Source organism: Hydractinia symbiolongicarpus, chromosome 2 (assembly GCF_029227915.1).
Source record: "Hydractinia symbiolongicarpus strain clone_291-10 chromosome 2, HSymV2.1, whole genome shotgun sequence".
Classification (NCBI taxonomy): Eukaryota; Metazoa; Cnidaria; class Hydrozoa; order Anthoathecata; family Hydractiniidae; genus Hydractinia; species Hydractinia symbiolongicarpus.
Window position 1 is genome coordinate 25,342,999 of NC_079876.1, and position 72,089 is coordinate 25,415,087.

Consider the following 72,089-nt stretch of genomic DNA (forward strand, 5'->3'; position numbering starts at 1 on the left):
TTCTAAAAGTAGAGGACTAGAAACTCTAATTTCTATGGCATTTAAGAAAGATGCACAAAAGGCAGTGGACATGCCTTGGCATGCTTTAGGTAACTTGACAAATTAAACTGGCGCCAAAAGCGCGCACAATAAATTCCCAAGTGAATTATCCAAATATAAAAATGAAATTTGGAAAATCGAAATAACAAAATCTGTACGAAGACACTTGGACTAGTTAAGCAATGGAGATGGATAGCGTTAAAGAAGTAGAAGCCGCTTTGAAACTAAGAAAAATTGCTGCGGAATACGAGAAAAAAGAAGAAGTAAATGAATCTATGGATTTTGCTGAAAGCCTCTGCGTTTTCGCCTCAATATGTCTCTTTTGCTACGTCTGCTGTTGCAAGGAAATATAAGAACATATAGTGAATGACCGTAGTGTTTTCTGCTACTCTTATAGCTGCATTGCAAATATTAAGAAGAAGACAAGTCGATGATGAAATTATTTCCACGTTGCTGAACCGCGTTGAAGGGAGACATGGATTTTGCGTAGTCAAAGCAGAAAATTACAAAAAAGAAATACTTTAAAATATTAAAATATTAGTTTGTAATACAGAATGTAAATATTATAATTTTAGCTATAATTTTAAAGGAATATTAAATTCAAAATGATTCCCTTTTTGTGCGTATTTCTGATATTAGTTAACCGCTTTCTTTTCCGCCCAATATGTCAATTCCTGCTCACTGTATAAACAGGTTTTTATAACTGCAATAGCGGTGATATTAATGCAGTAATTCTGTTATTTTCACTAACTAAGGCATGCTAACTGTGTTTATTTGGAGATTCTATGCAACACTTCTTTAGCCCGTAATTGCGATGATGTTTCGCAATCGTCATCGTTTTTGTTATGTTTTTTGCGAGTTGCAGCACAAGTGTTAGCAACCGAATGGATAAATCATATCTTTCTTATTTATGTTCCGCCAAAAAATAAACCACAACAATATGGAAGTTTTGGAACCATTGAAATTTTTGCTATTTTTTTCCTCAAAAGTATTACCCGATATGAATAAGAATAATTGGTTCATAATGGTGGACTGATGTCTTGAATTAAGTTTTTTCGCCAATGTAAGAAAGATTTAGAGACGATATACGATGATATATAGCGATAAACGTCAAAAGTGACGTCATAACATATTTTTAGTTGATTTGTTACACAAAAGGCATATGATATAAAAAAAAACAATGTGGTGAAGTTTTTTGGCATAGCCGTCAAGCAGCGTTGCAATTTTTGTCCAGGTACGGTGTGTGTTTAAAAGAGGTGTGTCCAAGTAAGAAATACTTATTTAGTCTTTTAACCTTTTTTGTGAGGGGGAGGGTTGGTCATGTTTTTAGTCAGGGGGAGGGGTCCTAATTTTACCTCTGCCATAAGTATATTAGTGATTTGCTAAAAAATCACTATTCTTAAACCAAATGACGTATTTCTCATCTTAGCATTTGATGGCAGCCTTCTGTGATAACTTATACTTCCTTTCATACTCTTAGCTTGGATTTTTTTAAACACTTACATCAAAATCAATCACGCTATATAAAGCAGCTAGACCTTTCCACTGTGGTCGATTAGAAATAAAGTCAAACCCTTCAATGCTCTTTCTCTACGGTCAATGCTGTGTTGTTTGAATGATGTAACGAAAAGCAAAAACTTCGTGGTTATTATCAATTCATTTCAATCACCTAAATATAGATATTTATATGTTTCTACAAAAATTTCTATTTATTCCTCATCTCCATAAGCGTTATGTCCATATCCACCATAGTTTGATCCATAACCACCATAGCTGCCGTATCCAGTACTTCCATAACCTGTGTATCCGGAATTACCATATCCATAGGTATAAGATGGGTCGCCATAAGCTTTATGACCGTAACCGGCATAACCATGTCCTCCATAGTTTCCGTATCCGGCACCGTATGATCCTTGATTTCCATACCCAGAGTTTCCGTAACTGCCATAACTGCTTCCAAGTCCATATGAGTAGGTTGGATCACCATATGCCTTGTGTCCGTATCCGGAATATCCATGTCCGGCGTAATTTCCGTATCCGGCACCGTATAATCCTTGATTCCCATATCCAGAGTTTCCATAACTGCCATAACTGCTTCCAAGTCCGTATGAGTAGGTTGGGTCACCATATGCTTTGTGTCCGTAACCACTGTAGCCGTTTCCACCGTAGTTTCCAGACACTACACCGTATGAACCGTAACCATATCCACCATACCCAGCACTGTTTCCGTTATATCCGTAGTTGCTTCCAGCATGACCGTATGTATAGCTGGGGTCTCCATAAACCTTATTTCCGCCATATCCTAGTCCATTGTGACCGTTATATCCATACCCATTTCCATAACTTCCATAGGAGGAGCCTTGTCCATATCCGTATCCACCATAGTTTGAATATCCATATACACTAGGATCACTTTCTTCTTCTAAAAAGAGAAAAAACATGAAATCAGGAGCAAGTTTAGACTTTTTTACTTAAGTAATTTTTTTTATGACAGTTATAATTGTTAGAGACAAAAGGGCAATGCCTGGGAGGATATTTTTATTTCCTACTAACAATATATTTTACGTCACCTATGCAAAGTCGCCTGTTTGCAGCAGAATTGTAAAATACTCACCGGCTAATATGCCAACAAAGAGGCAAGCAAGTGCGATCAAAAGCTTCATGTTGATCCTACACAAACAAATAAGTGACGAGATAATTCACAAACATACAGCGAGTTTTCTTAGCTTTTTTCAATGTTATTAGCTGGTGACATACCTTTGTATTCTTCTCTTGAAGCAGTACGTTTAAAGCTCTTTCAATTGAGAATGATTTTTGGTTGCCTCAAACTTGCTTATATACTATTGGAAAGGAAATCGAAGAACGTGATTTGGTTTATTAATTGCATTGCCAGCGTTAGAATCCAACACATGTTTGAATGCATCACACGCGCGGTCGTGCAACTTGAGGTTAAACTTTGTGGAAATACTGTATTGCTCAACATTTTGGAAACTTGGTTATACGAAAAAGAAATAATAATTTGTGCAAATAACTCTCTTTAATTGCAGAACCATTTACACTTTATTCATCGACCTTTGCATTATCGAAAATAGTTATCGAAGTATATGAAGAATTACACTGTCCCTCAACGGAACTTCTGCGAGGCTATAAAAAGAAAACAAAGTAACTCAAAAATGTAGAAATGATGGATTCTAATTAGGGCTCTAAACTGTCATGTTGGATAGCGCAATATAGATAATCACGAATTGAATTTTTTGAAAATTTCTATGTGTTATTAAGAAGCATACCTGCTACTTGATATTAATTCATATATTTGTAACTCACGACGCTACTGACACACTAGCGTGCATGAGAAGAAAATGGACAGACTATATTCTGTGTTAAAAAGGTCTACAACTTAAATATAATAGTTATTGATTTATTGACTGCTGATTTGTTTTCATATCAAGCATATATGCTTTCAAAAAGGGATACATTTCCAATCTTAGAATTGTTCAGAAATTTGGCTTATAGTGTATTGAATCTTTTTTTTTCTTAAACATTTACTTTGTGCAAATAATATAACTCGTTCGCGAATAAATTATAACGAGTGTGACAGAACTACAAACAGACACAAATTACGGTGAAAATAGGTGACAAATTTCCCAGTTCGATGCAACAAGATATACTGGGCTGATTCTATGTGAATTAGTCCATCTACTAATTAACTAATTAACTTGTCCAGTTGACAAAGTCTTCTCACACATGGAACTTATGGATAAAGATCTTAGTTTATTTGGTTAGATCCAAAGTTTTTTAAAATGTCCTTTAGGTTTGCTATTTTTCTCAAAATTCAGGGTCTCTGTGGCTTCACAAATATTTAATGCGACAAAATTGTTCTAAAGGACAAATTGAATTTTAAACGTTGCTCACCTAACCTATGCGTCTGCAATAGTAGAGAACTTGCAACTGAATGTTTTTTTATCACTTCGTACAATTTCTCAAGAAGTGTCGCTGTCTCGATATTTTTGTGGGGAATTGTGTAATGTCAAGGCCATTATTATAAAGAAAAGGAAAGCGACTTAAACGAAATTTCATAGACCAAGAAAGAGATTAGGTTAATATGGTTAATTTTTTCTTTATAATTGTATGTAAAAGAATGCCAATATACGATTCAAATTATTATTATAAACATAGATAAGTGATTAATAAAAGTACAAAATATAAAATTCTTGTAAAATAAAACAATAAAGAAACAAACAAAAAAAATTAGTATCATAGATCAACACCGGGGAGGATGTTGAAGAGTAGAGAAAGAATAGTTTCTTGTAACAATTAGGAAAACTAACACTTAAAACTAACACATAAAAATTACCATAGCAAGGTGAATTATATTCATTTCCTTTGGCTGGCCATTTAACTATGGAATCCAAGACTATGTTGTGAGCTACATTCTGAAGTTTTACACTTAACGAAAGTCTTTTTAAGATTTACATTGGTGTTTTGTGTCTTCATTTTTCCCCCTTTCCCAGCATATCCTCATTTAGGTGACTAAATGCATTTTTTAAAAAAAACAACAACAAATGAAATAAATCTGCAAAAACAACATTTGGCTAAATGAATAAATTTAAAAAACCCCGTTTCCGCCATTATGAGTAGTTTTTCAATATTTGATTGGCACTTCCAATCTTTGAAAATCTTTCACGCACCAACCAAAAATGTTTTTGGTATGGGATATATAGCATATATATTCCCTTCCCTTTTCTCTTCCTAACCTTGAGGAAAGGAATTTTGACGTTTAGAAGTGTAACAATGCAGAGGTACATTTAGGAGAGTATAATATTTTTATTTATTTTTATTTCTCCTTCCTTGCCTTGGATGAAGTAACCGCTACACATTGTAGGAAAAATCATTATTAATTACGCATGTATCATCAATCAAACATGATTGCATATAATTCCCACAAACGCATTACTTCATTGCTAATGATTTCGCAATTGGATTTTCTTTTGCGACGAAATGCTGTTTATATTTAGCCGAAAATATGGCATCAAGTTTTTTAGAAATCAATGAATTTGGAAAACATTATCTTTGTTAGTTGCATTTCTCTTAAAAACGAAATATACTTTTTTAAGGTTTTCCAGTTTAACATAAATGCTCGATTAAACGCCTACACTAATATAAGCGCCCTTCTCGAATAAACGCCCAACCTTTTCTGTAATTTTTGTTATAAGCACCGCTTCCAAATATGTTATTAAAATATAATATTACAGCTTCAACAGGCGCCTATTTGAGAAAATCAAAAGAACGTAAATTTTACTCCAAAACATCTTTGTTCTTTAAATGATCTATAATATAAATGGCCATATGTTTATATCTATTTTTCGTTGCAGTTTGTTATCATCTCATTGACGGAGAGAAAATTTAACCATAAACATTTGTGCTTAGGCACACGTTGCTTATAAATAACACATATCTATCTTCTGTTTTTAATTTTTTATATTTTACAACTATTATAGTTTCCTAAAAAGAAAGCTTTACACATTACAAAAATGAATTTCTTTCATAAGCGCTTATCGATTTATCTCTCATCTCAAATAAGCGCTTAACCTAAAAGTCAAAATTTGAAATAATCACCCAAGGCGCTTAATCGAGCATTAAGGGTATTAAGTAAACTGGTATTGATTCCATCAGAAACAGTGTTAACCTAGGTATTATTAATTTTAACCATTTACTTATCGACATGTTCTTAAGTACTGTTATTTTTACAAGCTTGGCAGAAGGAGTAGTACTTTAAAATTACAAGGCATACAGTAATAATAGCCTAACGAATATATTTATATTGTCACTGCGGCTTCTTCAACTACCAACATTGCCCGCAAGACATGCACTACTATGCAGTGGTCAAATGACATGTCATTAAGTAATTGGAACATTTTAGTGCTTCACTTTAATAAATTTGATATGTCGTTTTGCTCATCTCTTAAATCCACATGGTAAAAACGTAGGGTAGGAGGTAGAAGCTGAGCATACACCACAATATTCACATGTTTTTGATTTTTTACCTGTGAATATCCATATTTGAAATTAGTTTTAAATGTTTTTTTAGAAATATTAAATGATGTGATACTTTAAATTGATTAATTTGATTTTAAGCATATAAAACTCACCAGGAAACTGTTGTTATTTGTTTTTTTTAGTATCACAACTTTCTCTCACTTTCTGTTTGAGTAACGAAAAATATACCCTCTCCCGTCACCAATACCCCATACCTGAAAATAAAAATCTGAAGGGTAAAGCGAATAGATAACAAAAATCAAAATGTTAAACACTTTTGTAGCAAAAAGTTTATCACTCTACGAATTAAGAAAATAAAACACGAATTTTGAGCTGAAATCCTTTAACAAAATACTGAAAGAACGGCGTTTTCTTGGCCACTTTGCTAAAAGTTATAACAAGCATCAGCTTGCAAAATCTGGGCAGCTAGTACGCTGCAGAAATGCGACATTTTGAGATTCGTAGGTTAGGTAAGAAGTGTTTAAATTGCGTCTACTAAGGGTACCAGGAATTTTCAAAAAAATCGGACATGTTGACTTTAGCAATAATAAGCATATAATAAGGGTTTAGATATAATAAATCCCTGTCGTAGGTTCAAATTGCGTGATTGCCACCTAGTCTCAATATAATTGGTGAGGAGGTATTGCAGGTTGAAAGATTGAATCTGAATTAAACATCTATAATGATTTATTCCCACTTTGTTGATACAGAGTTTCTCTACTGAGCACGACTAAATAATCTACGTCAGATTAAACCTTGTAATATATGTATCTAATATTCAACATTTAGAACATGATTTTCTTTTTATTTCATTCAGTTTGTCAAGTTTAATTTGTCAATGTGCAGAGCGGACTTAGTACTTACCATTTTTTTTCGTTTTTTGGTTAAATTCAAGTCCTCGAACTGTACTACTTGTTGTTGATGACTTTTATACATGAATTTCGGGACCCAACATGCGCTACTGGGAAACTTAACAAACTGTCCAACTAGCCATTTTGCAACATGCTAGGTGCAGGGCATTAGACATTTTACGTCCAAGAATGTAGCTGTTGGAAAATAAATGCATATATTAAAGACAGTTACAGTTTATATCACATTCCAATCACGTTTTATAAAAACAAAATGCAAAAGCATGATGATAATTTTAATACAGCACAACCTTTGATCTAAGATTTAATCTAAGATTAAAAATATGTCGTTATTGAATCGGTACATTTCTGCTAATTCCACTTAAAGAGTGAGGATCTACATTCATTTAATGCTATTATATTCTGTTTTTCTAAGCTCACAGAAACCCATCAATCAATTTTTTTGTTACAATTTGCAATGTTATTCACTGTGTATCCAAAAGATTGTCGCATTAAAATAAAAACAAAATGTTAGAAAATTTACAAAGTTTAAGCAAAACCTTAGTTTTTACTTATATTCTGTTCAAAATAGTAGCCAATTTTTTACTTTGTATTAAAGAACTAATTTTTGGATCGGAAAAATAGGACAGGCGTGGATTTTTCACGTGCTAAAGCCTAGTGTTATATAACCAAAATTGCAGTTGCAAAATGGTAGCCTCACGACGGATAACCAAACTTCCAAAATATTGAGCAATACAGTATTTCTTTACAATTCAACCTCAAATTGCAAGATCGCACATGTGACGCCTTTAAACATGTGTTGGATTCTAACGCTGACAAAGTAATTAGTAGACCAAATCACTCTGCGTAACTTCCTGTGTAGCAGTATATAAGCTGGTTAGCGACAACCAAAAATCATTCCTACTTGAAAGAGCTTTAAACGTACTGCTTCAAGAGAAGAATACAAAGGTATGCCACCAGCTAACAACATTGAAAAAAGCTATGCTACGGTTTTAAACTAACAAAACTAAAAAACAAATCAGAATTGAGCACAACATTGAACTCATCGTTGTATGTTTGTAAATTATTGATTGATTTATTGTTTAGAATCAACATGAAGCTTCTGATCGCACTTGCTTGCTTATTTGTCGGCATATTAGCCGGTAAGTTTCGCAAAATTCGTTACTACAAAACTTTATTTTTTTCTTTATTTATTGTCCTGTATAATTATAATAAAATTATTGAATGCTAAAGGACTGAAAAAAAAATTAACTAGCTTCTGATTTTTTTTTATTTTATCTTTAGAAGAAGAAAGCGACCCCAGTGTATATGGATATTCAAACTATGGTGGTTACGGATATGGACAAGGTTCCTCCTATGGAAGTTATGGAAATGGATATGGATATAACAGTCACAATGGACTAGGATATGGGGGAAATAAGGTTTATGGAGACCCCAGCTATACATACGGACATGCGGGCAGCAACTACGGATATAACGGAAACAGTGCTGGGTACGGTGGATATGGTTACGGTTCATATGGAGTAGTGTCTGGAAACTACGCTGGAAACGGCTACAGTGGGTACGGACACAAAGCATATGGTGACCCAACCTACACATACGGACTTGGAAGCAGTTATGGCAGTTATGGAAACTCTGGGTATGGTAATCAAGGATTATACGGTGCTGGATACGGAAACTACGCCGGACATGGATATTCCGGATACGGACACAAAGCATATGGTGACCCAACCTACTCATATGGACTTGGAAGCAGTTATGGCAGCTACGGAAACTCTGGATATGGGAATCAAGGATTATATGGTGCAGGACACGGAAACTATGGAGGACATGGTTATGCCGGTTACGGGCATAAAGCTTATGGCGATCCATCTTATACCTATGGATACGGCAGTTCCGGTTATGCAGGTTATGGAAGTACTGGACACGGTAGCTATAGTGGTTATGGATCAAACTATGGTGGATATGGACATAATGCTTATGGAGATGAGGAATAAATAAAAATATTTGAAGAAACATATAAATATATATTTTGGTGATTGAAATGAATCGATAATAAACATTAAAGTTTTTGTTTTTCGTTACATGGCCAAAAGGGGAGTGGTATTATATAATACCTATGAATGTTCTGCCTTTTTTACGTTATTGTTTGCTCTGTTAACAATTGAAACGCGCTGCTTAAAAACAGGCCTAAAAAATCTTGGAATGGGGTTTACAAACGGGAAGTACGGCTTACAAACCGGTTCACTTAACAGACGTGCTTAAAAAAGCGTTGTGTCGTTCACAAACAGGCCGGCGAAGCGTTACAAAACGAAATAACGTTTACTACACGGATTGATCAGTTCCACAGTTCCTTAGCAACCTAGCTTTCTTGTTACAACTTAATACGACGGAAAAAGGAACGGACATTTAATTAAAAATCATTGCAAAATATTTTACCTACTTAAAAAAAGAAACAATAAAAAAACTTGATAATGCAGCACCTCTCAACGTTTTCCTGCAACACGTTGGGAGGTGCGTTGTAACATACTGAAGGTGATTGTAACATTTTCTTTCTGTTTGATGCAGATCCAACATTATACCTTTATAACTTTGGCTGCTTGCTAAGGCTGTCATCCCAGTATAGCCTCCGGTTCTAAAGAGGCACTGACATCCGCAGTGATTTCTGCTGAATATCTATCTGACTGCCAGCTTTGGCCACTTTTTTCAAAATTATATTATAAAAAAATAGCAAGCTGTTGAGCAAGCGGAGCAGTGTATAACGTGAGTTAGCTGATTCAGCCCCCCTCTTAAATTTTTAAATTTGGTGACTTTAATTTAGCTTTTTTTTCCAAAAATTTTGGCCCAAAAAAAATAAATGTACTTAAACTTTATTTGTATTTCATGATATCGTCCTTTACCAGAAAATAAGAAGTTATAGCAAGAGACCGATCAATTAAAGTTTCACTTTCAAATTAAAACTGATCCTAAATCCTATACTCTAGGGATTTAATAAAAATGTTTTCTTAATATGCTCTCGAAATGTAGATGAGAAAAACATGGTATCATTATTTTCAGTTAGTTTATGATTCAAAATAGGCATGCATTAAAATAGTTTTTATGTTTGCGTGTTCTAGTTCCTTTTCTTTTTTTAACTTTCAGATTAAATTTCAATATTTCTGCGAATTCCTCGCGTTGTTATGTTTGCACCATACCTCTAGCAAATAAGAGCTCGGTCAGTTATCGAAGCATAACCTTGCTTACAGAATATAGCGCGATGTTTAATACGCTGAAATCTTTTATTTTAGCAAATTCAACATTGTTACTTCGGTTATAAAGTTGTACCTAATAATGGATCATGAGCTAGTAATGGTTAAGCCAATTGCTTTCTTAGTCTAGCATTGGTGAAATTTGCGTACACAGTATCTTACTTAACATAAAGATTATTGAGCGATTCGTATACAAGAGTCGCACAACTGACTTGAAAAAAACGACCATTTTATCAAACTTTCTCAGGTTCAGCATTCCATTTTATTATATTTTATTTGAGGCTCGAGCTATAAGATTATGTTATTAATAAGTCTGAAGCTAAATATTCTTATCCACGTCATGCTATAGAAAAGCGTTGGCGATGTTTGCATGACCTTTCACTGCTTCCTGCATTATAAATCAGCTCCACAAATTTTTAGCGATTCTTGCTTCTACAAAGTTCAAACCTGAAGTTTTTCTGCACTCTAGATTATTTTTGGAAACTACATGCATCACGTTGACCATTACATTCTGTCACTGTCGAATACTTACAACAAATGTAAAATATCCGCAGTTGCATAGTCCTATTTAGCAAAATAAATCTTTTGGTAACTGTAGTAGGTATAAGACGAGAGAAACGTAAACGATTTTTATGTAGGCTGCTGTGTAATAAAACCGAGGAGCTATAGCAGCTACCAGAAAATTAAATCATGAATGCACTGGAGAGAATCGCATTAGTGCAACCCGCAGCAAAATTATGAAAAAAACACAGCACCTGTTTTTCTGCCGTGGCACAGTTGAAAAAGGTTAAAACAAATTAGAAACAAGTTTTATGTAAGAATTCATGAGAAATATTGGAGGTTGACTGATGGAAGTATGCATGAGTCTAAATCATGTCAAGTATGAGAAATAATGATTAAAAACAACATGTTTTTAAAATAAGATTTTTGATCTGAAAAACGATCTCTACAATTCCTGAGGTGCTGGCTGAAGTCATATTTTTATTGAGCCATGGGTTTTCTGCATGTATGGAGAACGACTGCCTCACATTAGCCTGAACCATAAAAAGATGATTCTTGTTGTTAATCACCTAATGTGATTAAAACGTTTGATAGCAGCATAATATTTTATGAAAAGAGGTATATTTTTTCTCATCATGGGCACACAAAAATAGTCTTTATTCAAAAAGTTATTGCGCAAAAGGAGTAATTACAATATGCTAACATTGGTTTAGTGAATGTTAAGTATGTTATCATATGGCTACTGTTAGGGCTTGCAGTCCCGTAATAATAAACAGTAATCATTCCAATCGCTGTTAACTGCACAGTTAACAGCGATTGGAATGATTACTGTTTATTATTACGGGACTGCAAGCTGGGAATTACCATATATCATTATCACACAGTACAAAAACGATCTAAAATCTGCTCAAAGTAACAGTTTTTGTCCAGGACAATTTCGAAACCTGGCGTTTTTAAATGGTTTTGTTTTAGTTGCAAAACAAACTTTTTGTATAGCAATAAAAACGTATTTTAACCTTTAAATTTGTTTTAATGTAAAAAAAACGAAGCTTTTTGTGTATACTTCATCATGTTAAAATTAAAAGAAATCTTTATATACACAAATGTTTAAAGTGTAAAAACCACTCAGGTGAAGAACAAAAACGGTCCCTCCCCCGTATTGTTTCTTCTGCCCTTTTGAGAAGTACGCGAGTGAGACGAACGCTTGATAATAAGGGCATTTGTGATTTTGAGGCAACATCGGGCACTATTCAGTGACACGCACATCCTTGAATGTCACACATTCAAACATTCGTGATAATCGTAGCCCCTTCTGAAGAAACAGATTTAAGTATAGTGAATAACGGAAGTTAAAAGTTTTTACTGAGGCATATAAACAGAAACGACTAAAGTTTGTTTTGAAGAATGTCAGCGTGTTTTGGACTGCTTAAGAAATATTGTTTTACTTAGACGGTGTAGGTTTTGACCATAGAAATAATCCCAACGCGTAAGCTAGAGCGTTTCATTAATGGGATGTAGCCGGGCTATGGATTGTCAATGACAACGAAAAGGACAGGGGAAGTAATGTAAGTGTTACCATTTAATAAACGTAAGTGTCAAATGAGTCCCAAGCAATCCAATTTTCCGATTAATTGTTATACCGAAATGGTCAATTGATAACTTCAAGATCTTTGAAAATCTCTATGTATTACTCAAGGAAACATCAAAACATCTGCAATAAGTTCAAATCATTTCAAAAGCAAAATAATAGATTTCAAACTGCGATTTGAGTAAATTAAATCCACAGGGACAGCGATAGTGACACGATGTCACTGGATACACTAAAACTCTTTTACAACTCTTTACGAATCACTTTACGCAAGCTTAGCAGAAGATATGGCCAAATATTTAATAAATCCAACCGAAAATAACATGATTACATAGTTTTCATTATAATTTATGACAGAGATGGATCAAAATTACCAGTACTACCACTTGCGATAGAGGTCACGTATTACATACACAGTTAATTTAGGTGAAGCTGTTAACCTTTACAAACTTAAAACGTTTTAACTTCTTCTGCTCATAGCTAAGATGAGACACAACTAGTCGAAGTTCTTGAGTCTTTTCCGTCTCAAAAATTAGAGAAAAAAATCAGGTTGTTCTTGGTTAAGCGCAACACATTAGAAAATACTTTAACTTTTTTATATGCATGATGCTCAAGGTTCGTAGAAAGCATGCAAAGGCTCACATGCCACTCAAAACCTTAACATTTAAACTATTAGTTTATCCCAGATACAGTAACCGCAGCATTGGGCCCAAGGATATGATTCCCCCAGACTGGGGTTTTTCGCATCCAACATATTTACGATTTCAGAAACGTTTCAGTTGTAATTAAATGGTTGTATTGTAGTTCAAAAGAGATATAGATGCAATATATTGCGTTACAGCTAACGATAGCATACGGTTCTCGTAAGTCTTTCCTGTCTCAGAAAATTGGAAAAATAAGTAAGGTTATTTTCCGTTGAGCGCAGTAAATTGGAAAAGAAATGTAAAAATATGCCATTTTACTTTCTACACAGCTGACGAGATATACATTACAATATTTTTTTTTAGTTTTAAAAGCTGATATTTGTTAAAATGGAGCACACAAACGCTGTAAAATCAAATAATCTAAAGAAGCTCCCTCTATCGATAACAGATAATCTCAAAATTCATCGAAGAAAAAAACACTTAAGGAAGCAAATCATATTATTAGGAAGACTCAAGCAGAGTAGACATCTCATGAACAAAAACAAAAAATCCAAGCTAAAAAACATATCATACTGCATCATAATAACGTTTAACCCTCCATTAAAAAAAGATGAAAAAACAACAATATTTTTGCAGACTGTTGACAAGCACATCCCGAAAACTATAGAAAATATTAAACTGTAAAAAAAATGAGTTGCAGTTGCATCAGTAACGCTACAAAAATAATAAAAGATTCGTAATTCGAAAGTCATAGCTTATACTTTGCATAAGAAAACCTTACGAAGTTCTGAATCAACATTCCCAGTTCAATCTTTTGCTTATATACTTTAGGTTACTTGACAAAAGTTAAATCAAAAGAAAGAAGGCTATTTATATGTAATATTAATAATTTTGGCCGTCTTTTTACAAGAGTGTGCCAAAGAATTGCTGAAAAGCTGCCGCTAAATCACTAGATTTTTTCCAACAAATCTTTAAGAAAAACAGCCTAGCATAAGACAAAATATGATCAACAATTTGGAACAATAAGAGAATAATGCAACTGCTGCTGCAGGTTTTATGTAAATATGTTACTATAAAAAGCAAATTTGTCAATAAAGAACAGCATGAACTGTCAGCGAAAACATTTTGGGTATATTGTGTTTTCATTTATTCAAGCTCCATTTTATTAATATTTATAAAAATATACAATTTTATTTATTCTTCATCTCCATATGCTTTATGTCCGTAGCCATATCCACCATAACCGCCACGAGCACCGCCATAACCTCCACGAGCACCACCATAACCATACCCGCTTCCATATCCTCGTCCTCCATAGCCACCAATTCCGTATCCACTTCCATATCCATTTCTGTATCCGTATGTTGGGTCACCATATGCTTTGTGTCCGTATCCATATCCACCATATCCTCCTGTTACACCTCCATATCCGTAACCGCTTCCATAACCTCGTCCTCCGTAACCTCCAAGTCCGTATCCACTTCCACTTCCATATCCACTTCCGTAACCGTATGATGGGTCACCGTATGCTTTGTGTCCGTATCCATATCCACCATATCCGCCTGTTACACCTCCATATCCGTAACCGCTTCCATAACCTCGTCCTCCGTAACCACCAAGTCCGTATCCACTTCCATATCCACTTCCATATCCACTTCCGTAGCTGTATGATGGGTCACCATATGCTTTGTGTCCGTAACCATATCCACCATATCCGCCTGTTACACCTCCATATCCGTAACCGCTTCCATAACCTCGTCCTCCGTAACCACCAAGTCCGTATCCACTTCCATATCCACTTCCATGTCCACTTCCGTAACTGTATGATGGGTCACCATATGCTTTGTGTCCATATCCATATCCACCATATCCGCCTGTTACACCTCCATATCCGTAACCGCTTCCATAGCCACGTCCTCCATAACCACCATATCCGTATCCGCTTCCATATCCGCTTCCATATCCGCTACCGCGGTTACCGTGATGATAGGCAAGTGTGCCGACAAGAAAGCAAGCAAGAAGGATCAAAAGCTTCATCTTGATTCTAAACAAGGAAAGTCAATTAAATTTATGTGAAGATTGGAGTACAATTAAACGTTGATATGAAGAAAAATATAAAAAACTTGCTAACCTGTGTTTTCTACCTTGAAAGCAATAAGAGTAAAGCTTTTTTAAGTGAAACTGATTTTTAACATTTTTATTCGTCTTTTATACTTTTTTGGAGTGGATGCCATGCTGGTAAATGAATGATTAGAAATATAATTTTGGTCTAGCGATGGCATATTAACACATGTGGAAGATGTTAATGTGCGTTTTGTGGGACTCGTGCGATAGAGTGTAATTAAACTAACAAAAAAGAAGTAAAATCAGTTTAAAAAACAGAATTGGTTTGTAGAAATATAAGCTGTTGCCCACAAAGTCAAATATCAGATTATTAGCAACGTAAATGAGTTGTTTTGGAGAATACAAACATCCGTTTCTAACACAACCGTTTCAGCAGCAACACTAGATGTTCTTTAACAGTGCGTTGAATGGAATTGTATGCTGATAATTCAATGTACATGACAATTACTTCAGCGTTCAAGATAGCGTTCAGTAAACTTCTACCAGAAAATAGGAAGTTATAGCGAAAAATTGATCAATTGAAGTCTTTTTTTTAACATTAAGAGTTCAGATTACCTAACCCAACTCCTCTGGGAATTATCAAAAATGTGATACGTGAAGTGAATTGATATTCCATTTTTGCTTTTATGAAACGTTAAACTTTAATATGTTCCCAAATCATAGATGAGAAAGACCTGATGTCATTATTTTAATTTTTTTTACGATGTGTCGGGAAAGATTATTAAATTTAGAAATTAGTTTTTTATCTTTTTTTGTTCCTCTGAAACAAACTTCTTTTTCCTGCAAACTTAGGAAAATATTTAGAGTTCCTTCTCTTTCATTAAATATCAGAGCAGATTTCATTTTCTAATAAGAGAAGTTAAATAATCTAGTTGATTAATGTTTGTGTTTGATCGTATCATTGATTTAAAAATATTTGGGGCTAAATTTCACCTGCATTTCTCACATCCTTATCTTTCCACCGAACTTCCAGCCAGCAAGAGCACAGTCAGTTATTGACGTCTAGCTTTGTGTGTTTGATCATAGGTTCGTTTAGTTTAGCGTACTTAACATATTGAAGTTCCTGTAGGTTGTGTATTGTGTTTTTGTGATTATAAAATTGTAATAATGGATTATGCCGAGATTCAACCAACTGCTTCCTCAGTTTATCGTTTGTGAAATTGGTCATTTTGCGTAATACAGCTATCTTCCCATAAAGGGTCGGTTTCCTTTAACATAAAAATTGTTGAGCAACTGTTGTACAACAAACAAACAGCTATGACTTTGATGGAAACACATGTTGCACAACAAAACCGACAAAAAATATGATACTCAACCAACGTTGCAGATATCTCTACAAGAGTTGCTAAAACTACTGACGGACTGTAATAGAAATCTTTAGAAATTTCTCAGGTTTATGTAGCAGGACCAGGCAACAGCTATTATTAGAGAGATTACCCGGGTTAAGCCACCAGTAGCAATAAAAAGTATTGTTATGTAATTTTAGCATATCTCAGAGGCAAAAACTTTGACAGGACGTGCTGTATTAACAAATATGTTTTAAGTATTATCTACAAAAAAGGTACAAAAACAACGATTAAAGTATAGGACAGGTTCACGCTTGCTGATTACTCAAATATTCACGGTGTCTGTGTTACCTGGTTCTAATAGGGGTAATCAAATTTGTTAACAGGATCAAAAGACAAGGTAATCCATAATTTTAACCTTCATTGTGGCCAGCTTTTAATCGAAACATTAAGACAATTAACAGTACAACTTAGAATATTTGAAGATAACGCTGATAATAAAGTAATGTAATGTGCAAAATCCTGCAAATTTAGACGTCGTAGAATAGAAGAATAGAATTCTTTTGTGTGTAAGAACATAGTAATGCCTCAATGGAATAAATTTTAGCAAGAATTAAATTTCGCGAATTTTTTTGCATTAGCGGAATGCTTTAATTGCCAATGTGGTCATTCGCGAAAGTATGTTCCATTTTTTCGGTTTCACTATTCGCGAAATTCATTTTTTCAAAACTAGTTTGGCAACATCTTTGAGAAAAATAACGTCCATCAATCGGAATGCTTTCGCAATGATGTTGCAAGGACCGGAAATTAACGGAAGTGTTTTGTATAAACATACAACACTCACAATCGAGACCCAAGTTTTGCTATTGTTAAAAAATGGTGTCATTTGAGACATATTTTAAAATTTTAACTTCTAATTTATATTATAATATCCGTATAAGTCCGTCTGTCACGCAAAGTGATGACTGCTATAACAAGAGAAAGTAAAGGCAATAAATAAAAGACTGGCGAACCCGTCAATTATCCACCTGTAATGGACTAGTTGCTATATATTTTTCTATACAGCTGCTTAAAAGAAAGAGTTTTAATTTAACTTGACAATGTGTATACAGGAAAACATATAAATTTTAAGGTCAACATATGACTTTTATTGCTATACAATAAAGTTGTTGTGTAACATTAAACAATACCATCTGAAAACCTTGGGGTTTAAAACCTATTACTGTAAGCAGAAATCGGAGATTGTGTGATAATGATACATAGCTTGTAGTGTCGTAATATTAAACATTGATCATTTTAATCGTAGTTACAGTAACTATGTCTTAATAATCTCTAAACCAATGTTAGTAGATTTTAATTACTCCTTTTGCGCAATAACATTTTCAGTACATTCTATTTTTGTGTGGTCATGATGAGTAAAAAATCAACGTGTTCTCTTCCATAAAATTTTATAGTCAGCTCCTATCATATTTACTCACAATAGCATATTATCAGCGTGAATCATTTTTCAATGATGCAGCTTAAATGTGAAGCAGACAAACATATTCCAACATTGTTCATTAAGTCTTACTCCAAATGTTTTATTTTTCAACTGTACTACGGTAAAAATAAAGGTGCCGTGTTTTTCCATAATTTTGCTGCAGGTTACAGTTATGCGATTTGAAGGTTTGACATGTTGGATACACGTCAAACCTTCAATATTTGAAGTAGTTGCTATAACTCCTCGGTTTAAATACACGGCAGCTGACATATATATCGTTAACGTTTGTGTCGTCTTATGCTAATTACAGTTACCAAAAGATGTATTTTGCTAAATTGGACTATCCACCTGCATATATTTTACATTTTATAACAGTATTCGCCAGTAACATAGTCTAATGGTCAACGTGATGCATGTAGTTCCTGAAAAATAATTTAACGTGGAGGCAAAATTTAAGGAATTTTAGGTCAGGTTTAAAGTTAAAAAAACAACAAGAAACGCAAAAATTTGTAGAGATTGTCTATAATGCAGGAAACAGTTAAAGGTCATGTAAGCATCGCCAACGCTTTTTATGACATGACATGGATAATAATATTTGGCTTCAGATTTACCAATAACATTATTATATAGATTGAGCCTCAACATTGCCGATTAATTGAAAAAATGTTAGAATGGAATACTGAACGTGAGAAAATCTGATGTAAGTGCTAAGGGAAGCTGTATTACGAATAGTTTGACTAGTGCTAATCTGAAAAAGCAGTGACTTGAATCTTTGAGATAATCCATTATTACAACTGCATAATCTCAATGACATAATTGCAATAAAGAAAGCTGTTAAATACACTAAAAAAAATATCTACCTATGACTTAACATACACACGACTAGACTTTGGTCACTGGCTGCGCACTGCTGGCTGAAAGTGCGGTGCAAAGATAATAACAAGAAATAAAGAAGAAATTTAGACCTAAATAATTAACTAAACTAAACTAAAAACAAGACTAAAATAATTCTTTAATTATTAATACGATCAACAATTAGATTATTAAACGTCTCTCATTTTTAATTACAACTTTGTGATTGTGCAGAATCAAGATTTAATAAATCAATACTATAAATCATAACAAATTAAAATAATGACACCATGTATTTCTCATCTACAATTCGGGAACAAATCAAGAGAAAAGGTTTATTGTTAAATAAAAGCAAAAATCTAAATCTAATTCAGCCCATCTATCACATTCTTGCTAATTCCTAGGGGATAGGATTTGAGAATAACTCCACAACTTATCCTGAACCCTTAATATGCGAAAAAGACTTCGTAGATCCCGCTATAAGGCTTTATTATCTGATAATATAATGTTGCTTCTGTAAAAATTGTGGGAGGAACAAACGTGTGTGTTCTTAAAAACAATTCATTTACGTTGCTCATAAAGTAATACTTGACTTTGTGGGGAACATCTTAAATTTTAAAGAACTAGTACTGATGTGTTTAATGATTTCGGCTTGATATTGTTAGTTTAATAAAACTCCATGACACGAGTTCCACAAAACGCACATTACCATTTTCCACATGGGTTAATATGCTATCGCTAGACCAAAATTATATTTCTAATCATTCATTTACCAGCATGGCGTCTACTCAAAAAAGTATAAAAGACGAATGAAAATGTTGAAAATCAGTTCCACTTTAAAAAAGCTTTAAACGTACTGCTTTCAGAGTAGAAAACACACACAGGTTAGCAAGTTTGTAATATATCAGTTTCTGTATACTTTTCTCTATCTTCTCTATAGCAACGTGCATTTGTACTCTTATTTTTAAATAAATTCAATTGAGTTATTTTGTTTAGGATCAAGATGAAGATTTGCATCCTTCTTGCTTGCTTTCTCGTTGGAACATTTGCAGGTAAAGACAAGTTGTTTCATATCAAAGTACAGCTTATTTAATAAATTTAAGTTTAACTTACATGTTTGATTAAGGCACAATAATAGCCCTTTTATTAGTGAGGTTGATTTTGTTTTAGCATTTATTATTGTTATTGGGCAATAGGCGTTAGCCAGTTAAGAAGTCATGGAAATTTACCAAACACAGCAAGGACTATAAAATTATATTGCAATTCGTAGTTTGAGGTTTTCTGCGTGGTTAGAACGTTGGTCGACAAATAAAATACGGCTGTTGTTAAAAAGATTTTTTAAATAACAAAATCTCATATTAAAGCTAAACATTTATACTAAAATTTATTGTGCAGATGAGGAAAGTGATCCAACATACGGATATGGAAGTGGATATGGAAGTGGATACGGACTTGGCAGTTATGGAGGACGAGGATATGGAAGCGGCTACGGATATGGAGGCGTAACCGGCGGACATGGCGGATATGGATATGGACACAAAGCATATGGTGACCCAACATACAGTTACGGAAGCGGATATGGAAGTGGTTATGGAAGTGGATATGGAAGTGGATACGGACTTGGTGGTTCTGGAGGACGAGGATATGGAAGCGGTTACGGATATGGAGGCGTAACAGGGGGGCATGGTGGGTATGGATATGGACACAAAGCATATGGTGACCCATCATACGGTTATGGAAGCGGATATGGAAGTGGATATGGAAGCGGATATGGAAGTGGATACGGACTTGGTGGTTCTGGAGGACGAGGATATGGAAGCGGTTACGGATATGGAGGCGTAACAGGTGGACATGGTGGTTATGGATATGGACACAAAGCATATGGTGACCCATCATACGGTTACGGAAGTGGTTATGGAAGTGGTTATGGAAGTGGATATACACTTGGTGGTCATGGAGGACGAGGATATGGAAGCGGATACGGTTATGGTGGTGCTCGTGGCAGTTATGGTGGATATGGCTACGGACATAAGGCATATGGAGATGAAGAATAAATAAAATTGTATACTTTTATAAATATTAATAGATTGGAGCTTGAATAAATGAAAACAGAATTTACCCAAAGGTTTTCGCTGAAAGTTTATGCTGTTGTTCATTGAAAAAATTGCTATTTATAGTAACATTTTCACCAAACAGTTGCGGCAGCAGTAGCTATCTCTTGTCGTGACAAATTGTGCAACGCTTTCTTTACTTGAAAACTTGTTGGAAAAGATGTAATGAATTTCCGATTGTTTCTTTGAGCAATTTTTTGTAACAAGATAGCCGGAATTATTACTATTACATATAAATAACCAGCTTTCTTTTGAGTTAACTTTTTTGGTAACTTGAGGTATGTAACCAAAAGATTGAACAAGGAATGTTGTTTTATAACTATACATTGTTCAGCTGTAAGCGCGATGTTTTAGCAATGCAAAATATGTCTTAATCAGTTAATGATCCAAGTACGTTATTTCAAAAAACAATAAATTTCGAAATATGACCGTTTGTTACTGGTGCAACTGTAATTCACATTTACAGTGTTAAGGTTTAAGATCTTCTTTATATTGTTTTCTTTTGGGGAGTGCTTGTCAAAAACCTGCAGAAACATTTACGCAGCGTTTGTTTGTGCATCTTTGTTAAGTGGAGTGTTGAGTCGCATTGTGTTACAGTACCTATTGCGTCTTGGTTTTGTGTTTTCGCTTTTACAAACAATATGTGCGTCATTACCGCTCAGTTTGAGTGATTTCTCGTTGCATGTTTTATGCCTCGTTAAAGATTGTTTCGTTGAATGAATTTTGAGTATATATCTGATATAGGGAGAAGAAGCTGCTTCATAATACTGAGTGGACGACTTGATTTTTTATTTATGTACCGGTTAATTTCGTTTGATTTTTTGTAAGTTTTTGGTGTCCATATGCAAATCTCCACCGTCTTAATAGTGCTTACGAATTACCCAATTGTAAGATGTAGAGGAATTACCTGGAGCTTCTGATAGGCCAAATCTACTTCCACAGGTAGTTGCATCAGAGGTAACATAACAAGCTTCAGTCCTGCGCAGAGTAGATGTTCATGAACAAGGTATCCACTTTAAGTACCTTTATCTAGAAATAACAATTTTATTCCCTCCCCTTTTTAAATGTGAGTTCTGGAATTTAATAGCTCCACAATGTCCGCATTGAGGAGCTATTAAATTCCAAAACGAGAAATATTTTAAATGTTGTCATGCGGGAAAGGCTCTTCTTGCCTTGTTGGAATTCACTGCTGAAAGTCCCAGCGAAACACTTTCGTTATTATAAGGCGTACAATAATGCATTTACTTTTGTTTATTTGTCATAAAATCTTCCAATACGATGTCAAGAACCTCCCAGTTGGGGGATATGTGGTTAGTTATTCCACAGGTACGTGGTGTTCCACAGGTACAGGTGCTTTATTACCCGTTCGAAATAAAGTGCCTAATTATAATAAATTGTATATTACAATGGGTTCTAATGCATTAAATATGCACATCGAGAATCGAACACACACTGATTTTAAATAAGAAACACTGCAAATGATTTAAAATGTTCTCGTGAATTAAGAATGAGGGATTTTCCGTGTTCTGCAGTTTATAATAAAATAGCTGTAATGAAATGCAAAGATAGAGCCAGGGCAGCGGTGGAAAACAGAACACCTCCTGTTGTAAGATGGTAATGCGTCAGGGTAATGCTCGTAGAACGTATAATAAAACTTTACATCAGCAATGAAGTTCAATGATATATTAATTAACACCATGTGGTATGCCACAACACTGCTTTAACGTTTAAGTCGGATGTGTTGCAATGCTTTTTAGGAATCTGCCTCTAAAGGATGGTTTTTAAAATGGTACAAGGCCAATCGTTTGTATCTTCCGATGTTACTGATTGTTAGATTCTTACTGGCAATTGCAGTTTCCTTTATAATGTATTATGGATTCACCATAAAGAAGGTTGGTATATATTTGCGTAGACCTTTCTTTAAGCCTGGCCAATTGCATGCTGCTTTTCACGTGTACGGTTATTTGATTCAGTAAAAGTAAAGATTGTTAATACTTACCTGGACCGATTGCTACGTAGAGAAAGAGCGAACAACGACGAAGCATGCTGGAACGAGTATAAAGTTCAGCGTAATCGGTGTACCAGTGCTGTGCGGAAAGTCAAAGCATCTTACAATCAAAGAATGCTCAATGATAACCGCCTGAACTCGCGCAAGTTCTTGAATACTATCAAGTCAATTTTTCCAACCAAGCCCAAAGTATCTTCTCCAAGAACTGATGATGCAAAACACCGCGTAAATTGCTTTGCTGAGTATTTTTCGACCGTTTTTTCTGTTTTGAAAAAAACAGCTTATCCTCTGATTGACTTTGTATGGCGGTATCCGAAAAAAAAACCCCGACACCATCGGTCACAGTATTCTACTCGAAAAATTAATGTTGTATGGAATCAGTGGACCTGAGCTGTCATGGTTTACTGACTACTTGTTCAACAGATCCCAACATGTTGAGCTAAATGGTTTACTTTCGAATACCTGCTGTGTTACTGGCGTACAATCTTAGGTCCCCTCCTATTCATCACGTTCTTCAATGATACAAAAGAAAGTATCAGCAAGTGTGATATCTTTCAGTACGCGGATGACACTGTTCTCTTGTTTGCTGGTAAAGACATTCAAACCACCCTGAACGTGGATATGACAAGTGTGAGTAGATACTGTGAACAAAATGAACTGTTGCTGAACCTTAAAAAGGGAAGACGGAAGTTATGCTGTTTGGAACTTCCCAACGACTGAAAAGAAACGGAAGGGAACTCAATACCGTTTACAACAACACCCGCATCAACTTCGTTACTGAGTATGTCTATCTTGGTAACCTGCTTGATAACCACCTGTCTTTAACAGCCAACTTCGATCGAGCCGTCAAGAAAGCATGTGGTCGATTGAGAATCCTGTCCAACGTACAAAAGAGCCTTACCATCGAGGCTGCCACTCTCATCTACAAGATGATGATGTTGCCGATCATAACCTACAGCTCACTATCAAGACCTGCTTCACCGAAACCCAACGACGGAAGTTCTCTTCGATTGAACGCCGTGCTGAAAGGAGAGTTGGAACACCAGTTCAGCCTATCGTAAGAGTTTTGAACAACAAGTCCGTTCTCTGGTTATAAAATGTCTAAACAAAGAGTTATGTCACGAAACCTTTGACAAATACTTTGAGGTTCAATGACACAAAAAAAGGGACGAGAAATAACGATCTCTGTCTAAAATTGCCAGCATTGAAGCTTGAATTCACAAGATCTGGTGCTAAATTATTTAATAATTTAGCTTTAACAGAACGAAAATCGCTTCTACAATAATTATTCTGATCTTATTTTAATACTATTCTCTTTCGATTTCTATGTATGCTGAACAGACTTTTATCTTATGTTTGTCATAACTTAATTTTTCCCGAGTTTATCTGGAGTTAATTTCCACAATTCACTGTCTTTTTCCATATCTTATTCGTAATGATTTTTTCAGTATTCTTACCTATTTTACCCTTTAATTTACAATTTCAGTCTTTTCTACCTTTATGCTGTTTCTGTTTTAATTTTTAGCATATAACAGGACAAACACTGATAACAGTTTCTTTATATAAAATATTTTGTAAATATGTATTTAGAAACTGAAGTTTTTTATCCTGTATAGATATTTGCGAATAAATAAATAAATAAATAAAGATTATGTAGGGAATAGGTGCTACACAAAATACGTTTTTTATCCACAAGTGTTATATCTATAGTAATTACCGAAACTATCAGACAACAAGTTTTTTGTTTACATCTAGAAAAGTATGTATATATGTTTTTAATTCCGTATACATTACAGCAAGTAATTGTTTACCTTGACAGTGTTTTATGCCGATTTTCAATGAAAACTAAAACAATAAAGGGAAACTTTATCATTCTGATATTCTATCTGGTAAGAAATTCATTACAAAGTGTACTGGTCGAAACAGGTTTAAATTATGAGTAACAAGAAGGACTTGCTTTTACTAATTCAAGAAAGGTGCTTTTTCACGTAATGGGTAAAGGCAATAAACAAAATACTGCTCGAGCAATTATTGCTAAAAAATTAGATATTCTTTTTAAAACAATATAATGTGGCGTAAATAATAGGTTCCATTAGCCAAATGTTTGGTTGGTGCATTTTGGTCATCGTCCCAAGGATGAGGGGAGAAAAATGCAATTAGGAGACGTTAAAATTAGAGAGGAAGTTTTCAACAAGATACAGAAAAAAGCACGAAAACTTGAAATAGTGTAAGAGCACTGTGTCACAAAAGGTCATTTATTCCGAAAGCATTTGGAAGTGATAGGTGTCAAGTAATAATATTCAAGGACCATGTTTTACATTGCCCTAGTAAAAGGTGTAAAGAAAGATTCTCCCTTTTTTCTTACAAATTTGTCATAAACATAATTTGAAATATGCCTTAATAAAATCTGGCACTTCCCAAACTAAGTTACCAAAGGGTCTGTTGGCGAATTCATGAGTAGTTTAAAGAAAGAATTAGAAAGTAACACAGCAGACAAAGTTTAAAATCGTAGCACTCGAATAGCAACTGTTACTAACCAAGATATAAATCCTTTAAAAAAGGTTTAAAGAGTTACAACGTTACAACACGGCTTCAATATCCCCCCAAAAATATATGATGTTATCTCATCTCGCTCTGGTCAAAGTAACTCAATTTTACAAACAATTCAACAACAGCTTCTACAAAATTGGAGTTTGAAAAACTATTTTTTGAAAGAGCTTCGATAAATAACTGTACATTTGCCACAAACTTTGGTCCAGATCTAATTTCTTCGCCTCGCAAGCGACGAAGTGTAATTTTAGAAGATAATAGTCAATAAGAAACAACTAATTTTATTTTTCTTTGTTTTAAACATGACTAAATTTACTCAAAAACTTTATATTGTACAATAAAAACATTCAATGTTTACGTGATATTCGATTTCGAAAATATATTTTTTAGTTCAAATGCGCGTTTCATAAAAGACATGTTTTCAATAAAAAGATGGTTTCTACATCGTGATATTTTCTGTTGTAATATATTAGTATTATATGTAGTTATTATATTGAATATATTCCATATAATAACTATGTATTTCGGGCCATACCTTCCAATATTGACCTCTGTCATGTATTCTTTGACGTTGGTCAATACTGTCCCGTATTTTCCTTCTTTTTTACTATGCTGCTTGTTTATGCTGCGAATTTTTATATTTTTTATTACACCCGCATGGCACATTTATAAATCCCATGCCTTTTAAAACCTTAGATATTGGCCATTAGTCGAAACTACCCCTAATAGTCTAAGACATCTATTTAATTTAAAGAAGTTAATAACTAAATGTAATAAGATTATTTTTAGAACTTGAAACTCAAAAGAGAGATTTATTTCATCAAGAGGAATCATTCTGCAAATTTTGGACACCTGATTACCTTAAGGGCGTAAATCTTTGCGGTCACAAAATGTTGCGGAACTTATTTTTGAAAAATCGCAATATTTGATTTCGCGGAACTAAAAAAAATTTGCGTGTTGCAAAATTTAATCTCGTATTTTCTAAAGTTAACCTAAAAGTCTAGTTGAGTAGAAGTTAAAAAAAATGTAGAGAATCTTTATTCCCTACCTATTTTTTATGTCAATTATCATATTTGAAAAATAATGAAAATACAACAGTATAAAAATAGAATTCGTTACAATATATTATCTTTCTTTTTTTCAGAATCACTCAGTTCTATGGTACTACTGACAGACCTTGTTCTTTCTTTAATTTTCGTTTTTTCGGGTTCTGGGTTCCGATTTTTTTGGCAGAATATGAACTAAATAAAATAGAATATCTTTATGATATTTTGAAGGAAAAAAATCTTCAAAATATTGAAATCGCAAAAATAAGTTCCCTAATTATCTCCTAGGAAGACAGATTCGCAAAAATTAATTCCGCAATTCACAACTCTTTTAAGGCGTCAATCAGAAAAATTTGTTCCGCAAATAATTCTATTATTAAGGCATTCTGATTATTTGATATTTGATAAAGTGCTGCCAATTTGTTCCTTTCACTACGTAGCATAAGTATAAAAAGTTTGATTTGATTCAAAAGAAGGGTAAAGTTGAAGTCCGCCTCCCTGCTGCCAAACTTTCAATTGCTGACACTCCTTAAGATTTTTATGTAGTTATGGAAAAAGGTGGAACTGGGAACAAAGAAAACACTGAAGTAGTAGTTAAAATCAATCCAATAAAGAGACAAGAACCAACTTTTTTGTCTTGGATTTCAAAAAGTTAACCAAAAAATAAAAATGTTCCTTATAGTACAATTTTAACTACGGCATCAAACAAAGAAACCTCGTAACTTTTTACTTGTTTCATTAAAATTAAATTTCCTCATTCGTTATTGCTACTTATTATAACTGCTAATTTCGCAATATAAGTGAATTTGTTCAAAACAGAGGGTATTACTTTTTGTGCCTTTTTGAATTTCATAAATGCTTAATAGATAGACATGTTTACAATCTTTTACGAAAAAGAAATAAAAATGTTTTAGTAGATAATATATCTATTCAAGCTCCAATCTAGTTACAATTATTAAAATACAAAAATTTATTCTTCATCGCCATACGCCTTGCGTCCATAGCCGTATCCACCATATCCTCCTCGACCACCATAGCCATAACCGTTCCTATAGCCGCGTCCACCATAACCACCATATCCGTATCCGCTTCCGTAACCGTAAGTAGGGTCGCCGTATGCTTTATGACCGTAGCCATACCCACCATATCCTCCTCGACCACCATAACCATAACCACTTCCATAGCCGCGTCCTCCATAACCACCATATCCGTATCCGCTTCCGTATCCGTATGTTGGATCACCGTATGCTTTGTGTCCGTAACCAGAATATCCACGTGTTCCGTAGCTTCCATAACCTACTCCGTATTTACCATGCCCATAACCTCCATATCGGCTTCCGTAACCACCATATCTTCCGCCATACCCGCCAAGTCTTCCAGCATAACCGCCATATCTGCCTCCGTGTTTTTTGTATGGATAGACGCTCTTGTATACTTTATAAGATGGATCGCCATATGCTTTACGTCCGTAACCAGAGTATCCACGTCCTCCGTAGCTTCCATAACCTACTCCGTATTTACCATGTCCATAACCTCCATATCGGCCTCCGTAACCACCATATCTTCCGCCATACCCACCAAGTCTTCCTGCATAACCGCCATATCTGGCTCCGTGTTTTTTGTAAGGATAGACGCTCTTGTATGCTTTGTAAGATGGATCGCCATATGCTTTACGTCCGTATCCAGAGTATCCACGTCCTCCGTAGCTTCCGTAACCTACTCCGTATTTACCATGTCCATAACCTCCATATCGGCGTCCGTAACCACCATATCTTCCGCCATACCCACCAAGTCTTCCTGCATAACCGCCATACCTGCCTCCGTGTTTTTTGTATGGATAGACGCTCTTGTATACTTTGTAGGATGGGTCACCATATGCTTTATGTCCGTAGCCAGAGTATCCACGTCCTCCGTAACTTCCGTAACCCACTCCGTATTTACCATGTCCATAACCTCCATATCGGCTTCCGTAACCACCATATCCGCCACGTCTTCCTGCATAACCGCCATACCGACTTCCGTGTTTGCCATAAGGATAAACTTTGTAGGTATATGTACTAGGATCGCTCTCTTCGTCTATGTGTAGAACCAAAAAAGTATAAATTTATCAGCTCTGACAAAATCGAAGTATTCTTTTTACTGAAGTTTGGTGCATTACGAAATACGCAATAGAAATCATTACCCTCATCCTGACTGGGGACATCTTCTTCTGCAAATACTAAAACAAATAAAAAAAACTTCCTAACACAGTGTCGGTATGCCACAGGGACTTAAAATTATTGAAGTTGCCAATGTCTTATAAGCTGTACTTTGTGCGCTGTACTTACCAGCTAGTGTTCCAACAAGGAAGCAAGCAAGAAGTATCCAAAGCTTCATCTTGAATCTACAACAAAAAAATAAAAAATGTATATCGAGAAGCAGGATATCACTGAGTAATTTTACAAGTGAACATCAGACATTTTCAAATTGAGCACATTACCTACCTGGTGTTTCCAACTCTTGAAGAAGCCTGCTTATAGCTCTTTCAAGTGAAAATGATTTTTTACCAGTTTTTTCGCCTTTTATACTTTCTCGAAGACGACACCATGCTGATTTTGGAATGAAAATAAGTGTCGTTTTGGTCGACTAATCACAATAGCATCGTTTATAACGCATGGCCGGTCGTTTGAGGTTGGATGGGAAGTGGTATTAGGAACCAATAATTATGAAGTATCAGTACCTCAAAAATTGGCATCGCAAAGCTTAAAATTCTCTATGAGGAACAATATAACAAAAATATAAAAATATACTAAAAATAGAATGGAAAGGTAACGTATTGTTCTTATAGGTAAAACAAAAGCATGTTTTTTGCGTTACTAAATTTCTTGTTATAAGGCCACTTTACTTTTGTGTGTTTTACATAAATTACTATTTTATAATATTTTAACTAGTCTATATTATATTGCTAGTCTATAATACTAATCCGCGCAACGAAAAAACAAACAGGTTTGTTTTGTGTACGCAAGAACATGAACGCTGAATGTTAACTACTTAATTTTGTATAATAACAATTTCAAATTAAACAAAAGACAAAAAAAACACAAAACACAAAGTACATATTTAATATTTGACAAATGTGAAATGTTACTGTGGCTATTTCTCTAAACAAGGCATTTACTTTTTCTTTGATACACACACACAGATTTTTTGTACTTGCTTATCATCAAATACATAAATTTGTACGAAGAAAGTTCATTCGGTCATTATAATACATTTTAAAAAGAAGGTGCTTCTGATTTGAGTTAAAAATGCATTTGAGGTAAAGAAGTATACTAATAGTATCCAAAAGGTACTACAATGCAAATGAAATGATATTCTGGTGGTCTATAATCCAAGCGGAATCATATTCTGGTTGCCTACAGGATCTAAAAGACCTATCAGCGTCTACTCTATTGCCGGGCTGTTGTCAAGAATTACGTTGTAAGAAAGACAAGGACAAGACTTTTAGAACAAGGCCGTCGATGCTGGGACCTAGAGAATGTCAATGGTCCCTTCTCTTTGGCCCATTAAATTTTTCTTGAAATCACTGTTATGCTCTATATTGCTAAGATGAATAATTTTCATTATGAAAATGGTCTATAAGCCATGTAATCAGCATTATTGTTGTTAAAATTTCCTAAAAGGAACACCTTCCTTATTCGCTCGCTGTATTTTTATGTGATTTTTAGAGTAACAAGAATTGTAATAGGCCGAAAATGAACACTTTAAAATTGCATAAAACAAAGCGGAGTAGATCTTTTTTCGCATTCTAGAAGGTTAATTTTTGTAACTCCCCTTTAGCGCGCTGGAACTAAATGCGATAAGTTCTCTACCTCATCAAAATATGTCTCCTTTACTTTTACTCGACAGCTATGGGAAAGACATACTAAAAACTGGAAAAGGGATTAAATATGTGCACGGTGGTAAATAGAGTATGAATTTGCAATTCGAAAAAATAAGAACAAACAAGTCAGTGAAATATGGTCATTATGTCATGGTTATTATTGTCCCGCTTAAAACTCTACTCAGAGAAGTCGTGCACAGACCCTGCGAATTAATTTTAAAAGCTTGGGGACTAAATAGGTTCGGCATGTAAGGAGACCACACCATGGTTGAAACTGACAAGTGAAAAAATATTTCAGATTTTACCTTTCTAGATTGGCTAAAATTTAGTCCAGATTCTAAAACTTCGCGTTCAGATTTCTAAAATAACCCTCAAAATCTAAGTGTTAAAATGTTTGTGTTTCAAAGATGGGTAATGATTTTCAACTCAAAAATAAAGGATAAATAACAAAAAATTCTGTAAATATCCTTCTATGGATGGTCGCAACCAAAACAGAACATTTCTTCATGCACACAGCGTGTTTTGGCACAGAAAAGTGTTTTCTTGTCTTGGGGAAATATTTAAAATCAATTAGAAAAAATGAATTCTTAGGAAAAAGTTGTGGCAGGTAGCCAGTCTACTCCAGGCTGCGTGTCTTATGCTTTTACTTTATTTTATCACTACAAAGAGTCAACAAAGAGCATATATAACACATAAGTAACACATGAGTAATATGTATTCTTATGAGAAAAATTACAATTTTTTAATATTATGTAATATATTATTCACAGACGTAATCTATTTTTTTAATGTTTATTTATCGACAACACATGGCAATTAAATCCAATTACCTTCTGAGTACTTTGAAATTTGCATACACCAACACAACGTGCTAGGTATGATGTTGCTTTTAGTTCCTGTTGTGGATCCGCCAAATAAACTATAATCTAATATAGTACTTGATACCCCAATATCATGTCTGACTAAACTTACCTCACCTTTTACTTGTAGAAAGACATAAAATCTATTACAAGAAGTTATCTGCAGTGTATATAATGACAGCTAATCCTTTTTAGGCTGGGCTTTTTTTGGACTCTGGAAAGCTGGGGTATGGGCTCACTCGCCCTACCCTCCACGAGTTATAAAGGAGACATCGATTGCCACTAAAACTTGACAAAAATACTTTGTTCGGAAATTGGAAGACAGTTGCCATTAAAATCTTTTGGATAACGTCATCGAGTTCAAAATGACCTTATCATACACTTCAGAACCTAAAAACAGGCCAAGACAGCAAAACGTCAGCTTTAAAACCACAAAACTTGCTTTAAACCTTTTGGATGCATAAAATTAGTTGATAGAATCATAAAAAGGCTAAAGTATGCATTTAGAAGTGTTAAAAAGGATATTTTAAAAAAACAATTTGACGATTTTTTATTTGCGACCACCGATCGCCGAAGAGTCATTTCGACAGCAGACGCTACACCAAAAATCTTTCAACTATCCTGAAGCTAATTGACAATGATGAAAAGTCACCAAATTTCAACCCCTGAAATAGGGGTTAAACAATGATAATGTTAAACAGATTATAAGAAAATTAACAACATTCTACCTCATCCAAATGATTATAAACTGATTTAACACGTATCCTAGGGATAGAAATATAAACAAAATTACATTAAAACACTCAATTGTAACAATTGTAACAATATAACCAATAAGAAACCACTTTCATTTAACATTTAATCTTCTAATTCCATTGTGGGCATACTATTTCAGTTTATTCTCCTTAAAACGCAAAGTGAGAGCATTTTTCAATAGGTTTTAAAACTTGTTTTGTTATAAAGTCCAAATAGATATTTTACTGACCTCACCTTTTGCTTGTAAAAAGACATAAAATCTATTGCAAGAAGTTATCTGTAGTGAATACAATGACAGCTAATCCTATTTAGGCTGGGCTTTTTCTGGGCTCTGGAAAACTTGGGTATGGCTCACTCGCCCTACCCTCCACGAGTGATAAATGAGTTTTAGAACAGGGAATTTTACTTAGTTAAAGTAAAGTTTGTCTTAATCAGTTGAAACAGCAAGTGATTCCAGAGGATGATAATATAATAAACAAGCTTGAAAATCTCGTTATTGTACAATTTTGTACATTTCAGTGACTTTTTGTTCTTCGTTTCAAACGACGCTTCTAGAGGTTTGAATGTGTATTCAAAGGTTGGCTAGCTAATTGTTTCTACCAAACTTGGCGCACGTTGCCATTACAACAAAGAGATTTAAAAAACGATGACGGCAATTGTAGCATTAATAATTAATGTTAATGTACAAGCACACGGTGATATAAGTTGTATTACAGCTGTGGTTGGCTTCTCATCATGCAATACAGAATGGTTGACGGGAAGAGGATTCTAAAACATACCTCGACAAAATTCTGCTGAGTTATTTTTGGTTATTTTCCTTAAAGCTTAATACTTGAAACTTGTTCAGAGTTGTGCATGAAATTGATAATAAAAAGTTAACTCCAATGTAAGTTTTAACGTAAAAATAACAGCCATACTCCTTTTTACATTATCGATATAGTATCTTTTTGCATATACAAAAGCAAATATCCATGGGTCCTTTTAGGTTTGATTACATTTAAAATTTGTTAAAAGCAACAGACAAAAGCAATTGAATCAAAACTTAAACACTTTGGACAACTTGTCCCTGTTTCCTGTATGACTTTTAACAGGCATTTGCAAATTAATTCAAACTTGGCACAGCCATAGTATGTCATGAAAGAAACATAATGGCAACGATAACTTTTTTCTGATCACTTTTTCTGTGACGTCGGAAGTTTAAAACTTGTCTCCACAATCTACTTGACTTCACAAGTTCCTAAACGAATTTTAACATTTCATTTAAAGTTCCGGACAGTCAAATATAAGTTATTTAAGAAATTCTTAGGTTCAAAATCCGTTTTCTTTTTTGATTTTCAGGTAAAATCCGAATATATCATGAAATCGCTCTAGGAAAGTGTCCAAAATGTGCAGTATGATCTCCTCAATGAAATAAATCTGTGTTCTGCGTTTCAGGTTCTAAGGATAATCCTACCGAAAGTTGTTATATTTTCCCGATTATAAGGATTTCATAGAAATTTTAGGGGATAGTTAGTGCAATTAACTAAAGCTCTGAGAGGTATGGGACCTAAAATTTGAGATGAAAGTGTCTAACAGACAAATATGGAAACCTAGTAGAGCGGGCGACCTCCCTCCCCCCTGAACCGAATGGAACAAATTATCCAGGTGCTTTTTTTTAGTGTAATAACTTTTGCAGCATACAGTTGTAGAGATTTGATTTGGATGAGTTTTATTTAACATTGATTTGACGTCGAATTCTGGTCGGGACGTCGCAACCCTAAATTCAACATCTTTTCAACGTTGAATTTGCAATGTCGATGCGACTGACGCAAATCCAACGTCTTTTCAACGTCCAAACCCAACTTCTTTTCAACTTTGGGTTTGAAACGTCGATGACGTATATCCAACGTCATTTCAACGTTGGGTTCGCAACGTCGATGAGTTGGATTCGTTTACAAAAAAACATGTTTATTAAACATCGCGTCCGACATTTTGGTAAGATTGTTTATTTATTTTACTTCATCTCAGCTGGTTTGCAAAGTCATATTTCAAAAGACGTTGATAGACGTATTATTCAACAACTGTCCAACAAAATAACGAAATGTACTCGATATTTTTGTTATACTAGTATCCTATTCTTCATGCACCAAAACTGTCTTATTAACAACAACACACATTTCACTTAATCATTATATGCGTAATTTGTCAGCCATTGGTTTATTATGCCGACGCAATGTTTTGTTTTTTATATGTACAGTGAATTATCTCTATCTCGAACTCGCAAGGGCCCAAGAAATTTGTTTGAGATAGAGAAAGTTCGAGATAACAAAGGGAAATACCTTAGGCGGACCACAAAGGGACCGAGACTTTAGTTTGAGTTAGAGAGAGTTTGAGATAGAAAATAGTCGAGACAGAAAGATTTTGCGGCGTTTTTTTTTTATAAAATGTTATTATTTGTGTTTTAACTTTTCACACTCATTAAATGAAACATACACAAACATTCAACAGCGCGTACTAAACGTTCGATATATTTCTTCAAAAAGTTGTCAGGGGGTTTGCGTCTTCGTATTTCATGCGAAACATTTAGTTCAAATTGTATTTTGGATGTTTAACATCTAAAATACAATCAAAACTATCAAATTATAGTTTATCATACAATAATAACTCTTTATTTACTTCGCTCTCAAAAAATTACACCGCTACTTTGTCGCGTGTAATAACCCTCGTAAGCATTGGCGGGAAACTTTGGTAAGAATTGTGAATTTCGTATCCCTTCACAAAGCGAAAAGGGCGGCAGACGATCCGCGGATGTAAGTATTTCTATGCAGTATGTACTAACTCGTAAACTTTGTTTCGGTCTTACTCGAATCCAAAGAAGATCGTTCAGTGTGCTATAAACTACTTTCATCAATACGCGATAGGATTTTGTATAATTTTATTACGTCAGAGAGACTGTTATTAAGCATTGAAGAGAAAATGCGGAAAATTAAACTTTTTTAAAAAATAATTAACCGTATAAGCTGTTTGTAAACTTTACAAAAAGTTTACCTGGACTTGTTAATATTTAGTGAGCCTGTTTCTATTACGGATTTGATTCCACTAAAATTGTGGATGCTTTTTGAGGAAATATAGTCCTGAGATATATCCATGCTATTTTCATTGTAATTTTTACAAATTTGATTCCACAAGGGCTTCTAATGTGGTTGATAATTTTTCATTGGACTGAAATACTAAAGATTTCTACATAAAACCCGTTATGAATAATTGACGCATCGCATAAATCTTCTGTTTTACAATTACAAAACTTTGCAACGTTTCATCATGGAAGTATAAAAGACGCCTTTTCTAACACCAGTATTTTATTTACCGTGTTTCTATTAGTTGTATATACTGCTGATGATTATGTTAAAAACATCGTATACAGTGCAAACGATTTTATCTTTATTTAGAATAGTCATGTACCGAAACGTCGGGATGCTGGGCAGAGGATACGTGAACAATATTAAATGATTTTACCAAATCTCCAAATTTGTTGCTTCAACGTTGAAAAAAAAAATAACATAGAAACGACGTTGATTAGACGTCACAAGACGTTGTTTCAACGTTGGAAAGAAGTTGAATAACGGTTGCGAGAACATTTTTAAACATAGTGAAGCGACATTGTTTTAACGTTAAGAAAACGTTGTTGGGTGACGTTGAATAGACGGCGGAAAAAAACGTTAAAAAACTTTCATTTTCAACGGAAAATCAACGCCTATTCAACGTGACATGCAACGTCTTTTCAACGTTAAAGTTTCTAGTTTTTTTACTGCTTTTCGCTTTTGTTGTTGACAATGTTAATATTTTAACAAATAAATCTAAACCTATTTATAGTAAATTATTAAATTTACTATAAATAGATTGAGATTTTAAAGATATTTCAATGCTGTCTTCTATTTTCACTTTTCAGTACAGCCCTTTGTTAATTCTATCGATTTTTCATGTACTTTTTTCTGCCTTGCCTTCTCTTTCCTTCTTTTTTATCCCTAATTCCCTTTCTTGTTATGCCCTCGTTTTTTAGGACTTTTTACACTTCTGAATATCCTTGTTACAACTTCTTTTCCTTTTTATTTTATAACGCAATTACTTATTTTTTGTTATTATTTAAAATAAGAACCATGTAATCCATACAAATATTAATACAAACATTTGTTCCTCGTCATTTTTCAAAGGGAAACTATATCAGAGCCATTCTTTATCAGATCTACTTGATGTCTGCCACGGTACCAGAAAATATTCATTTAAAATAATTGCCACAAAGATAAAGAAGAACGAAGGAGGCACATACTAAACATTATCTTTTCAAATGTTTTCTTATTTTTTGCAAATCAAACACACATTTCAAATCATTGTAGTCTTTATATAACTTGTTCATATTTATGATAAGTAAACAAATGTAAAGTACGTAAAAGTAGGAAATAAAGCGTCTCTTTTTTTGATCAGTTTATAATCTTTAAAAGCTTAAATTAATTCTTACTTTTTCTAGCAGGAAATAAGTTCTTGTAACTCTATATTTTTATTTTGTCTGGTATTATAACATATGTTTGTTTAAATAAGTGCTGCGTAATTACAGGAAACAAAAAATTAGGCAGCGCTTCACTTACAATTCTTTCCTGCAATTTAGCATCATAGTATCGAAAACATTATTGCTTAATATGCAATCGTTGTTGTATTCATTTGACATGCTGTTGCCAACGAAATCATCGTATCTCCTCATAGAAGTGTATTAAATCACATGTGTATCATGCAATTTTGTCTAGCCCTGCTACATAAATTTTTTGGTTAATAAATTTGATGTTTAGGATGCCGTAGTAAAGAACGTAAATTATGGAAGTATTCAGTTCTGCATAGTATTTCCAGTCCAGTAAGCATTAAAAGCGTTTATGTATATCGATGAATACGTAACTAGTGGCTGCCACGGTTTTGGATAAGAACCAGAAAATTTTGTATTCGCATATTATTAAGGCTGGTTTCAATTCGACTGTATTGTCAGACATGTAGCCTAAAAAGCTCACGAACTTTTTTGTTGGCACGTGCATATTTTAAAAAATATAACATGCACACGTTAACAAAAAAATCGTGAGCTTTTTGAGCCATAGCGGAAAATGCATATGATTTTAAGCGAGCATTCACAAATCACTTAGTCTCATTTGGTTAATAAAAAACAGAATCATAAATTTCTTCCCTAAAAACAGTGTTACTACTGGTCACAACCCGGATTGCTTACAAAAGTTATTTATTCAGAGTCAAACCTTAACCTTTCATTAGCCCGATTTTTTGTGAAAGCAAAGGAAATTACACAATAACTGCACAAGATGGGAAATTGTTATCACTTGTTATGTTTGCCTTGTGGTATTTAGACCAATAGAACAACAGAATTGGCTCCTCTTTGTCCTACTACTTATCAACGAGAATAATTATGGTACAGAAATCTACTAAAACGTAGCAAAAAAGTAACCAAAAAAAACTGAACGAAAACTTTCTGGTTATTACATCAAAAAATGTATTTTTTTTATTTCTACTATAATAACTCTTTTAGTAATTATACTCCAGTCTAGGAAAATTTGATAATTCTAACATTTTTTTAATTAATTTTAAGCACCAATGTTCTGAAAGTCATTAATAATTTACTAGAGAAACAGAGCAAAGGGCAGTTATTTTCCAACCAACTTTTATTATTATTATTATTGAAATTATTGACCCAGAATGACCTCATCAGTTCCTATTGGTACTGCTATCGACTAAAGGTCCAATTAGTTGAAAAGCAATGTGGGAGCAAAAAATATACATGCAAGATACACACACGACAGGGCAAGATGCAAATATTAATTCGAAAAAAATCAACAAACAGAAAAATTGTTCCTCTTAATAATTGTTTGTGTGGATAGATATAATTTGTTAAAAGAAACCTTACATTATGATCAATTTAGTCAATAGCATTTAAATGTTCAATTTGACAAGCATATATTTCTTGTACTGATGAGAAACAAAAGGTGAAATTTTTAGATAGTTAGCCAAAAGCATTATTTTATCATTTATAGATTTATCATTTATTTAAAATTATTATTGAGCGTATATCTTTATTACGGACAAAACAAAAGGTGTGATATGGACAGGACTTTGTGTTTTTAAAATATCTTCATTATACATTGCTTTATTTCGCAATGTATATTGTCCTTCCATTAACGACACGCTATTATTGAAGAAATGTCTAAGAGAAATTACTAATTAAGCAATTACTGGGCAAGTAATGGCTAATTTTAATTACCAGCGCATATTGCATAACTTTCATCGCTATTATTGTAACACAAAATTAGAAAAAGAATTATCTTTTTTAGATGAATTTATAGCGAAATAAAAGCACATCATGGTCAATACTTATTGATTGTCTATTCAACTGACGAAAACACCACCTACTGCAGGAATGTCTATTAACGTAACAGTCCACATTTTGGTTGAATTGTGACTCATGATGTTGTATTTTTTATATAATGACTCAAGCTTCTTAAATACCTAAGAATAAGCTAAGAAAACTTCTCCCAGTTTGTCCAAGAAAGCATAACCTTCTGAATACGCCACCATATGTAGTTTATAGCTTGCTATTAAAAATAATCCTATTTTAAAACAGGAGCGTTTACATGACGCCCACATGCCTGTCCATCATTAAGTTAACTCCCCTCGTTGGATGTGCTGCATACTATGCAGTTTAACTCTTTGTGATTCCTGGTATTGTTCCAACTATTCTTTATACCCAGTTAGACTTCATGCATAAATCATAGCACAGTAGATTCTATAACACCACTCTATAACACCACTCCAACCTTTTCTTAACTCAAATACCTTTTCTATTCGAACTTTTGTCCCATAGAATATTTTGTCTGTGTAACTGGAGCATTATGGTATCTTCTGCTTCACTTTATTCCAATGCCATTACAATTTCGTGGCCTTTGTTTATAATTACTGCTTATCTTTGCTTTGATATGCATTGGGGGCTTCCATGATTTGAATTTTATTCAATGTACTTCACCCATCGAACAGATTGTTTATGTACTATTTGGATACAATTTGGACATGGCAAAATTTACAAAACTTTCATTACTTTTATTACTTGAACTGTAACTATGTATTCCAATGCTTTTTATTGTTCGGGTCATAGAGCGTTTACTTTCATATCTATGATTCTTGAACACAGGATAGCGTGTATGTGTGTGTGTGAAAGGAGGGGAAAGGGGAGGGGAGGGCTAGTTGGTTGGTAGACGGAAAGGGTGATGAGATGTTTAGATGGATTGAGAAAATGCATCAGTTTCGAACTATAACATTCTAACCAAATATATTTTGATTAAATTAGACGGATTTTTATAAAAAGCAAAACGAAAAAACAAACGAATAAAAAAGCGTACTATTTATGTCATTAAGTCATACTGTCTGTTCGACACAGATTAAATATTTTAAAAGGGAATTATAGAAAAGCTGAAGAAAAGGTGAAACACGTATATATTTTTTAATGTTTTCAAAATTAACGTGCTTTTAACCAACTCGGTGATGTAAATTCCATTAAATATCGGCCAGACTCAGTGTAAAACTAATTAATTGATTTTTAATTACTTCTGGACTCCTGCTAACTTTTTTTCTTTTCTTTTTTTTAACACTGTAATTTAGCTCTATTGTAATCCGCTATTACAAACCAACAAGTTTTATTTGCATAGAAAAAGTGCCAAAAAATGTAAAAGCTATTACCTAAAGTGACTAGCGGAGACACGGGAAACAAGTGCATCCTATTCTTTATCGGGTAATCCCATAGAAACATTTTATCGTTGCTGTAATTTATGCATTTCCAATCCCCCTGGAACATGTATCCATTATTTAAACTATTTCTCGCCTCGAGGGTTAAGTAATCTTGCCTCCTTCTTTTTTGCTTTATGATAATCAAATTCATTTCTGGTTTTGTGGTAGCAAAGCATGCTACTTAATAATAATAATAAATCTCATTATGAACCACAAAGAGCATGCGTGGAAGTAGCTGCCGATACTTATCACCATAGTGATGACTATAATGTTTGTTTTAAATATATTACTCATCTCTATATTGGTAATATCTGCAGTGTATTCACAATGGTAGTCGAATTTGTAATTTGTGCTACGGATGCACGAAAATTGCGATGCCCAGGATATGTGGGACCAAGAGTGAACCAAATGATTGTTACAAAAACAAAGTGCAAACGTGTTGATACCTGCAACCACAAACGACGCATTATGTGTCTGTAACCACATCTAATTTCGTGTCAGTAGACGCATACAATATGTACATATAAAATAAATTTGCCTGCAATGCCCTGCGTGAATTAATGCTGGTGGATATTCCACTTGTTTTGATGTTTTCAGACAATTATTATTTTGTTTGTACCAATTGGTAGAGGTCAGTTTTGTAGAAAGCAGTTTATAAAATGCAAATGTAACCTAAAATAAACAAAATTGCACATTGTCAGACATACTTCGTTGGTAGTGGTGAATGCATTTTATGGGGGATATTATGTTTGCAATAAGCTGCTCGTGATTTTTTTCAGCAAGGACATCTAATTTTTTTTTACTTATTGGTGAAGTGGAATGTTGATTCCAAATCATTCTAACCAGTTCACCCTAAACATTTTTTAACTGATAGGGGGAAAAATGTTTGTTGTCATCGGCATTAGATACTAACATTGCAATTAGTTTCTATACTGTCCACAACAGCATTGTTTCACTGTCTTTCAAATTTCAATGAAACAAATCGTAAGATTGGTAGAATGATGGATTCGGTAATTAAAACTGCAACAAAAAGCAATGTTTATAGCAGTCCCGGCATACAATCCGGTTTTCACTTGAAACTGTGAAACAACGTATTTTACTAAAGCCTAAGAGCATTAGTCGTGAGCAACCCATGTCCCTCAACTGAGTGTATCTATAAGTATGGGTGTAACGCCTTGGAACATGCAGTGTTTGACTGTTTTTACCTTCCTGTTTCCTTGACTGCCTTTGCCGTGCCCTTTCCTTGCCGTGCTTAATGCCTTTGCCTTAGCAACCTCTCCGCAACACTTTCTATATTGATTACAAAGTTTATACGAAGCTGTTCAGCAGACAGATCTTTAAAATTTCATCCATGCTACTCAGTTGACCGAACGTACCTTCTAGTGCTGCAAACGAATCGTCGGATGATAATGTGTCGTTGTGAATTTGGATAACGCATGCTTTTTTGAAGCAGTTTTGACGGTTCTTTCTGTAACCTTATGCCAAGCTGACACCAACATTTCATTGTATCTAACAGAGAATTTTTTTGGAAGTGCCTTTTTGTTGTTCATTTCATACATCATTTTTTTTCATGCGCTGAAGAGTGAATGTTGTGTTAGGAGGAAGGAAAAAAGGAGTGATTTTACTTCCCCAATTCTTAGATGAGGAGTACAATTGTCGATGATAAGAGCGATGTTTTGGTTCTTCTTCTCCATCTTGTTATCAAGCTCTTTTACCCATTCTCCAAAAAGCGTGGAAACCATCCAGATTTGCTTTTGATCTCGATAACGACAAAGTAATTGTTTTAGATTTTTTAAAACATCTTGGTTTTTGTCATTTCCTGATAACGAACATTGGAAGTTTTTACCGTTCATGTTAACCAGACCAGTTACTCTGATTTTATTGTGTTTACCTCCACAGCATTTCTCATCTTTTAAATGGAGAGTTCTGTTCAATAATTCTTTGTAAAATAAACCTAACTCATCCGTGTTGTAAATATCGTCTTCCTTAAAATTGCTCAGAATGGTCATAAGTGTGGTTTCTTTCCAAGATGGTAAGTCATTTTATCTGAACATCCTTTCCTTCACCTAAATAATAGAAATAAATGTGTATGCCTAGAATACCAAAATACCAAAATAAAACTACCATTTTACCATTTTTGAAACATTTTTCTAACTTGACCCTGCATTATGCTAATAAGTTTTACGCTTATAAAAATGTAGATACTTAGATAACTGGATTCGAATGTCATTCAAATGCTTTAAAGTGTATAAATTTTGATTTTTTTTAAAATATAAACATTGATATGTAGGTCATATTCTTTTCTCATAACCGAGTGCAGGTAGCATATAAAGTTTATCAAATGATACACAAATTTATATTGTTCGTGAAGAAGATATGAGAATAAGATCATTTGTGATAAGTTTTCACGAGTACAGGAGAATTTAGACGCTTAAGGAAAATTATGTCTTGCACGCCGGCGTGAACAAAAAGGACAGATTTGCTGATTTAATTCTCGGGGAGAAAAATGCCATTGTTACCATTTAATGAAAGGCAAAAGTGGAAGATTTTCCAAAACGATTTTTTTTACTTTTCACAGGCCAGTGAATATTATTATTGTACGGTTTATGCCACCGGATATGTAGTTAACAAAGAAGATAAAAAAAGCATGAAAGTTCCATGTTTATTAATGTTTAACGACCAAACAGGAGAATACACAGAGGTTTTAGATGTAAAACATAAAAGAAACATATAGAAATGTATATAATAATATGTGAAAATAAAAAAAGTACCTGATTATGTTTTGAAAGGAACATTTTTCATTTTCTTTCAGCGATCGAGCCATATTAGTCAGGGAGGTATTTGGAGCAGAAAGTGTTTTACCTTGCAATCATATTAGGGAAATAAAAACCACATAGAAATGATCACAAAAATGCCATATATTATAATTTCTCTATTGGGATACACACATCAAGCAATATGTTGAATTATAAACTCTTAATTCTTAAAAACAACCACACTTTATTTCATACAAGGTCGCCATTTTTCTTTTAAAATTAACATGCAATGAAACATGAAAAAAATGTTTAGGATTACATTAATTTAAAAATTGCTATTTTTAGTCATATTTTTATTAAAAAATTATTAAAAACCATGTATCTAGTTCTTTTCTACAAAAGAAAGAGTTTTTTCTGTTTCACTTCGACACTGGCGATAAAATCGGTGCTTATATAACTACAGACACCAATATTTCAAAAAATTCTGTTTTATGAGCAATTGATGGTCGAAAATGCAAACAAACATTGACGCGGGAAACTTTATTAATAATTTACATTTTTTTAAAGTCGTTTTTGTTTGAGAAAAAAGAAAAACATAAAAGGTAAAAATAAGGACTGTTTATTCAACTTTTCTATTTATAACAACAAGCAATAACCTTTAATCAAGGGAATTACCCTGTACACCTTCATGTATCACTTTTTTTGAATTCGACAAAATTAAATTGGAATTTTTTTTATTATTATTTTTTTTTTTTTGAAATTGCGGAAAAAAAGATTTCGAATTGCTACTCCTGACTAGAAATTGCAGAAGAAAAGGCTCCAAATTTTGGCCAAATTCGCAATCTTTTCTTGTGCAATAATTTCTTTCCTTAAGATATACCCGTCTTTTGTTTTATTATTTTTATATTTCTATATACTTTTATGAATTTATTTTCGCATAATGAAAAAAATATTTTTTTGTCTTCAATAAAATTTGTAAAATTTGAAAAACTCTTTTTAAGCGTGACCAGAAAAGACTGTTTTATAATTAAAATGGCTGGAAAACATTTTTTTGGTATTTCACCAGTCATGAGATTCTCCACATTTCTGCAACCAAGTAATAGCCAAAGTATTCAATGGTACGGTGCTGATTCAGCAATTAAATCTCTTTTCCAAACATTTGGTAATATATCAAACTACATGCTCCAGACAATTACAAAGAAATCTTCTTTGATATACAGATCTCTATCTGCCTTGATCAACAACATCTATGGAGAGGTAGTTTACACTTTAAAATTATTTTAAATTATCTTACTAGGAAACATGCAGTTTTTATAAAAGACATGGTTATTTCTTAACCTTTTGTACGTACTGATATTTGATCTCGAAAAGGACAAATCGGAGGCCTTCGTTATAAATTCGAAAGAAGAAGCCAGAAATATGACAATCAATGCTCAAAACATCTAAAGGAAGCAGAGAATTGAGTGGTTTGACAAACATAGGTTTATTCAACTGTAACAAAAGAAAAATGTGTGTCGTGAATGTCAGTAACCGATTTTTGAAATATAGTTTCTTTCCTCAGAAGATATAAACTGTTAATTTACACTTTATTAACTCGTGTTAACATGATACCCAAAGTTTTAAAGGTAATGACAAAAGAGAAAAAACCTTAACGCAATGACCATAAAGAAGATAATACCTTCGTGATTCACATGTTGCTAATCGTGGCAAAGAAAAAGCAGTAATAAACACTGTTGATAGTGACGTTCTTTTTATGCTTGTTACTTTTAAACTACATTGGTCGTGTCGTAGTATGTCTCTGTTGGTATCAACGAACATCGTAGATTGATAAACATCACCAAAATAGTTTCAATGCTTGGAGAACAGTGTTATTTTCTGTTGCTTTCTTAACATGGTTTTACAGGAAATGACTAGTGCTTTCTTAAGTGTTGGAAAAAGCAAAGCTTTCCAGTGAGAGATTTTAATTCAGCACTGTTCCCGTCGTTAGAAAAGTACAAATAAACTACCCGGGGTCCGACTTTAGCGAGGTCTTTTTGCTTTGAATCGGTTAGTAAGTCGAAGGGACTACTTATCCGCGGTCCGACTTAACGAGTGTGTATTGTACCTTAAATAGAACATTAAACTTAAGATGGAAACACATAAAATACCGTCATTGTTAATGTATATGTTTTAACCCGACTAAAATTGTCCAAAAATACAACTCGGTTTAAACGAATCGGAAATTCCCAACTTGGCTTAACTGCGAGTATCTTATTTTTTTCACTCGCCTCGTGGTGTTCAAAATGGCGGAACAAAAGCTTGACGAGCACAGAAAACGTTTTGAAGAATGGTTAGCCGAAGTGCAAACAAATACAAAATTTATTAGTCGTCCTGATTTAACGGAAGTAAAAAGATATTTATTGTCATGTCGTGAGGGAGGTGGATATTCAATCAGTCCAGTTATGAAGAAAAGAATAAACCGAAATCGGTTTACTATAGTGAACTTCCCAATTATCTTTTCCTCTTATACGCTGAAGAACAATGAGAAATAATGTACAATATGTTTTTTTTTTCGCAAATTTTTTGTTACCTGACATCAACGTTATTATATTTTTACTTTTAACAATCTGTGCCACCACTGCATAAATGCTGCCAGTCAACTCTGAAGGCTGTTAACTCTTAAGCAACATTAAAGAATAAGAAAAGACCGGAGTTTAATGCATATAATTGAGTTTTAGTCCGGTTGTCGTTTATTGCTCTCTTTTGTGTTTCCAGAAAGTTGTATTTTTAGCAAATATTAATATTGAAATGGTAAAATAAAATAAACTATATTAAAGAGAACAATGTGCAATTGTCATTAAAATTGAATACCCCTGATCTGCATTAACATTGTTGCTTTTAAATTACCGTCGCTTAATCTGTAGAGATAATGTTCGCAACCCTTCTATGAGTCTGCTCCCTGTTGCGGTATAAAAGACAAAAATCTTTAAAAGATTTCTAGAAAAATCAAATAAAATAATTTTGAAATTAGAAAAATCACTCTTAAAATATCCAAATATTCAAAACTGAAAATATAATAACGATTACAATTGGCTTGTAACATCTATTCACTTTTAAAAACGATAAATTGACTTTGACTCTCCCACTTCAGGATTCGAGGTATTGGCCGATTTAAATAGCATTAAAGTGGGACTGAAGAATAATTTCGATATACATTTTCTCTGAATTTAATATCAGCGTTATCATTAATTTAAAGATTTCTTTCTGCCTACTATTTCCCCCCTTTGAGATTATTTAAAACAATAGAATTCTTTTCCGAATGAAAAAGTGGAGGAGTGTCAAAATAATTCTAACATTTGATAACGAATATCTAATATTATATAACAGAGAATTTTGGTTACGAGTGGAAAATAATTTTCCATATCCCATTCCAGCTCATTTAATATGTGTTTAAAACCTTTTCATTTGAAAAAAAGGTCAAAAAATAACCTTACTCGAACAATCAGGAAGATATAGACGTTTTTTGCATTTTATTTCAGCCAATCAAAGAAAAAAATTTAGCTTTTTGCACTATAGACTTAATCAGTAAAATTGCGCTTATTTCTCGGTAGAAAAGAAAATAAAGCATGTATTACATTAGCCAAACCAAAGTACCATACCATAACAAATTCCAAAGCTATTTATACCGACAAAAAGTCAGTCTTTCAAGACACAAAGTTTTATATAAAGTTTTACACTTTCGAGGTTCCTTCACATCGCAAAAAAGAATTTTTTGCAAATCAAGTAAACGCGACATATGTAACACTTTACTATGCCAGCAAGAATAAAAAAACGAAAAAACGCAGTAATAAGCATGGCCACATACAATCAGGTGTTTACAATAGCACCAGATTGTCTAGGTAGATTGACATTTTAAAAAATTTAATCCTATAGCCTTTGAAAAAACCCACTGGATTAGAAACACAAACGGTACGGATGTACATTATCTTGATGTTACTTTAATCAACCAAAAAGTTCGTCACTGTGTAGAGTGACGACGCTGTCAGAAAATTACAGTGTATTTTAAAAAAATACAAAAACATCTAGCATACAGACGGAGAGAGAGAGTAAAATAATACATGAATGCCATAGAACGCTTAAATAGAGTAACAAAAAAGTTAGCAAATAAACGAAAAGCAGAATTAACGTCGCCAGTCCATAATCATCGCATGACCACGGTACTGGACATGATATTTGTGAAATGGCCATTTTCTTGATATATTTCTCGAAATTGCCAAACAGCATTACTTGACAAATACTCTATAGGTTACATTCCAGAAGGTTTAGGTCAAGTAACCAGCGAAAGTGTGTTAGTTTTTTCTTTCCAAAATATCCGTATTACGGAACAATTTGCTCCATGACCTGGCCTGACCTGAAGAATCAGTGATTGGGGCGTGTAAATTTCAGCTGAAAAAAGCATTGGATCTAGCAGACCAAAAAACTAAAACTTAAAGTCCTAAGTTCGAAGACCCCTGGAAAATGCGTTCGTGCAACTTAGATAGGCCCAGCCTTCTTAATTGCTTGTGATTTTTACAATTTCGCCCTCTTTTCCATAAATTTTTTCACGACGTTAAAACTTCCAATAGAAATAATTAGTAATTAGTTTAATGGGACATTCACATAAATTTGATCGAAGTGAAAATAACTTTTATAACCAATGGAAACATGCAAAGCAAAGCTAAAGTATGAATCGATTGTTCCTGCTTAACCTGATTCATTCTGATTGAGCAGATGTTTTTGCTTTTTTGAATTTTAGATATGATATCAAAGCTTTTAATACACTAGGCCATCCTCTGCAGGACCTCATTAGTGCAAATAGTATTAGGCTGTCCTGGGTAAATAGTTGTACCAAGTAAAGAAAGAAAATAAATATAACAAGAAGATGAACTGAATCAATCAGGAGAGGCGAACATGTCGGCGTAGATTGCAACCATTAAAATCTACCCTGTTGATATTTTGTTACTGGATCAAATAATATACCCTTATAATTATAATTCTATTTGGGCTGGTAGATATATTGTTTTTAGCCTAAAACCCAGTCTGATATTCTTATAAACTATATAATGCACGTAGTCTAATAACAAGATAAGTTTGCAATTAATATTTACATCTTTTACCCTTCAACTTCAACTGAATAACATCGACATGCGTTTTAAGAAATTCACATTTTTTCTGTCTGACCATTATATATTACATATTGCTTGGAACAATGTAATAAGAAATCGGCAATTTTTCATTCGTCACCAACATAATTAACCTAATTAACATCAATCCCTCACGTATGTAATTTCAATTAGCGGCATGCTATGAGTGAAATTATCCTTTTTTTCCTAGGGTCAGAAAATTAATTTAAGCGGTTTTTGGTCGGCGCGTCAGGGTAAACAATATGTTCTGTTACCAATAAAAATATATCGCGTTAGAGAGCTGCTTTTATTAGATCACGTGCATTGTGCTTTTTCTCTCGCTTTCCGGTTGCTTTAGTTAGAACACGTGTTGTTCTCTGGTATGTTCAAGAAGATTTAAGATTATTCCCTACATCGCTATCTAAATTGGTGTAGTCAAAATTAATTATTAATTATTATAAAGCTTATTAACTCTTTTTAATATATTTTCCATAAAAAAATAACATGGTCTGAAATACATTTTCTCAATGCTAAATTAACAACCTTTAATCGAACGTAATGACTCAGAAGTTTTTTTGCTAATGCTTGGGCGACCCTTGAGAGCATTCTGGATAATCTCATTGCCTAGTTACCTACAGGCTGATTTTGTTAGCTTAGTATCCATGAGGACGTTTAAGTCAACAATAAGTCAACCCGGCAGCAAAACGTATGAAATAATATGCTTACTAATAGCTAAATCTAAGAATGTTTTTAAAGAATAAAATGTTGCAGAAGAATTAGTCCAGATTTGGGCCATATCAGTTGAAATATTTAACTAGAAACAAAAGCAATATGCAGAATTTACTGCGTATATCTTAACAGTTTTACCTTTTTTAAATTTTGATTTTTAATTCATATATTAATTCAATAAAAACAACAACAAACGCGCAATCCATAAAAAACAACAAAATATAAAAATGAAAGTTTTTAAGTACCTTTATGACTATACCTTCCGAAGACACGCCAAACATGCGCGGACTTCATCACCACTATTGGTGAAACAATGTGTTGATTCATGGTACTTACTTTGTCCATTTTTCTAGCATCGGAGGATCGTGGAATATATGTCAGATATCACAAACTATAAAAAGTTATAATAAGCCTGATCTCTTGGTACTCGTATATTTGCCACTCGATTATTTGCAATCCTTCGGTTGCGTATCATAATTCGTAACAAGTATACATGTACTAACTTTACTTGTTGAAGTTAACAACATTCGTACCCCAAAATCTGTTTTATTTTACAACGTAAATCAACTAATGCCCTTTTTGCATTTAAAAGTACTAAGATTAAAAATATTCTTAATATAAGCTTCTATAAATCCCATCTTTTCACTAAATTAACATATATTTCAGCAGGAATTCATTTTTTCCATTCAGTAAAACTTTTACCGTAACTATTACTGAACATTAATAGATTTCGTGCGCCTGTCTTGTGAAAACTTTCTCGTCGTAAACACTAGTTCTGTACCGTATAAAAACTCAACATAAACTGATCCTTAAATTACACGAGCACGGTTATAAACAAATAGCGTCATGGTGAGATAAAATACAGACTCGTGAACCACCATACGAACTTTGAAGCGTAATGACTTCTAATTGCATTTACGTACGGTATTTTTTATCTCGACATTGTTTCACTGTGTTTAAGTGGTAATTATCACGGTATTTTTACGGTTAGATAGAACTGAAATAATTTTTTCGATTCGGTTATTTATGGATGTTGTTCTAGCAATCAAAATAGCTAGCATCGCTTTTCTTGACGATTTATATTTTTTCGTTATTCATCAAACCTTCATTTCTCCTGTAAAGCTATTATTTTAGTTTTTAAGGGTGAAACATTTGTGATCATACCTGAAGCAAAACTGCAAATAATTACCCTGCAAGCCTTATATTGAAAATTATCATAACAAACTGCTCCCAGGTTTTGTCTAACGACGCTGAACATTAAATAAAAGGAAGATTCGTAAAACTGTTGGAAATAAATTATTATTGAATTGGTTTCCCGAATTTCATGCTTTTGCAACCTTTTTATTTATTGATTGTTTTTGTTATCTTTGGATTTCATAATGCTAAATTAGCATGCGTATAATTTTTTATCCCTATTCGTTTCAGGAAGCCCTATTCTAGGGGTATTATTGTAACAGTAAAGGTTTCAAATTTTTGGCCTCGGATTACGAGCACAGATCAAATATAAAATAATGAACTCCATTATTGCATCAACATGAGAATGTGACTCATCAAGGCCAGCGCAACGTGCTTTCAAAACCTATGTTGTTTTTAACATACAGCTACCCTTGGTTAATGACGGTTATCATTAAGGGTTGCGATTACATCACTTCTGAGTTAAAAATGAAAACCAAGCGATCAGAAATAGAGTAAAACGGAACATATCTTGTACCAACCAGTGGCGAACTGGTTATGTGCCTCTACACTTTTCCTGTTCTTTGTTGATTCTCGAGTGTAAACACCTGGAGAGTTAATTAAATAGTCATAAATTTTAGCCCACTCGACATCAGGAAATTCGGTTGGATCATTAACCCAAGCATCAGCAGGAAGCTGATAAAGGCACACATTAATCCACAAATATTCAGCTTAATTTGATATCGTTCTTTAGCTTCTGTCGGTAAATCTTGTGTATTATAAGAAGCCATAAATAACAACTAATGAATCAAATAAAACCCACAGTGTTGCAAAAAATGCTGTCAGCCATGTCTTTAGCTTTCTAAACTCCCCTTCTTTCTCAAGTAGACACTGCAGTTTGTTTCCACGGCAGTAGTTTGCCCATAACTACTGCGCTTCCCGATTTCTTGAAGTCTTCCGGTCTTTTGCCTAACTCGAAACGGATAACAGGAAAAAAAGCCAACAGAACATTTCAAGCCTTTGTTTTATATAATATTTTTACCTTATATGGGATCAACCTTTTTGGCCTTTTAGGCATTGGCGGATTTGTTGTGAGAAAAATACGCAAAATACGATATATGTCATATCTCGAATTAGAATCTCAAAATCTGTGGGAAAAAGGATTAAATAGGTAGCAAAATTTGACTGAATTATTTCAACTAAGATTTTTGAATTCGCACAATTATTTTATCACAATTTAAATCACTCAAACCGAAATCCGAAATTGGAAAGTTTTAGCGAGAAAAAATTCCGCGATTCGTAATTATGAACTTATTTTTTATATTCTTATAAAAAAGGGGCCTATATTTCTTATGATAGAAAAAGGAAGAAGTATTTTTTAACGATGTAATTTTCTTTTTAATGGTATGTAAAAACGTATCTTTACAAATTGGGTTCATCGTCAAAACCACAAAACAGATCAAGCACATTTCTAGGCTTGTGTTCTTCCGGCTCCCACGCATCGTCGCCATCGTCTTCTTCGCCAGTAACTCGATTACAGCATTCTGCTTCTCTTTATCAATTCTGCAAACCGTGTCCAAATTCAAAGCTAATAAGGTAGGGTCTTGATCGACCAAGGGATCAATATCATGGAAAGCATCTATCGTCGGTAGCTTACTTAATCCAAGTACAATGGCGTCGTATATTCCAGCGGCTTTCCATCCATTAATGATGATATGTTTACCATCGGCTGATGTTATGTAGTTGCAAAAGGCAATCACCACCCAACATTCAAAGGCTTCAACTTTGTCTCTTTTTTATATCGGGAGGGCGAGCGGCATGTAGATGTATAATATGTACAAAGCGTTGCTGTTTTAACTTCATGAAATTTGAATTGCTTCATATCATGAGAACGTCTCACTTAAGAAGGTGAAACTTAATTATTGCGTTATTGCGGACATATATTTTGGCGACAGTTAAACAATCGTAATATAACACAAGCGAATTACGTCGGTGTGCTACTCCAGACATGACGTCATATATACGCTTTAAACGCTCATTTGTAGTGTGGATTATTTGGTCAATCTGTTATTTTTGTTTCTTATGTGAACAGTAGAATACGTTGGATATATAAATTAGCATAGCCACAACATATTACAGTTGAATTTGTAAAAGTAAAGAAAAATTTGTTTGAACTAAGTAAGTTCGTCCTTTCAGTCAGCTGCATATCGTTATATGTTTTTATTAATTTTTATTTTACTATTTAGGGGCTGTTTATATGGAGACGGGCTGGGTCGGCAAACGGGCTGGCTCACTTGCCTGGCTGGCTTTTAACTTGTGTTTATATGAAAGAAAACTACTTCGGTTACGCGGGTTCTGAACAATGAAAACATTAAATAATGAAATTATGTCTAAACCAAAAGACAAAATAAACCTGGAAGAACAAAGTAATGTTGTTTACGAAATCCCGTGTAAAGATTGTGATGCAGTGTATATAGGCGAAACAAAAAGAAAGTTTAAGCAACGAGTACAAGAACATATGCGCGCAGTGAGAAATGGAGATGTGAAGAAAAACGAAATTGCGGACCACAGCTGGAGCAGAAGTCATCAGTTTAATTGGGATGAGAAGAAAATCATTGACAGAGAATCCAGAACAACGGCCAGGAAGATTGAAGAAACTATAAACAGTGTAGAACGTAACAAACACATAAACAGCATCTTGTATCAACTTCCTGAGATTTGGTTACTAGCCCTACAGAAGAAGTAGTTACCTACATCTAGGTCCGAAAATGTTAATTACTAAAATTAACTGTAATTATCAGCCCGCTCCTGATTGGTTGATTTTTATGAATTTCGATCCTCGGCAATTATATAAATACATGCTCAACATCATTTTACTGTGCCCGATGATAGCAGAAGGATCTCCCGAAACGTCGCCTACTAAGCTATCATGTTCAAGAAATGATAAATTTTCCACAGTAAAAGATTTTAATTAGTTGAGCATAATAAGCTATCTCGCCTAGGTGGGCTAGCCGTTTTGTTACTGTTTATATGAGAAAATGTTCATCCCGCCTACCGGGATCCCGTCTCTGAAAAATGAGATCTCGCCTACTGAGCCAGCCCGTTCGACCATATAAACAGATAAGCAAAAATATGAGAAAAACAAGGAACAAGCCAGATCTCGGTAAACGAGCCGGTCCACCAACCGGACTCATATAAACAGTCCCTAAGACTTTCCCACATTATCAGTTTATATAAAATACAAAATTTAACTTGTCGTTACTTCGTCATAGCTTTTTTGAATTTGTAAAGTAAAGAAAAAGTTGTTTGAACTAAGTAAGTTAGTCCTTTCAATGAGCAGCATAGACATTATGTTAATACTTTCAAAATAAAAAAAATGATCGATATAAATGTGTTTTTTTTTATGTTTTTATTTATTTTTATTTTACTAATTAGAATTTCCCACATTATCGGTTTAACCCTATTCGGTCCGGGGGGGGGGCTGATTTCGCCCCCCTGACGGTGTTTTTTTAATAACTCCTGATTGCTTTCCTATATGGCTATGATACTTACTGAGTTTCAGCATTTATCTATTAGACACCTGCATGCTAAATTTTTAGGTCCCATACCTTTCAGAGGCTTTGATATTGGCCATTACTCGAAACTACCCCTAAAATCTCTATGAAATCCTTATAATAGTGAAAATATAATAATTCCTGTTAGGATTATCTTTGGAACTTGAAACTTGCAACACAACTTTCTTTCATCAAGAAGAATCATTTTAAATAATTTTGACACGTGACTAATCCGATTTCCCGATTTTGTCCGAAAATCGAAAAAAAACGGATTTTCGGGCAATTTTTGGCAATTTTTTATTCGATCCATGTAAAAACCGTGTAAAGAATGTAAAAATTCGCTCTAGAACAAAAGTAATTCTATTTTAAGCAGATAGTGGCATTTTTAACAATTTTCAAGCTTCTGATGACGTCACAGAAAATGTGTTGACGCAAGCAAAAAATTATTGCCGCCATTTTGTTCCTTTTATGACGTACTATAAGTGTGCCAAGTTTGATTAATTTGAACAATCCTATGAAAAGTTATTGAGGGGGGGGGGGGGGGGGGCGGAATCCGCCCCCCCTCCCCCCCCCCCCCCCGTCATAGTATGTTCGAAAAACCCCGGACCGAATAGGGCTAAATATCATACACAGTTTAACTTGTCATTATACTCCGTCATAGCTTAGAAACCATGCATCCCTTTTACTTTTCCTAAAAGACCTGATATTAATCGAGAAGAAGGAAGACTACGATCTTACCTACCCACAAATAAATAAAAATTGGATAACACTGTACAAATTAATGTGGGACCCACAATCTTGGTCAAAATATGTTGACCTCGCCGTTACAAGTAATTGCATTGTCTATTTCTGTATTATATTCATGCATTTCCTTTTTAAGTGATTTTCAGAAGATAAAATTACCCTTGGCAAATGGGCACTCTAGTTTGAGAATTCTCCAAAAACACCTATTTCTTATGATTGTCTGTATAAAATAAATATAAAGCTAGCGAAAACACGTTTGGTAACAATTAAATATAAAAATACTATCTTTTAGCTTACCAAGACATGTAAAATAACAAAAAATCTTACCCTTGGTAGATGCACTTAGAATTTGTAACAGTTTACATTATTCGCAATTAAGTATGTGAATTAAACAATTACATCCAAAAGTTTAACCGAAAACACCATAAATTCGTGGTTTGTCTCAACAAGTTTCTTCAATCAATTGTATTTTTTTACATAAAACAGGGTATTAACCGACGTTTGATAAAAAGGGAATTAAATCCGAGAAGATTTAGGTTGTGAATAATAATTATTTTTTATTTTACATTAGCAGAAACAACATTTCAGATATGCCGCAAGTTTGATCTGATTCAGCCCCCTCTCTTAAACCTTTTTTAATTACTTTTTATGTGTTCAGGGTTACAACTTCAAATTTTTTATGAAATTATGCCGAAGTGTTTTTTTTTGTTGAGTAAAATTCCGAAAATTTTTTTTTAATAGACCTATTTCGCAAAATACACAGCCGGAATAGACAAAACGAAGTTAGTTAAGAGACAATTTTAATTTTCCAGTAAAATGATGCATATATAGTTTGTTTACCTTCATTATTTCCCAAATTAATTTGTCAAATGAACAAATTATGAACTTTTGTTAAAAAAAATAGAACAGCCACTTATTTTATATATTTATTATGTTTATGTAGCATTGGCTACTACTACCTAGCTAGTTGGAGCTTTAACCAATGTCGTTGACATATATATACACTTTATTCTTTGTTATTGGATATCTTTTTTAAAACATCTGTAAATAACGTTATGACTTGGCTATACTGAGCATGTTGGATTGGTAATATTAGACTGAATATTAGTCTTCATCATGTTATATATTCAACAAAATGTAATAAGAGCAATGCAATCACCCAAGGTAAAAGCATGTATACTTATAAGAACCTTTAAGCTTTCATTATTTAAAAATTATGGCCTGTAAAAATGTGACGGTTGCAGCTACAGGTAACTGTTGTTGTTTTTAAATCCACAAAATGTTCTTTCAACAAGTAGTATTTCTATAAGTATTGCCAGTAATATTATATTTAAAGTATTGCCTGATTGTTATTCCACTATAAGTATCGTAATTTATTTGTACATAAAAGCAAAGATCAACAACTTATGTAAAAGTAATTTTTTTAAAGGGTGCTCTTCTTAGACAAATTTGATAGAATTAATATAAAAACTTTTCTATATTATACTTGTTGAGTTTCCGAATTTAAGCTACTGTAAGAGGGCAATAGATTTATACAAAAAACCATGTATTCTAATGAAATAATAATCCATAGGCATTTTTGGAAGGGGAGATGATTCCCTTAAAAGCTAAAAGAATTGTAGATCAACAAATCGGTCAAGATTTGTTTCAAGTCACATGTTGTTTCTATGCAATAAGGTTTAGCTAAGTTAAGCTGGACAGCACTCTCTTAGATATGTTTCATACTTGATCAATTTACCACAATAACTTATAACAGCTGGCCTAAGAAAGTTAAGAAAGTTTTAAATATATACAGACGACCTTACAACTAATAAATGGCTTTGTTTTTGTTTTTTGAGGATAACCCAAAACATAACTTTCCAAGTTTAACACTGTCAATTTCAAAATAGTTGATAGAGGCTTAATCTTGCTGTCATGTTAATCCAAAAGAAAATAGAACAATTTTAAGAACGTTTTCTTAGAGAATAGAGCAACACTAAACCTACTAAATATTTTTATTTATGTAAATGTGTGACCTACAATACTAATATGAATCTAAACAGACAAACCAAAACAATAAACAATTTGTGATTACTGAGTACACTGGGTTGAGCCAAAATATGTTTATTATAACTGTATACTGAATGGAAGGGTTAAAGCATATTAGCATTGGAGTATGCCAATAATAACGATACGTTGTTGGCTAACTAGCTCTATAAGCTAGCTAGCCAACATAAAAGTTGCCACAATTACACACCTAATATCACAAAATATTTATATCTTTTACCACTACTAATACCCTCTATATGCTTGTATTCAATACGATCCTTTCAATATGGTAGTTGGAAATTATAAAACCAAGATTTGCTGATAACTAAGGTCAGAACAGCTAGTAAACAACATGGAGTCCTAAAGTTTATCTAAACTAACCTTGTTTTCATATTAAAATAGCTTCTTAGTTGATATTGTTATATTATTTTGTATTTCTATAATTGTTGTTAATTCATCACAATTATACAACATTTACCAAAATTCAAAGTTAGTGTTTTTTTTCAATATGTTACGAAATTTGATTACGTCATCACCAAAAATACTGACGTCATCAGATTATTTTTTCACTAAATTGTTTATTAATACCTAGACAACAATTGTAGAAAGTACACAGGGGGGAAGTCAAATCAGCACAACGATTAGTAAAATAAACAAACCGTTTCGTTAGGAAGTTTTATGGCGTATTACTGATTAATTTGTCCACTACACGGGGGAATATTTGCCCCATTTACGCAGAAAAAGTGTTCACATTAATATTTTTAACTGGCATAGCAAAGGAAAAAAAAAATAAATGTAAAAAAATGAGTTTAAGTTTGGAAACACCGCTTTTATAAATCCTAAATGAAATGTAAAAATCAATAAAAACATCTGTTTTTGAATTTTTAAGTGTTTTAAAAAGAATTTTAACCTGTCGGGAACGCCTTTCAAGGAAATCAAAATCCAGTTTCATAAAATTTCGGATCACCAAAAAAGACAACAAACGACCGTTGCAGCTTGGAACCAATTAAACGTGACATACTGATAATGGAAGATGATTAATTTGTAACAATAATAGGTGTTTGTATCTTGTTCAACAGGGTTAGTTCTGTATCAAAACTCAAAAACTAATAATTTACGCACCGCTACACTAGACTATCACAAAAATTCCGCAAAGTGAAATTAACGAATGACTGTTTTAACTACACGGGGTAATGACGAGCGTCTTTCTGTATTTTTATTTAAACCGCCTTTGCGGATAAAAATTTTTAAAAAAGGTACTTACCTTGATTTACATATTCACTTGTGCCTATATCCGGCGTTTTGATGCGGGTGCCCTGGTTGTTCTCGTACTTTGTCTTATTATTATGGAAATTATTTACCCAGGATAGCTTCTTCTGTTCCTGTTGGTACTGCTATCAATGATGTTCCTGCGAAGGGGATCCTAGTGCATTGAAAGCTCCAAGTTTAACTACAAAAGCCGTGGAAGAACAGCAATCGATCAACAAGACAACCGCCTAAGATACCAATCTATTCTCATGCTGAGCGCTAAGCAGACGTGAATCAAGGATTTTTGTTAACACCTCGGCATTCGCCGTATATATACGTAGTTTGGATTTTTTAGCCTACGAAAAAGGGTATATGTACGCAAACCAAAGTGAACGCGTTAAGGTAATATATATCCGTAATAATATTGTTGTAAAAAACTATTATACCATAGTATACAAGTGGGCAATCCCCAAATCTTTGAAATAAATTTTATTACGCTTGAACGTTTATCGCCTGCATTTTTAACCAATCAATTAGAGCTTGGGGTATAGAAATATAAACACTGTCGTGTACGATGAAATATCCCTAGCTAGCTACTCTATGTAGTAGCCAGGGACAAGTAATTTATATACAATGAAGTATAGATTTATCCAATCCAAACCTGGAAAAATATTTTGTGAATGCCTCCAGTGGGTTAGGGAATTCACCACGCAAATAAGAGAAAGTGCCCAATCTTTCAGATAAAAAATCTGAAGGTCACCCAAAGAGATAATTAAAACCCTTGTGAAGCTAAAGAAAAAGGGGGCACCTACATATCTAAAACCCAATGGCTTGGTGGCTAGACGAAGACATCTGCAGTTCAGACTGCAGACTGCAGCTCTGACTGTAAAAAACACTAAGCTACTCTCACTTAGCTATTGAAAATACAAAAATTTGTACGAACTTTTACCTCGTTTGATTTTTGAATTTTTTTAAATTTCCCTCATTTCACCGGGGAGATTTCTAAAATTTTAAAATTCGAACTAGGTTAATATAACCCAGATTTTCCTCTCAAACATGCTATTACTAGTGCTAATTTTTAATATATTTCGTCGAGAGAATTTTATTCAGTCAACTACAGGTTTTTACCTCTTCTAAAGCTTCCAAAAAAATTGTTAATAATTCTCCTCCTAAAAACTGTCTTTTTAATTGTCTGAATCGACCTCTGCATTAAACAAATCTGATATCCTGTTTGGCAAAGGCCTGGAAAGATTCTAAAGTCGTGCAAATTTAACTTTTTTTTTTGATTCTTCAAATTTTATTTCCAGTAGTGATGTGTTCCATTCATAACATTTAGCACAAGGGGTTTTTCAATTTTTTCATTATCGGTTTTTTACTAGCACAACAAAGAAGGATTCTTTTTTATTTTGTAAGCTTCCATAAATCTTTTACTTGAGCAAAATCCGTTTCACATAAGTGCGCCAAAAATAAAAATTGATACATTTACGAAAATTCAAGAGAGGTGAAACACTATAGTAAAGCGAAAGAAAATTTCCTTCTGGTCTAAATATTTGTTACTATTATTTCTATTTTATTTTTAAATGCGTTACATTTTTTACGAACTACTTTGGAGAGCCCTCTACACCTATTCCACTAACATACTACGAGTAAAATAACATAAATATCCATCTGAAGTTAATCCTGCAAAGAATAGATGACTTTGTACACTTTGTTCCTAGAATCATAAAAAATATCGTATGAAATATCGTATAACTTTTAAACATCACCTGGATAAGAATTGAGATTTTTTATCTTGATGTGGCTCTGTGAACAACAATCCTTTAACTTCACAATCCTTAATAGTAAGTTTCTTATGCGTCAGAATAATACTAAAGGCTCAAGAATTTTAAAACGGCAAGTATACTTTTACACACTGACGAACAGAAACATACGCACACAAAACACGATAAATACACTATACCCAAGTGACAAAAACACAAGAAATTGTAGCATACAATAAACAAAGACGAACTAAGTACAGAAATTATTTACAAATAAGACGCAAAGAGAAAAAGCCAGTTGTTCCCTCGTACACTTTGACGTCTACTTGCGCTAGATGAGGAAAAAAGTTGCTTCTCTTAAGACATACAAACCATATCTTAACAATCAAACGAAATTTACTCTCATCATGTTAGATAGATAACAATTCCTTTGGCTCTTTTTCGAAGATTCGATTGTTTCCTTCTTCTTAACGCGAATCTAGTAGCAATACGATTTTCGTAACCGGACGCCCGTATACGTTTCGTTTTGACGTTTGAAAAAATACACTTCCCACTTGACTATCGTAGTTGAATCAAACGCTTGTAACGTTTTCCATCCGCCATTTATTTCTTCAAAGAAAGTCGCTTTGAATGATAAATATATCATTGCCTTTGAGTATTAACGCCTTCGTGCCTTTACGCCTTTGTGTTCACGTCTTTGTGTTCACCCTTTTTGTTTTTGTTGAAGAGTTTGCAAATATTCCGCACGCCACGCGTTCAAAACTTAAGCAGATTGTACTTTTCTCCATCGTTGTCTACTGGACATTTCGGCTTCAATAAATTCTCAAAGTGGCGCCATTGTGATCTTAGGCTTCATGGTCAGTAAAAAGGCCTGTTACTGACTATCCCTTCAATTTTTATTAGCATAGTTCTTAAGCATTTATTATTAAAACTCTGCCTGTGATTGTTAAGTAGTGGTGACAAAGTTGAACGGCAAGAGTTTATTTGTAGCTCCTAGACACAGCCCATGTAATTTACTGTGGTCTTGACTTCATAACCACTCCAATCTGTGTTTTTTCAGAGAAGAAATTCATCAATCTTCTGTCAGTTCGTTTCTTTATTCTTACGATAGCTTTCTTCAATTCTACTGAAGCAGGAACAAAAATTCGTTTCGTTGTCAGGCCGCGAATAAAACGATAGAGGGCCATGGTGAAAAAATCTGTCTGGAGACAGTTTCTACTTTCCAAAATAAATTGCAGGACCAAAGAAGCAGGTGAACAAAGCTCCACACCGTTAAAGTTATTTCTTTCTTTCTTTCTTCTTTGATCAAAAAAGGACCGAACATGTCGACTTGTGATACGCCAAAGGTGCAGCGTCTGAACGGATAAGTTTGCCTTTTTGTTAACCGAATCTTTCTCTATTCTCTCTTTGCATTGACAGTCATAAAACCTCTCCGTCGTATCTTGTATAACGTTGCATCTTGCCCACCATGTTGCACATTCTTGTGATGATATCATCAATTAGATAATAGGATGTCTTTTTGGAAGAATGGTGGGATGCTTCATTCTCCATTCAAGACTTGATGAACTTCTAATTCTCCCACTGATTTTTATGACGGAATCTTCGTCCAGCAGTACATTCAGACGAGAAGAGAACCCGAATTTCATTTCCTTTAACTCGAATGAAAAGTTTCTGCATTAAATGCACTTTTTTTGTACAAGTCAGGTCAGCACCAGGAGATTCACATCAATCTTCTTCTTTTATTACATATTCCATGTCAAATGGTAGCAATAATCCGTGTCAGACGATACCAACTGAAAATCGTGTCAAATAGCTTCTGGAATGAATCGTTTTTGTTATTTGAGATGGTTTTCAGTCCTTCACTTGGTAGGTCCATTTCCACAGTAGTTTTATTAATTGAAGCTAGGTCCAGATGACCAACGGTTGTTTTTGACAAGTTTTTGAGAGTTTGACCCCGTGATGCATCGTCAAATGGATTTTGCGCAGACGGGCCGTGACGCCATTGTTCAATATTGGACAGTCTGTTCAGAAAAGCTCAGACGATAATCCAATTTCCTACTTTGGTTAATGTGTTACATACCGATAACTGGAGAAGTGGAACAGTAATTGATTTTAATGAAGTGACTCTTGCTTTGGTCAACATGAGATAAGATTGTCCTTGATTTTTATTGTTCGGAAATACCATACTTGCTGCCATTCACTTGTGGAAGCATCGGATAAATAAGGAGGTGAAACATCAAAATCTTCACCAAAGCATTCTGGTATAATGTAATGTCGTATGGTTATGTCTTTCAACAGAGCTAAAGAAATCCTCAACTGTTCCCATATTGCTTGCTGTTGTTTAGAGATTTCATTCTCTTAGTCCTTTCTTCCACTGCAAAATTTTTGTAACAGTTGTTTGGCTTGTCAAAGAAATGGCTCTGAAACTAACAGGGTCATACACAGAACTAATTAATGAAAGAATACCTGTTCTGGTTATTGGACTCGATTCGGAAGCAAAACGATTCTTTTTCCACGCACCAATTTGGAGAGCTTGACAGACTCGAAATTCATTTCTTTCACATCTTTCGAATCGTTAAATGGACTTTTAGAAATTATTGGCACTGAAACACACCATCCAAGAACTGAATGGAAGCATTAGGTCCATTACCTTAACTTTAAATGATATCAAGGGATACGATGGTCTATCAATATGCCTATCTCCGTCTTATCATAATTTTTTAAGGAAGTTCTCATACATCTTAGTCAGATAACTCCACTTTGCTACTTTATTTTGCGTAGGTATTTCTCCTTTATCGACAGGTAGGAGTTTACTGCTGAACACTTTGTGTAAATTTAGTTTTCTACCGGAATTTTTAACAACAGAAACCCGATGGTTATTAATCAATGTGCGTCATTCAGTCGTTTCTGCAGTCATCGTTTTAATGGAATTTGTTGTTGGTAGTTTTCTTACACGAACTTGTTCAAATTGAATCAAACTTGGGACACTTATAGTACGAAACAAAATGGCAGCAATAAATTTTTGCTGATGTGGTCACAGGGAGCTTTAAATTCGTCACAAATACCACCATCTGCCCAAAATTCAATTTCTTTAGTTCAAGAGCGAATTTCACATTCTGTTTAAAGTTTTTGACACCCAAATAAAAGTTGTTTAACACATATTTATCCAAAAATTTTCTATAAGTCCGCGCAAAAAAATCGGTAAATAGGTTCCAAAAATTCCAAATAAAGTTGTGTTTTAAGGATATTCCTAATGAAAGTTACCATATTTTCCCAATTATAAGAATTTCATAAAGACTTTCAGGAGTAGTTTCGAGTACTAACCAATATCTAAGGCTCCAAGATCTAAATATTTGGCATGCTGAAGTCTCCAAAAAATATATTAAATCTCAGTATGTATCAAAACCGTGCAGCATAGCAGAAAAAAAGCTGTTAAGTAAGAACCAGCAGGAAGTCCACCCCCTCACCCTTGGAACCGAATAGGATTATTTATTTTAAAGCACGAAAAGTAAAAGAAACCGTAAATAGTATAGACAGAAATACTCATATCAATAGTATTTCCTATCAACTTCCATTAATATGATTACACGCACTTCGGAAAGCGAACATTAAGGAAAAAGTGCAATAAAAGGTTCGGGACAAACGTAACATAAAGCGAACTTTTAGGAAAAGGAAAGATTTTAATCAATCTATTGCTTCCATCTGCGTCCGTGAAGTTAATTACTTTAATTGCTGTGATATGATTGGTTAATTTCGATCCTCTTATTATCTCTTCAAATAATAAATAGCCTATTAGATAATTACGATCATTGCCCGTCGATGACAGCTGTAACTGTCAAAATGTAGCCTTATTCCAGGAATTTGAAGTAATTGACACCTAACTATTTTTTCATCAGGGAAGCTTTTCTTTGATTCGGCAATCTTGTAGATGGGTAGGGTGGGATGCACACATTGCATTAGCGTTTCTTTGAGCAACTAACACCAATGTGATCCCACTAGTGGATTCGTAACACGAGAAGCAAAGTCCATTCGAAAAACGAATCTTTTTGCTCCAGAATGGTTTAAGCATCAAATTCTTTACCATTATCCAATCATAAAGTAATGTTTAGTTCAATTTGAACTCATTAGCATGATCTTCACAATTTTGTTTAGCGCAAACAATGCATTTTTTGAGAAGTTATAATTATTAACAAGCATTATTCCCACTTTCATAAAATTTAAAAAATCACCAAATCCTACCTGGACTCTTTGCTCGACTTGATGATTTTTCTAATTTGATAACTTTTTCTGTTCTATTCTTTCTGAAAGGTGGATGGCAACATCAACCGAAGCTCTTAAAGAAACTCCGAACTATCGTAACGTTGGATCCTGAGCAACATCATCGTTGACTTGTACTTCATCAAAACACTTGAGTTGCAAATGAGACTATAATACTGTTCTATACTCACCAATATTTCGAGCCAATAATAGCAGTTGTCTGGCTTTCTCATATCATTTATCAGCTGGAAGATATACACACAACTCAATTAGTCTTTTCTCCTCATCTTTAAAATACGTATGTAGTCTAGTTAATCTACCTCTTTATATCTGGTATCCTGATTTCGACAACTTCACTGAATGTTGCAATGAAGCGCCTTTGGTCGAGATAAATACTAAACGTATTTATCTCGACCAAAGGCGCTTTCAGATGGTTACAAGGATGATTAATTCATAAGACACTCTTTCTTTAACATTATTTGTTATTCTGTCTGTGAGATTTGGCTATAGAAACTCGTCTGTTATCTAGTCCCGCCTTAGATTTATTCTAAACTTCTGTGTGTATGTAAAACCTCGCCTTAGATTCGCTCTGAACTTCTGCATGGTGTGTGTTGACGTATGGTGCAACCAACTTTCATTTATCAGACTAGTCGAAAAGAGATTGTAGGATGATTTTGGACTAATTGTCATGCTAGGCTTTAATCTTTGCTTCTGTCTTGGCCAATCCTAGCTTCCAACTCAGTGATTTAGACTGTTGCTCTAACTTTTGCTTTTTTTCAATGAACTTGGCTTCCACTTGAAATTCTGCTAACTTAGCTCTCCTTCGCAATTTTACTCGAATAATCTTTAAGGAATACAATCTCCAAGATTCCAACTTAAGAAAACTACGCGATATTTACTCTACCTTCGGTATTTCTTTATCATCACTGCCCCTATGTAAGAAATCGCCCGACTCGTTCACAACCTCAGTCACATTACAGTTCTTAAAGATTACTTTTCTATCAATGAAGGCTGTTCTATATTTATTGGCGTCATCTACATCTGACTCGATTAACATCCAACATTCTGAACGACATTTCATGTATTCACTAAACAGATTGTCTATAACATCAAACCCGTTCAGCAATTCTTAAAACCTGTTATCTCCTATGAACATTTCCATCTTTAAAAGCTGCGCACGTATTTAGTTTTATAACTGGCCTTGACGTTTTTTTTATTTATTCTAACCGAGTTCATATAGCGTTTTTAGCGAGATTTCTTAACCTGACTAATCTACCTGGCTGTGTGTATGAAATAACAGATATGTGTTTATACAAACAAAGTTAGCAGTAGAGACTATGAGATGGGCGGTTTAGCTGGCACAAAATATTTACTTTACTTGCAACAAATAAACAAAAAATACGAAGTTACACACTTGCAATAAAACAACAGAAAACAAAATAACTCCGCATAGCCTGATGCCAAACGATCAATACGTTATATAACAAGGAACGCGTGCAAGAAAAACAGGTACTTATTGAACCCTAAATTCCCAAAATTTCATCTTCGCATACGTACACACACGGTACAGATATATGAACACACTAACAAACAAGAAACTTACGCACACAAGACATGACAAATAGCTATACCCAAGAGATAAAAACACAAAGAAACGTAGCACACAATCAGCAAAGACGAACGGATATAATCATATGAAAGTATTTACAAGAGACGCAAAGAAGGAGAGCCAGTTGGTCCCACGTAGACTTTGAGGCCCACTATCGCTCAATGAAGGAACGAACCTTGTTTCCAACAACTAATTTTCAGATTAACTTGAATTCAAAACAAAATGGGGTGAAGGGTACACGCAAAATTAACAATAACCACATTAAATTTTATTTTTTATTTTTTAACCTTCCATCATTCAGTGCCGTAGAAAATGAGCGGGTGTAAGCGTTTGGGATAAACTTAAATACATAATGTAGATTCGATCATACTAATCCAATATATGAGGAATTTACCCCTTACATTAAAACGAGATTTACCAGACAAGGTTTTTGAAAATAGGTATTATCTTTTTTGATACGTTGCTTTGCCTTGCCGACGGCATCCTGGTTACAATATAAGAAAAACATTAGAAATATAAGAACATAATAAAAGTTTTCAGGATTCATTAACTCGGGTTGCTTTCTTTTAGAAATAAGAAACAGTTCCTGTGGACTGAAAAATCAAGTCAAACAACGATTCAGATTTGATAATAGCGAACATAACATTCCCAGTAAGACATAAATCTGCCATTTCTCGCCTGTCAATTTTTTTTAAACCAAGCGCGCTATCACCACAATGTATTTGATATTCTGATCCGTTCTATTTGAAACATTTATGTTCATGGCCATGCCTCAACTACGCATTTGTATTACTAACTGTTGAAGATAAATAAGACAACTAAATAAGACCCATACACAAATTAAGCAGATCGAGGTTATTGAAGATGTGGGCAGGATTACAACTTGCATTGAAGAACAATTGTAGCTCTTAACGTTATTTTCCTAACGAGGTTAAAGCACTAATCTGCTTATATTGGGCTAAGACATTATAACGTGCAATATTTTCCTGTTTGGTACCCCAGGAAGATTATAAGAACGCCCGTAACTGTACCACTCATGTACAAAAGAAATCCGCAACCGTTTCCGTATTACAACGTACCAATGTTTTTTAAGTACGCTATTACAGTTATTGGCTTACTATTTAGAGTGGAATGCAATGCATATTCTGTGTTACAACCTACCTACAGTTTTATAAGAATTCAATTGTATTAAAGAGTAAAGGTTTACTGCACTGAAAAAAGCCCTGTAGTCAATAGCTGCACTAACGAACAAGGTCAATCAAACAAATGCTAAAATTATGATTTTTCTGGCTTAATGCTGTCTCGGTTAGCCCAAACCTCATGGTGCTTAATTTCAGTTAATTGGCAATGTTAATAATAAATTCCACATTGGCAAGGGTATATGGGGAGTAACACTGCGTGTCAATGATTAAAAACGCACTCTCGAAATTGTTGGACCAAATTTACTACTTTTACAAATGTCAACGTGGAAAATTGACAACAATAACTCCTCATTAAAAATAAGTATCTTCGTATCAAGTAAAATAAATATGTTGGTCAAAAAGGCTTAGTCTCCCGCTTCTCCCATGCACTGTTTTCAAACTGACAGTTAATTCTGCCATTTTAAAATTCATAGGTGTTTATTTAAGCTCAAAAAAGACAACGGCAGGCTGTAGGTGTTGTTTTTATTTAAACCGAAGTTCGATATAGAGAACAATTCCATCTTTGTTACACAGCATGGTTTAATTTTGGCGTGATTCTGAATTTAATCATTCATTTTTTCTACTTTATTAACCTTGGGTTGTTGTTGGCTAATTTAGGGCTCAGCTGATCTTTAACTCCAGAGACATTTTTAATTAGATGTTATACTGCGTTGTAACAGCTTTATGGTATATCTATACATGATCACACAGAGCGAATGTTAGAGTTTGCGAAGAATTTATTAAAATTTATTTTCCTCACGAAAACACTTGCAGAAAGGTATTTGGCATAGTTTTTGTGTGGATGATACTTTGCAACCAGGCTGATTGATTTACCATATCGCAAGTATTACTATATAAGAAAAAACATGAAATATGAAATATTTTGTGTTTTTAATGACTGTTTTAATAGGACGAGATAATTTTTGACTGTTGTTAATCTTCTGCTACACCACATCTCAATTTGCATAAACATAATTGAAGACATTCAGAAGTTATTTGAAGTGGTTAGAATTTTTATATACATATATAATTCTATGAGCACTCAAAAGTTTATAAAATCAGTAAAAAATGTTTGAATTTTAAAGAGCTATGGATGATTTGGAAGTTTGCGTACAAGCTTACAGTATAAATTTATATGCAATACCACCCTACAAATAACCATGCTGTTAACTGCTGGTATTCATTGTTTTTTGTTCTGAACGTTTCATTAATACCACAATGACGCAATAGAACTTTGTGGGTTTTTCAATTTCTTCGCTGCACGTGGTTTTGATGGTCACTAATGATGGCATCCTTTCGGATTTTAAGTAAAATGTCTTATATATTTCCTAAGTCTACGTATAATAACACAGTAAACGCTCTTTTCGCATTAAGTAATACAATTTAGACTTAAGAATGAGAATTTATAAGCAATGCTACGCCTTGAAGACGTAGCGACGAATTCCGCTCGTTTAGACAACGCATGTTTTTCTAACGCAAACAGAAATATCTTGCGTTAGATCTTGGCATGCTTTTAAAATGAACTACAGCTTATCCATTTTATTTGTCGTTTTTTTAGTAAAATTCTAATATAAAAATCTCTTTATTAATAATAGCCTTATTCTGTCTGTATGCCCGCAAAAAAACCCGTCGTATAACGGAAACACAAATTGTGATACTCTGTGAGTGGCCGACTAGTCTGTAATAAATTATTTGTTGTTTTTTGTCTGTGAACTACATTTTTAGGGAACATTTCATAACATTTTTAGCCATGAATTGTTCGTACACAAACCAATATTAAGACTATGACCCCCAACATAGATTGTGATCAGGAGCCAGCTGTTGGTAGCTACAATTTTTATGTCCCGTTTTTAGCGTTTTTTTACTTCTTTTTTCTTCTTTATTTAAATTCGTATATATTTTGATGACATCAATAATAAAATTATTTAATTGAGATAAAAACAAGCCCTCGTTTATGAAAAGTAACTTTAGAAAAAATATGTCAAAATTGTCAAGACTCTCTTCAGATGACCAAGGGTTTATTTTGAAGGTGCATATGTACAAACGTGATCATCCAAATCAGTTATAAATTCAAGGCAGTTAACCCATCTCCCTGCAGTTGAAATAGAATTATGAAAAAGAAACTAATAATGTTGTGATACTGGTGCTTTTACTTCCTACGTTTTTCATCTTTTTTTATGTTTGGAATAGTTCATTAACCTTTTTGTTCTGATTGTAACAATATTACCCCCTGTAAATAAAATAAAATCTCTAGGTAGCCCATCTTAGGTAGCCCATCAAATTCTGGGATTTAAATTTTTGTTAAATCTGTTGGAATATCGCAAAGTTAAACAGAAAATATAGATCACCCTCTTGCGAATTAACTGGGAAACAAAGTTAGGTCTTAGGAGCAGACATTTCGACATTGTTAAATAGAAGTGTGGGACTTTTGCGTCATGTATTTAATTGATTTTACAAGAAGAAAAATGTTTAAGTTAGTTTCAGTCAAGATTATAAAATTATATGTCTAAGTAGCTAGGATATCAATCTTCATGCAAAAGTTAGTTTTTTACACTTCTATGTGTCCTAAGAAAAGAGAAATTCGACAAAATTAAATGTGTCTGATACAACAAAGTCACTTATAGGTACAGTCCTTTTTTAGTTCTTCCTTGAATTGCAAATATATTTTTGTTGGTTAGTTCCCTTATTTTATTGACGCAAAAGTCGACAGAACTTTAAATTGGGCTTCTTTTTGTTCTTTAATTATTTAAACTAGTGAAAAGGCAGTGTAGCATGTGAAAAATATTTAGGTGCACTGATCAAGATTACCTTACAAGGTCGTATAAATATATTGAGTTAAATAAGTCTTGCCATAGTCATGTACAACTTTACAAACAATTACCATATCATTTTTAGGAAGCTAAATTCTTGTTGGAGGATTATCAGAAGTTTCATTTTGAAAAGTTGTTTATTAGTTTGAAATATCATACAGACAACGTTTACAAACTTACATTCTTTCTTATTTATTTATACTAGTCGTTAGCCCGTGGAAAAATCCACGGGTTCGCCCGTCGCAGCTAAGCTTCCATTTTGCGTCACAGACAGACGGACGGACGGACGGACACACGTATACTAATTAACTAGTAGTCAGTGTTCACACTCTTTACACATTTGTTTACCAGTCTACCACTGAATTTTTGGTTGGATTTTATCCTCCTGCTGTAGTAGCCGCATAAAAACTAAAATTTACGCGGATCAAAAAGTTGATAAATTTGCAAGAATTGGGGATATTAAAAACGATTAATGTTTCTCTTGATAAAACAAATGGGGTAACAGAAAATTTGACAAATGATAGGATCAAGAGAGATTCAACATTATCAAAACTTTCTCATGCCACGAAACGACAAATGTTATATGGAATCACATTTACATTTGGAGATGTTATTATCATAAAAAAGTTATAGCTAAATTCATTACTGTCATTAAATTGTGCAATGTCATTCTGCAAGGAAATTTTTATGACTCATAACGAAGTCCTTTTATCAGTCATTTTTCACAACCTGGAAGTATTTTTAATCTTTTTTTGTTCTGTTCCTGACCACACTATTGATACTGCAAAGAATTATAGCTTCTCAGCAAAAATCAAACCATGAGGCCTGATATAGAATCACCGCAAATGACACATTCATCGTCTAAGGAATGAATTAACATACACGTTGGAAATGTAATTAGGGAACTAGAATCACATACATTGCTACATAATCTACCCTCCCAAAATATATAAAAGGCCCATTTTCTGAATGTAGATTCATTCTCCATCGCCTTGCAAAGAGGAAAGAAGAATAACATTACAGATTAAAGGTAAAATGTTCTTACAGTACATCTCACATCAAACTTTCTTCAAGTTGGTTTTTCTATGTGGAGATGCATGTGGAAATAACAACATATATATATTGTTTTAGGCTCATCATGAAGTTTTTGACAATTCTCCTTTGCTTCCTTGTCGCTGCACTTGCTGGTAAGTACTTAAACGAAGTTTTTTCCCTGTTTTATCGTCAAATAAAATAAGCAAGCATGCTTAGAATCGAACTATTATAATATGAGCTATTCCTCCTGTGTTTAGTTTACGCAGCAGAAGAAACACCAAAAGAAGAAATTCAAGGTATTTTTCCAAACAAAGAAAACTTCATATTAAATTTGTTCAAACACAATACGTCATACTAAAAATGCATTTTAATCTTTATATTGCAGCGCAAACTTAAATAACAAATAAATATATACATTATGAGACATATCAAGTAAAATGTACAATTTTCTTTAGATACCGAAATTGAAAATGAACAACCGGTCGCAGATGATAGCGACGCTGACCAAGAAAATGACCCCAGTGTTTATCCATACCGTGGAAACTACAGATACAGTAAGAGATATGGAGTTCGTGGATACAGATATGGGCATTCTTCCAGATACGGAAGTAGATACACATACGGAGGTGTTCATAAATATGGTGGACGTGGACGTCAATATGGAGGATATTCTTACGGACATGGAGTAAGACGTGGAAAATACGGAAACAAGGTTTATGGAGATGCAACATATGGTGGGCGATATGCTGGACATGGACGTCGATATGTTGGACATGGACAAAGATATGTTGGACATGGTCGACGATATGTTGGACACGGACGCAGATATATTGGACATGGGCGCAGATATGTTGGACATGGACGCAGATATGTTAGATATGGCAAAGGTTATGGCCGTGGCATAAGTTACGGTCATGGAAAATATGGACGCAAGGTTTACGGAGATGCATCATACAAAGGTGGTTATGCGTACGGTGGACGCCGATATGGTGGACGCCGATATGTTGGACACGGGCGAAGATATGTTGGACATGGACGAAGATATGTTGGACATGGACGCAGATATGTTGGATATGGTAAAGGTTATGGCCGTGGCGTAAGTTATGGACATGGAAAATATGGACGCAAGGTTTACGGAGATGCATCATACAAAGGTGGTTATACGTACGGTGGACGCCGATATGGTGGACGCCCATATGGTGGACGCCGATATGGTGGACGCCGATATGGTGGACACGGTCGAAGATATGTTGGACATGGACGCAGATATGTTGGATATGGTAAAGGTTATGGCCGTGGCGTAAGTTACGGACATGGAAAATATGGACGCAAGGTTTACGGAGATGCATCATACAAAGGTGGTTATACGTACGGTGGACGCCGATATGGTGGACGCCGATATGGTGGACGCCGATATGCTGGACACGGACGACGATATGGTGGTCACGGACGAAGATATGGTGGATATGGTAACCGATATGGAAATCGTGGATATGGGTACGGTGCTCGTGGTTACCGCTATGGTCATAAGGCGTACGGAGATGAGCAATAAATTTATATAAAAACTAATTATTTGATTTTGGTGTTAGAAAAATATATCATATTCATACTACTTACATTTTTTTTATTAATATAACCACTCAAAGATATTGTATCTGACTGATACAAGTCTCTTATTAAAGTGAATTAATTGAGTGAATTTCGGTTGTAATTGGATTTTTAATTTCTATTAACACGTGTAAGGTCATAGGGTAAGTTGCGAACGTTGCAAGCCAATGTACATGGTTCTTTGGCGTTAGCATAAATAAGGTATTGAAACTGGAGTCGACAAAAAAATCTGTGAAATTTTTTAAATGAATTCCTATCTCCTATAATAATACTGAGAGTGTTTGCGTCAAAAAATTTATGTCTAATTTTTTTAATTTCTCTAACGTTACAGCGCAACGTTAATGCATTTACGCTGACGTCAATCCGTTTAAAAAGATTGGAGAAGCTATTGCATTGCACTTAAAATTTGAAGCTAACTAACGTGGAAACGAAGTGTTGATGTCAGTCATTTTTAAATGCGTTAGTAACTAGGGACCACCTGGGACCAAGTTTCCCAAACCTGGGTCCACAAAATCGTTTCGGAATGAACGGGTTAATGACGTCATCAAAGAGCCCCTGGATCCGAATATCTCTGTAACAGATCGGCAAAAACAAGTAGTCCTATATATTTTTTTAATCAGTGTATCAAGATCTATACGATGAAAGACAGCATAAATTTCTCAAAAAAATAATGTATTTTGGCAGATCCTTGCTGACGTCAGCAAAATCTTAAAACCCTTATATCTCCTTATGCTTTCGTCGAAAATATATGATGCTATACATTATTGTGGTCAGCGTTTCAATATCTACACAT

At 34.0% G+C, this 72,089-nt stretch overlaps 4 protein-coding genes across 4 annotated transcripts; 2 read left to right on the forward strand and 2 right to left on the reverse strand.

Moving 5' to 3' along the window:
- Nucleotides 1-1,748: 1,748 nt before the first annotated feature.
- Nucleotides 1,749-2,480, reverse strand: LOC130630015 (keratin-associated protein 19-2-like). The gene has a single exon (XM_057443412.1). It carries the CDS (start codon nucleotides 2,478-2,480, stop codon nucleotides 1,749-1,751), a length of 732 nt encoding a protein of 243 aa, XP_057299395.1.
- A 17,009-nt stretch (nucleotides 2,481-19,489) lies between these two features.
- LOC130630340 (uncharacterized) lies at nucleotides 19,490-21,764 on the forward strand. Its single transcript, XM_057443806.1, has 3 exons — nucleotides 19,490-19,551; nucleotides 19,664-19,719; nucleotides 20,063-21,764. The coding sequence occupies exons 2-3, from the start codon at nucleotides 19,671-19,673 to the stop codon at nucleotides 20,719-20,721; spliced, it is 708 nt and encodes a 235-aa protein (XP_057299789.1). The 5' UTR covers nucleotides 19,490-19,551; nucleotides 19,664-19,670; the 3' UTR covers nucleotides 20,722-21,764.
- A 5,500-nt stretch (nucleotides 21,765-27,264) lies between these two features.
- On the reverse strand, nucleotides 27,265-28,969 carry LOC130630016 (shematrin-like protein 1). Its single transcript, XM_057443413.1, has 5 exons — nucleotides 28,950-28,969; nucleotides 28,866-28,901; nucleotides 28,710-28,765; nucleotides 28,565-28,600; nucleotides 27,265-28,458 (listed from the first exon to the last, which is right to left on the reverse strand). The coding sequence occupies exons 1-5, from the start codon at nucleotides 28,967-28,969 to the stop codon at nucleotides 27,353-27,355; spliced, it is 1,254 nt and encodes a 417-aa protein (XP_057299396.1). The 3' UTR covers nucleotides 27,265-27,352.
- Nucleotides 28,970-69,641: 40,672 nt separating this feature from the next.
- LOC130627391 (uncharacterized) lies at nucleotides 69,642-71,308 on the forward strand. Its single transcript, XM_057441380.1, has 4 exons — nucleotides 69,642-69,683; nucleotides 69,785-69,840; nucleotides 69,946-69,984; nucleotides 70,144-71,308. The coding sequence occupies exons 2-4, from the start codon at nucleotides 69,792-69,794 to the stop codon at nucleotides 71,238-71,240; spliced, it is 1,185 nt and encodes a 394-aa protein (XP_057297363.1). The 5' UTR covers nucleotides 69,642-69,683; nucleotides 69,785-69,791; the 3' UTR covers nucleotides 71,241-71,308.
- The last annotated feature ends 781 nt before the right edge of the window (nucleotides 71,309-72,089 follow it).

What these genes read in the sequence shown, in the direction of transcription:
- LOC130630015 (XM_057443412.1), bottom strand. Translation starts at nt 2,480, where the DNA reads ATGTTTTTTCTCTTTTTAGAAGAAGAAAGTGATCCTAGTGTATATGGA.
- LOC130630340 (XM_057443806.1), top strand. Translation starts at nt 19,671, where the DNA reads ATGAAGATTTGCATCCTTCTTGCTTGCTTTCTCGTTGGAACATTTGCA. An exon ending in TCTCGTTGGAACATTTGCAG is followed by an intron (nt 19,720 to 20,062) that starts GTAAAGACAAGT and finishes TTTATTGTGCAG; the next exon opens with ATGAGGAAAGTGATCCAACA.
- LOC130630016 (XM_057443413.1), bottom strand. Translation starts at nt 28,969, where the DNA reads ATGGTGTCGTCTTCGAGAAA. An exon ending in TCAAGAGTTGGAAACACCAG is followed by an intron (nt 28,766 to 28,865) that starts GTAGGTAATGTG and finishes TTTTTGTTGTAG; the next exon opens with ATTCAAGATGAAGCTTTGGA. An exon ending in CCTTGTTGGAACACTAGCTG is followed by an intron (nt 28,601 to 28,709) that starts GTAAGTACAGCG and finishes TATTTGTTTTAG; the next exon opens with TATTTGCAGAAGAAGATGTC.
- LOC130627391 (XM_057441380.1), top strand. Translation starts at nt 69,792, where the DNA reads ATGAAGTTTTTGACAATTCTCCTTTGCTTCCTTGTCGCTGCACTTGCT. An exon ending in CCTTGTCGCTGCACTTGCTG is followed by an intron (nt 69,841 to 69,945) that starts GTAAGTACTTAA and finishes TCCTGTGTTTAG; the next exon opens with TTTACGCAGCAGAAGAAACA. An exon ending in ACCAAAAGAAGAAATTCAAG is followed by an intron (nt 69,985 to 70,143) that starts GTATTTTTCCAA and finishes AATTTTCTTTAG; the next exon opens with ATACCGAAATTGAAAATGAA.